Genomic DNA, 71,469 nt, shown 5'->3' on the forward strand with positions numbered 1-71,469 from the left:
TTGTCATACTTACAAGGCAGCTACTTTACCTGCTTAGCCTTCCTCCCAGGTCAAGATGGGTGGGATCTTGCTGGCATTTTGAGACGGTAGGTCATGTAGCTGGTCAGATTTCATTCCTCTTCCTTTAGAGCCTTATGAATCCACAGGAAGTGAATCAGAGCTTTCTAAGGAAGAGAAGGGACCAAGCCTTTCATGCCTGTCTGGGCACAGGAACAACCAGGCAGCCCTTGCAAAGAGGCAGGGACGGGGAGTAGAGATGGCACATGTGTGAACACACAGTCACGCAGCGTACATCAAGAATCACAGGCTGTAGGCTGTCACAGGCAGGTTCTGGGCAGCCAACTGAGGAGGAGGTTAAAGTGCCGAGGCTTCTTAGGTGCCTTTGTCATAAATCCCCATAGAGGGAGGGCGTTGAGCAGGGATGCATGGGCAGGAACCAGCAGCTGTCATGGAGACCCCATGGTCACTGAGCCAATTTTCCAGGGCTTTCTGAAGGAAAAGTAGCTCCCTTCTGCTGGTCTTTGCAGCTCCTGGGGGCTGCCTATGGGATGGGGACAGTCAATGGGTGGTTTTTCCTTGCAAGGGGAGGCCCAGGGTCAGCCTCCCTCTGTGGGAGTAATCTCCCAGGTTAAGGCTGTTCTTGAGAAGATTGTGGAGGTTTGAATAGGCCCCCACGAGTAAGAATGGGCTCATATATTTGAATGCCTAGTCACAAAGGGGCAGCACTATTTGAGAAGGGTTAGGAGGTGACATTGTTGGAGGATGTGTGTCACTGGGGGGGCGGGGGAGGGAGCGGCGGTGAACCTTGAGTTTTCAAAAACACATGCAGACCCAGTCTCGCTTCTTTCTCTGCTTGTGGACCTTGATGTAGAACAGTCAGCCGCTTGTCCAGCACCATGCCTGCCTGCTACCATGATCTCATGCCATGCTGATAATGGACCAGGGCTGTAAGCTGTAAGCTGTAAGTAAATCTCCAGCTAAATGCTTTATTTTGTAAAGAGTCGCCTTGCTTGTGGTGTCCCTTCAGAGCAATAGGATAGTGAGTAAGATGAGGACGAAAGACCTATACCCAATGGCTCCCAGCAGGCTTGTGTGTATCAATCACTACCTTACCCTTCATTGCATTTTCTGAGCGAGTAGGACTATTCCTGTACCATATGGAAGCCACTTGTCTAAGTCCCCAGAGCCCAGAAATGGACAAGCCAGCTTAGGGCCATCCTGTTTGTCTGTGAGTCCTGGTGCTATCCTCACGAACCCCACTTCAGATGTAGCAAGGGGCCAGTCCTAAGAGCCTGGAGTCCAAAGGCCAATGGGATGTGCCTTCTTGGCCCAAAAAGATTTCCCATGTGGACACAGAATTTTCTCTCTCTCTCTCTCTCTCTCTCTCTCTCTCTCTCTCTCTCTCTCTCTCTCTCTCTCTCTCTCTCTCCTCCTCCCCTCGCTCTCCTCTCTCTCCTCTCTCTCTCTCTCTCATCTCTCTCTCTCTCTCTCTCTCTCGTGTGTGTGTGTGTGTGTGTGTGTGTGTGTGTGTGTGTGTGTGAATTCTCTTCTGGGTTCATCCTCCCAAGGGGTCTGATAAGACATGCAGAGATCCATCCATGGGTGCTATTCCCCTGGGTGGTCATTCTCAGCTATCAGTTTTCTGTGGTTACATGTGAGATATAAGGCCCTATGGCCAGGTCTGTGCCTTCAAAGGGCAGGGCTCTTCAGCATGGAAAACAGCTCAGAAAATATAGCTGCCATCTCTGTGCTCTGGAGAGTGTAGCTGTAGGAAAGTGGCATCCTACAGTGACATCGCAAGCCTCTCAGATGCTTTCCTTGGGACTGCCTGATGCAGATCTTCACTGGAGCTTCTTTGGAAAAGAACCAGAAGACTAGACTATGACCTGAGGGCCTTGAGACCTCACCATCCTGGGGAAGTTGGTTGGAATAAAAGAATATCTGCAGGTTCTTGGCATCTTCATGGGATTGAAGAAATACAAATACCAGAGTAGCAAGGAGTTTTATCCAAAGCCAAAGTGGAAGTACAGGTTAGATACACTGTAAGAGAGCAGTGGGTCCAGAGCCAGCATGCAACTCAAGAGCCACTGTCATTGCTCAGGGCGTCTTTCCATGGCCAGGCAGAGGACTTAAGTTGCTGGGGGTGGAGTGTGGGTGCTTTTCTGTTTTGACTGACAGGCTTGGGTTATGTAAGCCTTTATTTACTGTGCATATCCTGTCCCACAATGCATCTGATTTTAATCACATGCGCTCCCAATCACTCATAGGCATAATATGGCAAATAGGGGATTCTCCCTACAAAGTTCACTCAAAGTTTGCCCTGCCACACATGCACCCAAAACCAGTCCTTGGTGGGAGGGGTTGTCTCACTACCCCTACTCTCAGGATGTGTCTGGCCACAAAAGGGGAGTCATTAGAGTTTGCTAGCATGCTACAAGGTAGAGTGTGTGGACTGCTGTGTGAATTTTGGTGTAGGAGGGGTCCTAGGCTCCTAGGTGTGTTGTTAACAAAGGGGTATGTGTTAAATATCTCAAGCTGAGTGGGGTCTCCAGCTGCTGAGCTCTCGGTACGCTTGCCTGCCTCAGGACTCCTGAGTAAACTATAGCGATGGTTGCATGTTCCTTGGATGGAACTTGGGCCCATCAGGATAGAAGTGACAGGAAGCAGGGAACACATCCCCCAAAGTAGAATTGGGATACATACGTGCTCCCGACATCTGAGAAGGCCTTCTTACATCCCAAGCCACTCCCTGGCAACATGCCCCCCTGTTGACAGATACTGGAAGGTTCTGTTCCCGGCTCATCCCAATCTCACTCCGCCCACTCCTGGCCCACTCTGCCAGGACGATACAGGCTGCACCCAGTTTTACTGCTCTGGACTTATGGATCAGTTTCTCATACATTCTGGTTGCTTCCATCCCCTGAATTTCCAAGGATCTATCAACGCCTTTTTCTGTATCTTGCATGGCTTACGGCACACGGCCGCCTGCCCAACTGAGGCGAGCCCGTGAAGCCACAGGCAAGGAAGAGGCGTTTGTCTAGCTCCCACATCAGGCTGCTGTCCGTACCAGGGACCCGCTCTTGGAAGCTTCTTTCATCATGCAGACAGGCATGGCCTCATTCCAACTCTTCTGAGGATCTCTGGTACCTGGTGAAAGAGACAGAGAAAAAAACAGCGTCATCTTCTTCCTCCTCCTCCATTCCTTCCTTCTTGCCCTCTTCTCCCTCATCTTGATCTTCCTTCTGACCATGAGCGCTCTCTTTCCTTCTGTGACACTGGTCTCAAATCTTCAAGTCACGCACGGAGGTCTGGCAAGCAGCATTAGATGGTCTGCACCCCAGCTCCACTGTGCACCAGGCTCTTCTTAAAGAGGTGGAACCCAAAATGTGTCCTGGCTTGTGTGATTCAAAGCCTTTGTGCATCTGAGGAGAAGTAGCAAGAACCATCGCCTGGCCTTTGGAGAGTTGCTTTTCACTTTGAAAACGGTTGGTTTTGTCAGGGTCCATTCTGGCTCCTGAAAGCTCCTGCTTGCTTCTTCCCTTCTGCTGGAAGCAGCTACTTCAGGGTTCTCGGACATACAGAGATTTCTGTGCAACCCAAATACAGGTGGGCAGCTTAATGGCACATCCAAAGTGGTACCAGTTTATGTTTTAAACTGAATTTTTAAACCCAATTATCTAAGCTGGGGAGACAACTTAGCACAGTGCTCTCCTTGCAAACAGGACTTAAAATTTGATCGCCAAAACCCATGTTAAAAAAAAGCCAGGTTTGATGGCATGTGCTTGTTATCCCAGTGCTGGGGAGGCAGGGGTGGGAGGATCCTTGAGGCTCACTGGCCAGCTAGTAGACCAATCAAAGTCCAAGGTCCCAGTGAGAGACCCTGTCTCAAAATTAAGGTGACAGCACTCCTGATGAGCAACACTTGAGGTTGTTCTCTGGCCTTGGAAGGCACACACATACACATGTGCACATGTGTCCCCCTCATGTGTGCCTGCCCAAACATACAAACACAAACAATATATTATTATTTACCAAAATGCCACTAAAAGGCCCCTGAGAGGCAATTCAGTCAAAAAGCACCTTTGTTTATCTTCCCTTCCGCCCCTTCCGCCCCCCCCCCCCCCCCCCAGTTTCCTAAGAAGCTTCTGGAATCTTTTCTTCTCCTAATCTTATCTGGTATGGATGCTTTTCTCTCTTACTTTCTTCCACTTCCGACTTCACAGCCAGTTTCGATCTGCCTGAGCCATGGGCGTCTAGTGTGACTAGACACAGAATTTTGTTTTTTGTTTTTTGTTCTTTACCCTTTCAGTTCCTTCAATCCCACTCCTTAACTTTTAGGCACAACCAAAACCCAGTCAACCAATTGCCAATCACTCTGTGGGGCTAGGGATGCTCAGGGCCTGGTAAGGGGACTTGGGCAGAGAGAACCAATGCACGGATTAGGATCAGGGCTGGCCTTAAGGCATGTGGCGTAACATCAACTCTCTGTGGTTCAGGGCAGCTATGTTATCTCTATGGCCATTGATGTTGGAATTCCTTCTGTCTTTTATCTTTACGGCTGGATTCCCCTGTGGTTACAAAATGATTTCTGGAGCTCCAACCATTATGTGTGTTTTCCGGGTACCTGGAAAGAGCAAGGGTGCAAGGGGCAGAGGGAGCAGCAGCCTTTAAAGAGGTTTCCTAGAAACGCTTCTAAACGATTTCACTTAAACCTCCTTGGCTTGCACCATCTGGAAAGGAATGTTGAAATGTTTTATTAACTGAAAATACTTAATCAAATGTCATATGCAGGATTTTGGTGAATTTACAAACCAGGAGAGAATGGATAAGTTTGATCTCTGTCATTTTTTGATCTTTTGTTAAAACTCTGCTTTTTAAAGAATTGTGCCTTTTATTTCGCATAAAAGCTGATTTTGGGGGGCAGGTATAACAAAAGCCCAGATGGACTGCTCGTGTTTTCACTCAGTTTTCTGACATAGACATACATACAACCAGGACACTACCCTTGATCCAGGGAAGATAGGGACATTGATGCCATCACAGCACCCCAGGCAGCCTCTCAGGGCCCTTCAGCGGCCACGCCATACCCACTTCCCTTCCTTTGAGGCCTCCTTAGTTCCTGCTAACCACGGGAGTCTCCTTGTTGGAGATTATATCCTCTCCAGATTCTCTGTGGGTGGAGAGAGAGTGATATGTTCTTTTTCTTTGCTGACTTGTATTCCATGGCCTAGACATCCTGTCACTGCTGTCAGTGTCATTCTCTGAAGGAGAAACAAACAAAAAGTATATTTATTCATTTGCATACATGCTTGTCTGTACCACGTGTGTATGTGGGTGCATGTCCCATGATGAACATGTGCAGGTCAGAGGTCATCTCCCCATGCATTCTTAGCTCTACCTCCAGCTGCTAGATTTTCATGGCAAGCACCTTGACCTGTTGAGCCAGCTCCTGGCTCTTCTCCCAGTTTCTTAAAGCTGCTATGAACATCCGGGCAGAGGCTGTCAGGGGAGTCAAAGTTTCACATCTCTGGAATAAGCATTCAAGGAGCAGTTAAGGCAGGCACGAGTCCATGTTATCCCATGGCAAATTAAAAACACATAAGACAATTAAGTGACCTGTAAGTAATTATCACAGTAAAAAAGCACAGTAAATGTTGTGGTGTTTCAATATGAATGCTTCCTCCCTATCTTATGTGTATGAGCATTTTGCCTGCATGCATAAATAAGCATCATTTGCTTGCCTGGTTCTTACAGAGGCAAACCCAGGGCATCAGATCCCTGGGCACTGGACTTAAGTCACCATGTGGGTGCTGGGAGTCAAACCTAGGTCCTCAGGAAGGGCAGCCAGTGCCCTTAACTGCTGAGCCTTCACTCCAGGCCCCAATGTGGTGCATCTTTGTTTGTTGTCTCCTGCTTGAATGTGTATTCCTGTGGACAGCCTGTGATGGTGAACAACTTTGATACCACAGTGGCTTCGGTCACATAGGTTAGTATCTCCATGACAGAGACTTGCTGTCCTTCTAGACAACCCTCGGGGGCAACTTCCCTGGTGGAGGACACTTGGATCTAAGTGGCGTTATCAGGGTGGCTCTGCTGTCCTGAGGAACGACACTCAAGGTTGTCCCCTGCCTCCTCACGTGCATGGTTCACTTGTGAGAACTGCTCACGTGGCCTCACCTCACCACAGACCGCCTGGCCCTCAACTTTCCCTTCCACAAGAGAGTGTGGAAGGAAGGATGAGTGTGACCTGGCATTAAAAGGGTGACATTAGTGCATCTGGTCCCACTCGTGTGGAAGTATGTCTTAGTTTATAAGTTAATATCATAACACTATACTGTTCTGCTCTAGTCTCCTACTTCTCACAAATTCCTCCCAAATAGAATTATAGAATAATTCCTAATATAAGGGGAAATTTCTTGATACTTTTGGAAGCTTCTGAGTCCTCACCGTTTGTGTGTGTCTGTGTGTCTATGTGTCTGTGTGTCTGTGTGTCTAGTGAGGAGTGGAGTTGCTGGGCTCTGAGCTCAGCACCAGCAAGGAGCTTTCCAACAAAAGGAGAGTCTTAAGCCCATTAGCTGCTCAGCAGGTGAGCGCAAGCTCTGAGGCTGCTGAAGATCCTGCTCCACCCCCAAGGGCTGCTGTGTTGCCCCTGCAAACCCCAGACCTCATATACACAACGCTATCATCATGGGAAAGTCCTTGTATCCGAGAGGGGGGACAAGAAAGGGTTAGAGAAAGAGAGAGAGAGGACATCCTGATGTATAGCAGGGATTCTGGGAAAACACTTCTCTTGACCTCATTAGCCTTCCACAACTGTTACTACTACTACTACTATTACTACTACTACTGTTGTTGTTATTATTATTATTATTATTATTATTATTATTATTATTATTATTACTATTACTATTATTATTATTATTTTATTATTATTGAATGTTATTGGAGCATCTTACTGTGAACCTACTTCATGACCTCAGGGAAATCTAATTTTATGAGAAAGGAAAACCGAAGAAGTAGGGGCCTGGGAAATGGCTCAGTTGTCAAGTGTTTGCTATGCAAGCATCCAGAGCTGATTTTGGATTCCTAGCAACCATTAGAAAAACAAACAACAACAACAAAAACCAAAGGTGGGTATGGCAAGGGTGCAACTGTAATCCCAGCTCTGGGGAAGCAGAGACAGGGCTCCCTAGGGCTTCCAGGACAGCTAGTCAAACTAAATCAGAGAACTCTAGGTTCAGCGAGAGACCTGTCTCAGAAAATAAGGCGGAGAGCAATCCAGGAAGACAACCTCTGGCCACTGCACATGCGTAGACATAGGTATAGACAGACAGACAGACAGACACAAACACACACACACACACACCACAAGCCAAGGTAGTGAATTATTGCAATTCTTTAATTATTTTCTTGCATCAAAACTGAATCTGTTCTGGCCCCTAAGCAGCTGCCTAGGGAACTGCTTGCTAATGTTCCATCAGCAAAGCTAACGCAACTGGCTCAGGGCCTGGATAAGACTCACAAGTGCCCGTGAACACATGGCATGGAATTAATTTGTGCCCCTGCTGGCATGGATGGACGAGCTCAGTTAACACACTTCAGTTTGTACACATCAGTGATGTGAGCCGGACCTGCGCAGCCAGCAACACAGCCAGCCTAGCAACCAACGTGTAAACAACATGAATATTTCCTACTGCTCTTTCGTGCCCTGGCTTGAGGCATGCTTCCTCCACCTGGGGCTGCCTTTGGGACCTCCTAGGTCCTGTGGCTCGTGCCACTGCCTGTTCTGGTGGCAAAGGGGACTCAGCTGGGGTCGGCCTGCAGGAGGAAGAGGCCATGGCAAGATCCAGCTCCTTATCAGGAGGATGCAGTCTTGAAAATCCCCCCACCCTCTGAGTCCCTGCTTCCTTTTGGATCTCAGTGCATCTTTGATCTGGGGCCTAAGGCGGTTTTTCCTCTCTCTCTCTTCCTACTTCCTCCCCCCTTTCCCCTCCTCCACCAATTTAGGGAAATCAACTCCTCTGTAGGAGATAAGTTGCCACAAGTAATAGCTGTATTAATTATTTCTTGGCAGGAAAGATCAACAGAGCTGTAACTGACAAGGATGTGGAGACCATCTTCAGCAGGTCATGTGACTGTAAATGGGGCATCTTAAAAATATTATATCTGTGTGTATGTAATTTATATAATATTATATACCTATACAAAGAGACGAGGAAGATGGAGAAGGAGGAGTAGGAGAGAGGGAGAGAAAGAGAGAAGATAGGGGGTAGGGGAGAGAGACTCAGGCAACTCAGATTGCCCTTGAACTTGTGATCCTCCTGCCTAGGCCTTCTGAGTACTGGGATAATAGTCATGTGCCACGATGCACCCAGCTTATGTGTGTGGCTAGATGTGCATATGTGTGTATGTAGATCAGAGGTTGATACTGAGTGTTCTAATTGAACCTGGAACTCACCCATTCAGCAAGACTAGGTAGCCACCGAGCCCCGGGGATCCTCCTGCCTCTGCCTCCCCAGAACTTTGCTGCCAGTCTGAACTCAGGTCCTCATGCTTCTGTGCCAAGCACTTTACCGACTGAGCTATCATCCCCTCCAAGCCCCACACCCAGCTTTTTATCAGGGCATCCATTCTCCCACGTGAAAAGCAGCTTGTCAAAAAGAGCTTAAAGGAGCCTGTAGGGCTTATCACCGTCACACAGTAAGCATCATCAAATACATTGACCGGTTGGGTAACCATTTATTCAATAGGTCTGTGCTGGAGGTAATCTGAGCCTAGGGTAGGAGTGCCCTGGGAGGCTGGGGCTGGAGGTCTGGTGGGTATAAGGTTCTGCTGGAAGAGAAGAGGTAGGAGACAGCTAAGAAGACTGGGCTGCCCCTTACTTACCCAGGCCTGGCCTCTCAGCTTTGGTTTTTACATCTAACTTAGACAAGTTGCTTTTGGGTCAGCTGGAAAATGGGTGGGTGATAATGCTTTGCATCCTATAAATAGCATTCCTTGCAGGACACTTGGTGTCCTGGTCTCAGATCAGTGAGGTCCAAAGCTGGTCTGGCTTTATGTAGTGTGTCAAGGGACTATGTGAATAAGCTGACTCCTGTCCAGCGTCAGGCTTCACTCAAGGCTAAACTCTCCCACCTAAGAACCCTTTCCATTGCTGAATTGTGGACTGCCCGCAGCTGGATCATCAGCTGTGGCTTTGCAAATGGGCTTGTTTATAACTCTAAGACAAAGGGAGGAAGCTCAGAGCCTTGGAAACGACAGGGTTTCCTGTGGCCCGGGCCTTTCATCCAGGGGGCACTGTGAAGTGGGCTCCTTGAGCCACAGAGACCAATGCTGAGATAGGACTGAGGGGAGTCGGGAAGAAGAGGGATAACCACTATGATTGTGCAGGAAGCGTTTCACCACTTCCCCCAGGGCATGAATCTGTGTGTCTGTCCATTTTATAGAAGGCATGTCCATGCCCAGGGAAGTAAATCCTCACCCCTGCTGAAGGACAGTACTGAGATGGTGAAGGGTCACGTTTAAAGCCTGCTTCTTAAATCTCCTGCTTCTTCTCAAGTGGACACATTCCTAACGGAAGAGATGCAGGCTACCAGCTCCACATGGTCAAGACTAGGGGTCCTGGAGCCCCCAGGATCCTTTCATAGACTCATAGCATTTCTGTGTCTCGATAACTTATTGTACATATGAGAAAAGACAGGCCAAGGCGGTAAAGGAACTTACTCACACACACCAGCACTTTGTGTGTCTTGCTCAGGTCAAGTGGTCAAGAGAGGGCTTGTGGCTAAATGGGGGAGGAAGACAGAGCAGGTTGTCTGAGCCATCGCCTAAGGCTCCAGGTCTGTCAGCCTCTTCGCTGGGATTAGGTAGGTTGGAGTCTAGACCCATGCCCACAGCAGGTTAGAACTAATTCCAACTGACTCCAGCTGATGCTGCTTGGGATCCAGGCTGGCAGCCCCCTGGATGGAGATGAAGCAACCAGCACAGGGGTCACCCCTTCCACATAGCTTTTACCCATCAGGCCTGTAAGCTGACCAGGGATATTCAGATTCTGCCAAATCCTGCTGGGGCTGCATTTGGACCTAAGTCCCTACTGCCCTTGTTCTCAGGGAAACTGAACGCTTACTTCACGCTATTTCTAAACCCATAGAAAAGTTTCCCCTTGTCCTTTCCCGTCCCCATAGGCATCTATCACTCCTTTCTGCTTCCTTGACCTCAAGAGCACTGAGCTGGAGGAAAGGAAAGCAAAGGGCAGGGAGGATTGAAGTTCCTGGAGCCCGCTAAGATGAAAGTTTTTCACAGTGCCAGCAGCACAGGCAACAAGGAACCTCACTTCTCTTGAGAAGTTCCCTGGCTCCTTCCTAATGCTGTCCAGAGAGCTGGGCAGGCATTCAGGGTATTTGTGGCGAGGTATGGTGGCTCGTGCCTGTAATCTAGGCACCTGAAAGGCAAGAGGATCAAGAGTTTAAAGCCAACCTGGGCTACATAGTGAGACTGGATCTCAAAGTCACAAAAAGGCCAACAGCAGTAGAACACAAGGATGCACTTAGGTTTGGTCTAAAGCCGCAGGGTTGCAATGGCGGGCCCTTTAGAGCATCTACAAAAGCAGAATGGATGGAAGCATTGGGCTCAGTGGGTGATTAGGAGAGACAAGACGCCATCGTGGGGTGCCGAAGACCAGAGACCAGCCTGAAGTGCCATGGTTATGATTTGGCTTCAGTGGGTCCCCTGCGGCTTCATGTGGTAAAAATACAATCCCCCTTGTGAGGCACTAAGAGGGTGAAAATTTCACTTAACTGTGTTGTATAAAGGAGGGACTTTGAGGGGGTGAGTGGGAGGAGGTGATCTCCATGACTGAATCCTGGTGGCTTCATACTGAGAGGGAAAGAAACCAGAGGAGACACACAAGCTCCCTGCTTCTCACTGTGTGTTGGAAACTTGGTCCCCAGTAGGATGGCATTAATCAGTGGGAGAACATTTAACAGGTGTGGCCTTGTCTAGGTCACTGGAAGCGTTGCCTTCGGAAGGGGGTCAATTTGGTACTCCTGGGAAACCGGTGAGTTTTCTCAAGAGTGTGCTGTTGGAAAAGAGTAAGGCTACTCCTTTGTGGAAGCCTCTGGCTTCCATGTGGCCACTCCCACCGTGATGCCAATCCATCTACTATGAAAGGATGTAGCCAACCAAGCATTGAAGGGCCCTCTCCTAAGGCTGAACCAATGGGGACAATTGATCTTGGTTCTGGGTTTCAAAGCAGTTGCGTTAAATAGACAGGTTTTTTTTTTCTTTGTAAGTGCCAAGCTTCAGACGTTTTATTACAGCAACAGAAAGCAAACCATTGGATGTTATAAAATGTCTGCTTACCCTTGTGCCCTTTGAGCTAGGGACATAACTTCTGCGGGCTGTCTCCCCAGCTCTTTTGTCCCCTTGCTTCCGATGGCTCTTAGACAATAGGAAGCACCAATAGGAGATCAGAAAGAGGGGAGGGAGAATGTCTTTCCTTCCCCTTTTCTAGCCCAGCCACAGCCTTGACCTTGAATGCATTTGTCTGCTCAAGTTCCCTGGATTCTTTAGCTCTGTGGCTGCTGGCCCAGGGGTGCCATTTCCTCTCCTGCCAGACAGGTACACAGCCCAAAGCTTCCCACTGGCACAGTCTCCCAGGCACATCCTTGAATACGGTAGGACTCAGAGCATTGAGTGTTGTGCCCGTGTCTCCTCCCTAACTGATCTTCAGTTATCCTTTGATGTTCACTCCCACTGTCACAGTGATCCTTGAAGCTTTGGGACACTCAGCACTGGGGTACCTTGCAGTCGCCACCCAAGTCTTGGCCTGAGAAGTGTCCAGTAGAAGGTGTGGACCCATCAATCCCCCAGACCTCAAATACTGTCAGAGCCATCTGGGTCCCTCATAGTCACCATACAGACTGAAAACCTCATGGCCCTTGTGTCCCATGACTCCCCCCATTCATTCGTTCATTCATTCATTCATTCATTCATTCATTCATTCATTCAGCAAGCACTTCCCAAGCACCTACAATGTGCTGCACACTGCACTATGTACTGGGACCTTTGACTCCCTCCTGACCTGAATGGAGAGATAAACCAAGTGTGCTCACAGCTGTCCAGGATCGGCTGGCCTGGGGATGAGAGAGGCAGAAATGAGTCACCGCAGGAGTCAGAAAGGCAAGGCCATGGAGGTGAGACAAGGAGCCCTCTGCCTTGTGGAAGTATCTCTGTAAACCCATTAACTGGATTAAATAGCCACTGACTAGTGAACAGAACTACAAGAGAACCTTCTAGAAGTGACTCTTAGTGCACTCAAGTGTGAGAGGGACCTCCTATCTTACCTCACCCCCTAGGGAAGCACTATGCCACCACCCTTGCACTGGGATGGGGCTGAGCCTTGAAGGTTGGACAATGCCAGGCAAATGCCAAGTTCAGAGACCATCTCCCCAGCCTCTTCTGTACCCATATAGATCAGAAAACTGCTTCCATGTATTTCTGGGGAAGAAGAGGCTGAAGTAGAATGTTCTAGAATGAGCTATCGCTATCCCAGTGAAGTGTCATAGAGTATTACCTACTGGAAACTGACCCTGAGCAGAGGTGGTGGGCATTCCTCAGTGTCTGCTGCCCATTGGTGGCTACAGGTTGCTTCGGGTCACTCAGGAGACAGGCGATGGGACACTGAGGACTGGACTCTCCCAGGCCTCGCCCTGGTCTCCTCCTGGGCTCTGCCCCACCTCTGTCTCTTTCCTTCCTCACCGGGATTTGGCCTCTAGTGGCCTCAAGGGCGACCTCCACCATGGTGAGAAGCATGATGACAAAATGACAAAAACATTCTTGAGGAAATGAAGCCTCTCTGCTCGGAGGCCACAGCCGTGTCAGAGAGTCACTCGCTCTGCTGCCATGGAATCATTCCAAGCGCTCCGGGCTGGTCCCCCTTCCTGTTTGGACTTCAAATTATTATCCCCAGGGTGCAGAACCTTTGGGGGGCGTCCTTGGTTTTTATGCCGCCCTCCCCCACCCCTGGGGATGGCTGCCTCCAAGTAGCCCGCACTGTGCAGAAGCGGGCTAAGGAAGAAGCCATGCTGCCATCTGAGAGCTGGCTCTGGCATAGCCTCTGCCACTTAGAGCCAGGGCACGGTGGGGAAACATGGCACTTTGCCAAGCCACTGGTTCCTTCTGCTGGAGGGGTTTTCCCAGCCTCCTCGACTCATAGGAACAGTAGGACAGGCTGAAATAACAAGCCTAAGTATGCGCAGACCCGCACCTGGGTCTTGCTGCCCCATTTTGCAACCAAAGCTGTCATGGTGCCCAACTGTGGTTGGCTGCTTAAAGACAGCCCTCCTTCCCCCAGATCTTGCAATGCTATTATCCTCATCACATCAGACAAGTTTCTTTCAGTGAGGTGGCTGCAGGCCTCAACTCTACCCTACTACCCGAGCTCTGACAGAGGGGTGCTGACTCTCCTTTTAGTGCCTCAGCTACAGCTAGACCTAATGTCATGATGGGGCAGCATGCAATTGCCACCAAGTATGCCCCGTGGATGACCCCAGCGAGCTCCAGCCCTGTCTGAGGAGCACAACTACTGAATAAAAGCTTGTGGCATCCCAATGTTTGGGCCCTAGCCCAAACGCAAAGGCCCAATGTTTGCTGCTAGAGTCTAGGAGTCCACAGCTTCAACAGCCTTGGGGGCCTCCTATGACATGGAGGCTGGGCTCCCTCTCCAGCTGCATTGCCTCTCCTTCCAGAATCTTCCTGAGCCTGGGGTTCTGCAATGACACTTGGGTTCCCCTGTGTAACAGCTGCCGCTACCTCTTAGTTGGTAACTAATGGCTTTTCCTACGGCAGGCCTGGCAGTCATGGCTCTTTTGCCCCAGTTGTTTTGGATTGGTTATATGTGTGTGTGTGTGTGTGTGTGTGTGTGTGTGTGTGTGTACATATATGTAGTATATATGCCATTATTATCTGTGTGTATGCACATTCATGCATGCATGTGCATGTTTGCATGCACACGTAAATGTATGTCATGGCACACATATGGAAGTCAGAGGACAACTTAAAAGAGTCAGTTCTCTCTACCATGTGATGTCCTGGGATCAAAGTCAGGTGCCATCTCACTGGACCATCTTGATTTTGGGGGACAGGATATTTTACAGGTATCTAGGACTTATCAATTTGGTGGGCTGGCTGGCCACCAAGCCCTAGGAAACCTCCTGTCTCTTTGAGATAACAAACCCAAACTGCCATATCTGACTTATACAGGTCTGGGGATGAAACTCATGTCCTTTTGTTTGTGTAGCAAACACGTCTGCTGAACCATCTGCCCAGTCTCAACTTCCTCTTTCGAAAGCTATAGTTGTGTTTTCTGCATGGTGGCACCATCACCCTAGTCAAGGAAACAGACACATCAGTGCCTCTCTGAGCCTCCTGGGGTTCTTTCATAGCTGATGCCTGTCATATCAGTGGTGAACAGGAGACTCAGCTCCGCCTAACACAGTAGGTCCTCCTTGACTTAGGTGCCTGCTGACTATAGTCCCTGAGACACAGCGGCTGTGACATCTCTAATCTCTGTCACTCTCTGTCAAAGGCCCTTGTTAGTCTAGGCATGTTGACTTTTGCTGTCCTGTTCCGTATTTCCTCTTCTTGGTGGTGAGTGGCTGATTGCTCAGGCCATCCTGTGTGCTGCTTACCTGCTGTAGCTGGCCCCTCACTACTGGCTTTCCCTTCCCTGTAGGTTTCTGGGAGATGCTGTACCCTGGCATATCACCCACTCTATCTGGCCATTTCTTTTTATCCTGCAGGCTGGTGAAGATCTCAGCACCAGGTTCACAGTGTGCCTGTTACATAGTTTTGCGTGTGTAGATAGTGTCTGTGTGAGCCTCTGCATGTGTTTGGAGACTAGTGGACAACCTCAAGAACCTTTCCTCATGTCTCCATGTAGTTTTGGTTTTTGAGACAGTGTTTCTCACTTGCCTGGGACCCATCAAATGGGCTAGGCTGGCCAGCAAGCCCCAGAGATCTTCCTGTCTCCACAACCCCAGTGCTAGGATTACAAGCACACACCATTGTACATTGTACCAGGGTTTGTTTGTTTGTTTGTTTGTTTGTTTTACATGAGTTCTGGGAATTGAACTCAGGCCATCTCCCTACTGCTCTGGCTGTTATCAATGCTCAGTTCCGCCCCTTACCTCAGGGCCACCTGCCTCCCCTCCAAATCCACCCACTCTGTGCTTTCCAACTTCCCCCTATTTTCTGCTATTGATGTTTTCATCTTTATGCTCTTGGCTCCATCTTCTAACTGTTCACTGGCCCATAGGCTCCTGGCTTGCTTTCTCAGCTCTGTGGTGTGTGTGTGTGTGTGTGTGTGTGTGTGTGTGTGTGTGTGTGTGTGTGTGTGTGTGTGTCTTTCACACACATCCCACACTTTCTAAAGCTCCTTCAGCTCTGGCAGCTGCAGGATAGCTTCATTCTTTAGCTGTCCATACACACAATGGCCCAGAAGCAGGTTGAAGAGCCATTTCTATACTCCCTGCTTTCCCTGCTGCCTGTAAGCCTCCTCTCAGTCCTCCCCACTGCACAGATCCCTCCACATCATTTACTCTCCACACATTTGTCAGGCACGTCAGCATGCCAGGTCCAGGGCACAGACACACAGCAGTCTCACTTCCTGCCTTTGAAAAGCCCAGGCCAGACTGCACATCTCACTTGTCATTTATGCCCCCTAAGTGGATGTCATGCCTGCGGCAGGCTTCCCCCCACAGATAAACCCGTCTAGGGAATATTAGCAAGTCGGGTGGGGCAGAGGGCAGGAAGATGTTCCGACACTGGTTTTTGTTTTGCTTTTCGGCAGTTTCCAGGGATTCTCCTTCCTGTGCCAGTAGCAGGCTTTTTCCTGTCCAAGATGTCTTTTCCTTAGTTGTCATGGAAGTGATCTCCCTTTATCAACAGTTGGGAGACTTTTCCTAGTAGCCGAAGACAGGGAAAAAAAGATCCTAAGCCATTTCCTGGCTAAATCAGACACCATCAGGTCCCCTGGGCAAGCCCTGAGTGTTCTCTCTCTCTCTCTCTCTCTCTCTCTCTCTCTCTCTCTCTCTCTCTCTCTCTCTCTCTCTCTCTCTCTCTCTCATCCCTCTGCCCTCTGCTCCCCAGTTTCTAATTTGGGCTCTGGATCTTTGGAGGGATCTGTAGGTAGGCATCAGAGGCCCCAAATGCTGAAATTATCTGCAGTATATGTAGGAAAAAAAAGGAGCCCTTGTTTTTTGGTTGGTTGGTTTTGTTTTGTTTTTGTTTTTGTTTTTACAGCTTCCTCCATCATTGTGACAAGAGGTGAGAACTAAGGTCTTCGGGATTTCTCAAGACTCCCAGATTCAGGAAGACTTCATGTGCAGCCCTTTTCTAGACAGTTCTTACGTAAATTGAGTGGCCTTTAAATCAGCACCCATTTTATGGTTGAGGTCATGAAAGCATGGAGGGGCCAAACAGCTGCTAGCGAGTTCCTGGCAGAGCCAAGCTGAGTCAGGAAGCAACAGGTCCCTCGAGTGTCAAAAGGGGAGGACCAGCTACAGGAGTTTTCTCTTCCTTCCCAAGGGAGAAAGTCCATGAGATGGGAGTCTGCCCCTCATTTCTGTTGGGCCAATGTGTGACACACAGGGACTAGTCACTGTTTGGTGATGCTCCTGTGTGTGAGCGCCACATCCACTCTTACCCTGTCACTATCTGCCAGGGGCTACAAACTCTTGAGTGTCAAGGAATACCCGTTCTGCCACACAGACATGGTCTTCTTCCCCTGGACCCTCCCTCACCAGCTTGGCACCCAGCTTTGGGACGATATCCTGCACTAAGTGGCCTTTCCTAAAAGGCAGTTCATCCTAGCCCTAATCTAGTTGCTTCATTTGGAAGATTTATTTTATCTAATTCATGTGCATGTATCTGTATCTGGGTACCCTCAGAGGTCAGAAGATCCCTTGGAGCTAGAGTTTCAGATAGTTGTAAGGTGTCTGGTTATGGGTACCTCAAACTGCACTCTGATCCTCTGGAAAAGCAGCAAGTCCTCTTAACCACTGAGCTATCCCTCCAACCCAAGACCACTTTTTAAAAATTTGCATTTGTGATTACTGTGTAGAAGGAAGTCTGTGTTTATACCATAGGGTGTGTATGAAGGTAGGAGGATAACTTTTGGGAGTTGGTTTTCTCTTTCTACTGTGAGTCCTAGGGATTGAACTCAGTTTATAAGGCAAGCAAGCACTGACTTGCTAGGCCATCTCACAAGTCCCACTTATTTTTAACTACTTAAGTCCAGGGTCTTTCTTGTTATCTCAAAATGGCCTGGAACTCATCTTCTCCCCAAGTTCTGGGATCATAGATGGGTGACATCAACCCCTGCACAGACTCTCCTTTTGAAATTCAATTTTAAAAAATACTTCATAATTTTTAATTGTTGTAAAATGCACATTGCCATTTTAACCCTCTCAAGCGCTTCGTTAAGTGGTACAAAGCCCATGCTTTGTTCTTGTGTAAGCCATCTCCACCATCATTGGTGGGAGCTTTTTTAGTTTCCCAGACTAAAACTTTGTACCATTAAATACCAACTCCTCATTCCTCATTTCTTCCCCTGCTGTAGCTCTCCTCCTACCCTCTGTCTCCAGCAACTCCAAGGATTGCTTAGAAGTGGAACTGCGCAACTCTTTCTGTCTGTGGCTGGCTTGTTTCACTTAGCACAGTGTCCTCCTGGCTCGGTTAAGGCCATAGCATGCGTCAGAACAGTGATCACACTTTCAGAGCTCACTAATAATTCTTCTCTGTGGACAGATCATGTGGTGATTATCCATCCATCTGTGAATGGGCACTTGGGTGGTTTCTGTCTCTTGTGAACAGAGATTCTATGGATATATCTCTTTCGGCTCCTGCTTCCCAAGTGGGATTTCTGGGTTCTGTGCTAATTCCACAGTTAATTTATCGATCCTCTGACACACTGCTTGGTTAGGGGCTGCACGGCTTTATGTTCCGTTGTGGATGTATGTTGACTGTACTTGATCCTTGTCAGCCTCCAACACAAAGATATGTGTCAGCCGTACCCCGCCCCTCCACATTTTAATATCCCTGGAGTGTAGATGCACCTTATTATTAATAACACATTAGTGCATCAACATTTCTATGCTCTTCTTTCTTAGAGAATCATACAATTATATCGGTCTTCTTGTAACTATGGTGGAGTTGAGCCACTGGAAGGCTGTGCTAAAAATAATCATTATGGCCCCTTATGGCTTATTCTGACCTCTGTAGCAAAGGGGACTCCAAGGACTTAGTTCCCTGCTGAGTGACAGTCTGTGGCTCTTGCTGCTTCTGGGAGCTTTGTGCCTTAGTACCTACAGTTTCCAGCATCTGTGTAAATCCAGTAGCTGCCCAAGATCTCCAGTATGTCCCCTCCCTCCTGTCCAGCCCCTTTAGTTCTGGCAGTGAGGTCATTGTCTCCTGTCCCTGCCTGCTGATTTCTCTCACCCTATTTGCTCTCTTCCTGAATTCACCTATCTTACTTGTTGTTCTCAGCCCCTCCCCCTGGCCGAGCCCACTTCCAGGTCTCTAGCCAGCTAAACTGTTTCCTCCCCCCAGGCCCTCAGGGCCCACCCAGCTCAATTCCTCCATTGGCCTGTTACCTTTTTGAGCATTTCCTGTGGTTTCTATTTTTTCTCCCTTAATCTGTTTTTCTCCGATCCACCTCTCCACGCCCACCCCCAAGCTGGAAGCCTCTGCCTTCTGTCCACTTCCCCTGAAATCCCCGCACCCTTCCTCTCCATCCTTCCTGACCCCACCCCTCCAGGCGGACTCAGTGTCCTCTGGCCCTGGATTTTATGTTTAATAAAAGAAAATGATAAGAAGATGCCAGATAATAAGATACCAGATGCCAGATACGATATTAGATTATTTGAGGTTTATTAAATGAGCATGAGGAGAGAAGGAAAGGAGGGAGGGGTGAGAGAGAGAGACAGAGAGAGAGAGACAGAGACAGAGACAGAGAGAGACAGAGACAGAGAGAGACAGAGAGAGACAGAGACAAGAGACAGAGACAGAGGAAGGGGGATAAGAGGTAAGAGAGGGTAAAAGTAAGAGAGGAGAGAGGTAGATCTGTCCTTTTATATTCTGGGCAGAGCCACGCCCCCATGGCATGTAGGCAATGATGTCACAGGTAGGCAGACTGAAGCAGAATCCTAACACTGGGTTTCCTCGGGATGCTTCATCACCGGTAGTGGGGTCCTACAGACTCTGTGCTACCAAGACTGCGTGCTACAGATTTCCAGCAAGATGCTGACTCCCAGGTGTCTCCACCTCATGGGCCTTCCAGGTGCTTAGGAAACTGAGGAAGAGCTCCTGTGATCAACTGATCTCAGCACTGCCTGATGAGATCTTTCCCCTTTCCTGGTTGTACTCTATACTAGGTTCTACCCATGTGACCCCTAAATGGGAGGACAGCGGTGTTGGGAACCACACTGCCTTACCCTCCATCTTCCCTGGGCCTTCATGGGACATAAATGTCAGTTCCCCATTTATGCTGCTAGGTACCCACAGGTACAGGACATCCTGGTTGGACCAGCCTCAGCTTGACTAGTGAAAAAGGGCACGAACTCTCAAGGCTCCTGTTGGAGGAAGGATAAAGACCAACAAAGGAGGGGAAATTAAGATGTGCCAGGCAATGTGTTGGCCAGGGCCTGGTCCTTTACCTCTGAAGATCCACCTGTAGGAAAGTGCACTTAAACCTGTTGGTGCATGAGGCACACAGGAGCTCTAACAAGGGCCTTAGCCCACTTTGCAGCCCAAGCTCTTTCCTAGCTCAGCTTTAACTTCTGCATCCATCGAGATGTGGGTAGTCTCTGCTTCTGCTGCCGCCGCCACTGCAGATGCTGCCACCACCGCTGCCGCCCTTTGGCTAGCCAATATTACATGTAAGGCTTGAATCCTACGGCATATACCCCCAACTCATACTCATCAAAGGAGAGATTTGGGCTCTTGTTACTGAACAGGCCATGTTCAAGAACCGTTTGAGTCTTTCCCATTCAAAACTACTTGCTGCTTTCTCCCAGCCATTCACTCACTCACTCACTCACTCACTCCACTCACACTCACTCCACTCACACTCACTCACTCTCACTCACTCAGACTCACTCACTCCACTCACACTCACTCACTCACTCCACTCACTCTCACTCACTCTCACTCACTCACACTCACTCCACTCACACTCACTCACTCACTTACACTCACACTCACTCACACTCACTCACTCTCACTCACTCCACTCACTCAACTCACACTCACTCACTCACACTTACTCACTCCACTCACACTCACTCACTCACTCACACTCACTCACTCCACTCTCACTCACTCACTCTTACTCATTCACACCCACTCACTCACTCGCTCACTCCACTCTCACTCACTCACTCTCACTCACTCACACTCACTCACTCACTCACACTCACTCACTCTCACTCACTCACACTTACTCACTCACACTCACTCACACTCACTCACACTCACTCACTCACACTCACTCACTCACTCACTCACTCATTCATTCATGTATTCATCCAAGATACCACAACATCTGCTGTCTTGGGATGTACACTGGGTTAGGGGAACACAAAAACAAAAAAGATATAGGCATTCATGATAGTGTGACCCACTAGGATGTGACCTACTAGACACACAAGAATGTTCAGGCCTTGTAGGCGGGTGCCACGGCATTTTAGCTTTTGTGTTCCTGTAACCCAACAGACAGGCTAGAACATAGAGCAGCAGGTGTTCAGTAATTTTTGGTGAATATGAGTGAGCCAAGAACCAGGTGACACCAGAGGAACTTGAAGGGAAAGGGACTCAAAAGATTTGTCACACTTTTTCAGAGAAGAGATTCTTTCTTGTTTTGGCTGTCATCCCTGTGGCTATAAGTTCTACTTGTTAGTAACTCCCACAGAACTGAGGGTGCACCTTTCCTGACCGTGTTGACAAGGATCAGTGCCACCTCTTCCCGTGATGCCTTCCATGGTGTCCCCTTCATAGACCCTAGCCAGTAGCTCTGCTCTATCCGCTCCCATCGGAGCTGAGATTCCTTCTAAAGTGTGTGTCTGTGGACACATATGTGTGTGATATGTCTGTGTGCCCATATAAGTGTGCTTGAGTGTGTCTGAGGGTATGAGTGATGTACTGGGTCCATGTGTATAAATGTGTGTGTGTGTGTGTGTGTGTGCGCGCGCGCGCGCTGTTAGACGTGTGTATATGCAGTGGTCTGCACAATGCTACCACACACCAATGCAAGACATTGACTTGGAGCCAGTGCAGGAGTTACCGGCTTTGATTTGGCACTTAGGATCCTGCAGGCTACAAAGCCTGTTTGGTGATCAGAAATCCTAGTTCAGAGAGCAGTGATATCCCAGAAGAACATCAGAATCGTAGGGCTGTCAGACTCACGGGTCATGCTTGTGCCTGGGGCTCGGAGGAGCCAAGGAGGCCTTTGCCTCAGATCTCTGCCTTTGCTTGAGTGTATTGCTAAACTGTTGTCCCATTGGGCCCCCTGTGCACAAGCAGGGCTTCAGGGCCAGGAGTCCTGTCTGCTGACGGTGGTGATATGGTGATAGAGGACAGGGTGATCCTAAGTAACATGATGGTACTGGGGACTTGGTGATGCCGAGGGACACAGTGGTACTGGGGACACGATGATATCAGGACATGGTTATGTCGGAGGATCCAGCGACAATGTGGGACATAGTGATGCCAGAGAATATGCCAACTGGAGGACATGTTAATATTTGTGATAGAGTAAATCTCTGGCATATTGACATTGTGGGGCATGGCAGACACGATGGCTCCAGTAGACATGGTGATTCTAGCTAGGGACATACTACTGTGGTAGACATGATGGCACTAGAGACGTGCGGATGCCCACAAACATAGTGGTGCTGGGGGACAGTATGGTGCTTCCTTCCTCTTGGGATTCATTAGCAAAGGCTGTAGTTGTGAGTGAAATTGAACATCAAGAGGGACAAATAGCCCCCATGGGCAGGCGCTGGGAAATAGCCGTGTCTGGAGTGGCAGTAACATTAGCTGAAGAGCTAATGAGAGCAGCTTGTGGGGATTAGGTGGCAGGGAGGAGGACACATGAGCTAATTATACACCTGTCCAGAGATGAGAGGATTACGAGCCCCTTTGTGCCCCATGGTTTTGAAAATGAGAGAAGAGTCTGTTTCTGCCCAGCAAATGGGGCTAAGTAAAGAGCAGTGGGGGGGGGGGGGGGGGGGGGGCACGGGGGGAAGGGAGGGAGGTGTGGCTGCAGGAGCCACCCATGCACATTAAGGAGTTCCCATTGTGGCTCTGAGCACTCCTGAGTTTGAAAACCATCCTCTAACCCCATTAGTTAAGGTCATAGATAACTGCCAGGTCCAGTCCCCAGCAGGGAGCTCTATGCAGGTCAGGGTTATTAATCCACCTTTATTTCCCAGGCATAAGGCGGGTGTCGCGCAGAGCATGGGACGGAGAAAGGCCCAGCTGGGAAGGTAGAAGCTGAAGGAGGTGCTGTGCTAACAATGGGAGTTGCTCCAGCAACAGGGGGTTGGAGAGGGCTAAACAAAAGAGTACAGCCAACTGGGATACAAAAGGCCAAGGCCACCTCACAGGAGACACCTAGAGTCCTTCCATGAGAAGAAGTGACCGGGGGGGGGGGCATGTGGGAGAAGACTTTGAGTAGTGGGTGAAGACTTTTTTTCTGCAGATACTGAGGAGCCAAGGAAGGTTTGGGAATACAAGATGAAACTGGGTTTCAGTGCAACCCAGGTGCCACAGACAGAGAGGAGTTTGGTGGCCTGGGACAGGAAAGGTACACGGGAGGTTTTGCAAGAGTCCCGTGGGAGGCACCAGAGCTGCATACCATGGGATAGTTGGAGTGGAAATGGTCGGTGGGGACAGGATTGTGCCTCGGTCTCTCCTGCTGGTGGCAGCAAGCTAAGACAGGCTCATCGCAGATCTTAGAAAGGCTTTAGGAGGATGTTACAGATAGCTTTTAAAAGTTGTGGTTTTTAAAAACGTGTGTGTGTGTGTGTGTGTGTGTGTGTGTGTGTGTGTGTGTGTGTGTACACTCATGGAGGTCAGATAATAACTTATAGGAGTTGGGTTTTACCCACTATGTGAGTCACAGAGAAAATCCAGTCATTGGGTGTGGCAGCAGTCTTGTGGCCCCCCATAACTTATTTTTTCTAAGTGTTATTTATTTTTCTTTTGCCTGCAAGTATGTCTGCAGAAAGCTAAGTTACAGATAGTTGTGAGCTGCCATGCATGTGGATGCTGGGAATTGAACCAAGGTCCTCTGGGAGATCAGTCAGTGCTTTCAACCTCTAAGCTATCTCTCCAGCCCCCAACTTACTTTTAATAACAATGCAGACAACAGTCTAATGAGGTAGACACCGGATATGAGGTGATGCATCCTGCTTTAGGTGATACAGACAAGGATTTCAAGTCCCATTGTCCAACCCCCTGCCCCTGGAGGGGTTGAGACTAGTACTTGAACCCAAGCCCTCCACCTGACAGCTGAGAGATAGGGACCCCTGGGGCACATGGGAAGACTGCAGGAGAGGGAAGCCTGCACCCCAGAACGTCAGTCTTTGTTCTGTCTACTTATATTTTTAGGAGAGAAAGCATGAGGATACTTGGGGGTGGGGGTGGGGGTTCCCCAGGTTAGCAGACAGAGAGAAGGAAGAGAATAATGACTTTTGACCCTTGCTCTACATCAGCGCTCCGGCTGTCTCCTTGCTTATACTTACTATTGCTGCTTTCTTGATTGACTAAGCCGAAGTCTACGGATGGGACTAAGGCACTGTCCCCTGAGTCACCTGAGTAGCAAGCAGTGGAGGTGGGGGCTGGCACTCAGATCTCTCCAATGCTAAAGCTTTACCTTTTAACCTAGATGGATTGAACTGTCCCTACATAGCTGGACCGAACTAATTTGGGGTATCAGGAAGCACCTTCATAAAGAAGGGAAGAGATAGTCCTGAAAGTCCTACTCTGGGAGTTACCCTTTGAGCCTCTCTGCCTTTGTCTGTTACAGCTGTCTGGGCCCCCACATCATGAGCAGCGCCCCAGGAGACACGAGGGATGCTCCTGCGTTGTTAAGCCACCGGCAATGCCTCCTACCCTCTGTGGCTCACACTCCCTCTGTCACTGAGGTGACACCAGCCAAGAAGATAACCTTTCTCAAGCGAGGAGACCCCCAGTTTGCTGGGGTTCGTCTGGCTGTCCACCAGCGCACCTTCAAGACCTTCAGCGCCCTGATGGACGAGCTGTCTCAGCGCATGCCTCTTCCCTTTGGGGTGCGTTCTGTCACCACACCCCGGGGTCTGCATGGCCTCAGTGCCCTGGAGCAGCTACAAGATGGGGGGTGCTACCTGTGCTCTGACAGGAAGCCCTCAAAAACTCCCAGAGAGCCAGGCCGATCTCAAAAGCAAAGACCCTCTGCTGGGCAGTCACAGGGTTTTGAAGGAGGGCATGAAGCTCCAGAAATGTCCTCTTCCTGGAAGGGTGCTGGGGCCCCAAGGAGGCTGACACTGGTGAAGAATGGGGATCCTAGATGTCAGCAGACAGTGGTTCTCAGTCACAAGAACACCAGAAATCTGGCAGCCTTCCTCAACAAAGCCTCCGAGCTTCTGGGCTTTCCTGTGAAGCAGATGTACACGATCCGTGGGAAGAAGGTAAGCTGTGGGTCAAGGGTTTCCTTTGGACCCTGGGTCAAAATACAGAGATGGCATAAGGCATAAGGCAGCCTTGATTGCCCACTGCTATTTGAAGGGGAAGGAAGGAAGAGTGTGAAGATATGATGTCAAGGGGACTGAAGAGCACTGATTGCTCTTCCACAGGTCCTGAGTTCAATTCCCAGCAACCACATGGTGGCTCACAACCATCTTTAGTGAGATCTGGTGCCCTCTTCTGGCCTGCAGGTGTACATGCAGGCAGAGCACTATATACATAATATATATATATATATATATTAAAAAAAAGATATGATGTCAAATCTGTTCATCAAAAAGCAATCATCAGAGCTGGGAATGGTGGCACACACCTATAATCCTAGCACTCAGGGAGGCAGAGGCAGGGGGATCTCTGTGAGCTTGAGGCCAGCCTGGTCTACAAAACAAGTCCAGGACAGCCAAAGCTTCACAGAGAAACCCTGTCTCGGGGGGGGGGGGGGAAAGAAAGAGAAAAAGAAAAGAAAAAGAAAAGCAATCATCAGAGCTGGGGGAATGGCTCAGTTGTTAAAATGCTTGCCATGCCAGCCCGGGGACCTGAGCCAGAATCACTCATTCACACACAGACAGACAGACACACACATACACACGTACACAAACACACAGACACACACACAAACACACACAGACACACACAAACACATACACAGACATACACACAGAGACACACACACACATATACAAACACACACAGACACACTCAGACACACACACACACACACACACACACACACACGGCCACCCTACTCATAGCTCCCATTTAGTATGTTCTTGCTTAGCGCGGAGCAGGGTCTGAGCTCAGCGCATGTCCCTCAGTTGTTATGCAGTCCAACCAGCAGGCCATTCCATGTGAGTGTAATGCAGGAAACAGATAATCCAAGGGACCATGAGCATTGAGAAATTTTATGCAGCGCCTTAGGGGCCAGGTCTGCAAAGCTGGAGTGTGAGATCGGGGGTAGGTCGACAGAGGTGGCTCACCACGTCCTACAGGTAGCACCTGCCTTTACCAGAAGCATTGTAAAAGTTGAGCTCTAGAACACACTAGTGGGAGTGACAGGCAAGCTCAGATACACATCAGCCCCCAGGATCAGTGGAGGGATGAATCTGCCATGGCCACCTCACCCGCCATCGCCTCCTGATTCCTACATGCATAGCATACAGCACCACCAGCCAGAAGCAGGATGAGGCAGTGTCTACCTATCAGCTTCCTTCTCAGTCTGATCAGGTGCACCCACTTGAGGAAGACTGCAGCCCACACCCAGCCCTAGTGGCAAAGGCTAGTGAGCATAACTGGTATCTGTCAAGGTTCTACAGCGCATGAGTCTCTGACAAAGGTGGGCATTTGGGGAAATATATCTGGCTGATCTTATTCCATCTCCTCACAATCTGGTCCTGTATCTACTTAGCACTGGGGCCTCCCATAGCCAGAATCATATTTACTAACCAGGGATGGTGACACGTGGCCATAATCCCCATCATTCAGGAAACAGAGGCAAGAGAATTGCACATATGAGACCAGCCTGGGCTACATAGAGAGCTCTAGGTTAGTCTCAAGAAACAAAAGAAAAGCAAAAGCATATTTACTTTCTGCGCCAAGCCGCATGTCTCTGTGCTGTCTGCCTTGTAGTGAGAATAAATCACTTATGTCCCCAGATGTCTATGGTCCATAAAAACAAAAACAAAGCAGCAGTTCATATCACTTGCCTAGCCTTGCATATCACATTCTACAGGAACACAGCTCAACCTCATAAAGGGTGCCTCCCAGTTGGTTCCCACAGGGAATCTTCGAGAGAATGTCCATCCCACTATTCCACATTATGGGGGTGATGGCGTGTATGGCTACACAGTGATTTCTTACTGTTTGTTTTGAATAGGGTCACACTATGTAGCCTAGCTGTCCTGAAAGTCACTATGAATTCCAGGCTGGCCTGGAACTCCCAGATATCCACTTGTCTTTGCCTCCTGAATGCTAGGATTAAAAGTGTATACCCACTATACCCAGATACACAGCAAATTCTTGGTGTCGGCTCATTATCTTGTATCTTCTGCTGTGAAGTCAGCCACCTCCCTGGGTTATTCCCAGCGATAAGTAGATATCTTGTAAGTCCACGATGGTGATGGACAAGGACCATCTTCAGCCAAGACAAAAGTCTGTTCCATTGCAGTGAGTACAAACTGCCCCCAACAGAGAAACGCTCACTACATAACAGTAGCTGTGACAGAGGGGCTCCGTTGGATTAGCTTCTCACGAGGTATCTGGCTGAGCACCTGCAGGGATACAAATCACAAGTCCAGCCTTAGTCTTCCCAGGAGCATCCTCTGAGAGGACACAGACCAGCGGAGCCTGAAGGCGTGGTGTTGGTATTGCTAGTTGATACTACTGTGTTTGTGCTGCTTCCACTCGTGAGCTGGCTGAGCAGGCTCCCAGGTAGCTGGTGAGAGAAGGAAACTTGCATCTGAGCAGGCTGATGTGTCCATGCAATCATCACCTATTGGTGACCACTTACCAAAGATAAGAATGTTCTCACCCACTGGCCAGTTGCGGGGGAGCCCTTGGGGGTCGCTTCTCTGGATTTCCTTGCCACCAGCCCTCCAGTCTTGGTCCATCTGAGTCCTAGCCACTACGTATCCATTGAAGAGTCAACCAAATCCAACAATCTCTTGGACAGCCCTCCACACCCTTCATGGCCCCTGAGTAGGTCTGTTAATGCAAGAGTTTCTGGTACTCCACTGCCTCCTCAGCAGTTGATGCTACAGTTGTGAGATGGACTGGAATTCTACCTAAGGAGAAATATACCTCAAACTGGAAAAAAAAATCAAAGGGCCCTTCTAATGAACAGCTCTGGGTGATATGGAGTATGACACAATTGTGTGTGATTCGGGGGGAGAAAGGGGTGTTTGTCCTCTGCATGAATCCTAAAGAGCATGATTGCTGGCCCACATGCTTGGTTTTGCCAGAAACTTACTTCCAGATTGGCTAGAGCCCCCATGAGCCCTTGAGTGACAGGTCCTGATGCTCCACCTCCTTGCATTTGATGCTGTCAGTGTTCTGGGGTCTAGTCATTCTAATAGTTTCATAGGGATGGGTGTCTGTCTCTTTGTTACTGAGCACACCCTTCTAATTTGAAATCATTCAAAAGAACAGAGTCTTAAAAGCCCCTGACACTGCACACTGCCATTCATGTCAGCTGCAACACTGGCCTTCAGATATACAGGGCCTCTGGGGCCAGAGACACACTCTGAGAGTGAGGTCCTATTTACTGGAGTAATGTGGCCTGCTCATCTCGGAGCCAGGAGTAGGCAGAAGCTTGTCCTGCTGGTGGGTCCGAGGGAAGGGTAGAATTTCAGAAAGGAGGGGCTCTCGGCAAGAGCTGTGCTTTGCCGTCATGGAGCCACTCAAGTAGAGGCAACTGGCTTGAACGATGCTGGAGAGTTGCCAAATACTGGAGAGGACTCCACCTGGGAAAACGCTAAGGCTGAGAATCAGATCTCCAAACGGAGGCCTTGAACATTTGGCAGCAAGCACTTGACAAAACATGCTCACGGAGGGTGCCTCCGGAGGGTGCTCAGGGAAGCAGTCCCGACCTCTTTTCTATCTAGAGTAACCTGTGGTCACAGACTCTCAGCTGCTGGGGACAGAGAAAGAAATCATACAGGCAGTGGGCTCTCAGCCCGTGGCTAGTGATGGAGGAGCCATGGGATGTGGGAACCCAGAATGGTATGTGCAAGCATCAGAAGGGCTAAGGAGGTGCGGTGGGGCGGTCTTCCTTCCTGAACCTTCTGAAGAGGAGGGACTCTACAGGGCAGGCTCCCAACTCTATGCTCACCTCTTCTAGGTGGACTCTCTACAGATGCTCCTGGATGGCCCCTCCCTGCTAGTGTGTGCTGGGACCGAGGCCTTCAGACGTCTGGAGATGGAAAATGATGGAGGGAACAGGACCAGAACTGTATCTGGTGTGACTGCAAGGAGTGAGCGTGGTGAGTAGGTTCCAGGGGTTCCTGGCTTCTTTCAGACAGGACAGTGGCTCTGCAAGCTTCGTAGTTATCACGTACAGACCCAGGGGAAGGGTGCTTTGGCCCAGTTCCTTGGTCTTCCAGCCACCTTAGCTCTCTCTTGCTTCTCATCCCATCAGCTTTAACGGAGCAGAGCATTGCTGGGAACCCCTGAGAGCAGTGTAGATTTTAACACAGAGAAATTTGAGCTTAAGGTTTCTAGGGTTTAAAATAACCATTAAGATTCCCAATGGGAGCCAGGCGGGTGGTGGTACACTCCTTTTAATGCCAGCACTTGGGAGGCAGAGGCAGGTGTATCTTTGTGTGTTCAAGGCCAGCCTAGTCTATAAAGTGAATCCAGGACAGTCAAGGCTACACAGAGAAACCCTGTCTCAAAAAACCAAAAAAAAAAAAAAAAAAAAAAAAAAAAAAAAAAAAAGGATTCCAATGGTCATGTCATCATAGAAGTGCAGTATTTAAGTCCCACAGAGACAAGGGTGGTCTACAGCAGGTTACCATGACTTTAAAAAGTGCTATGACCAGGGACCATCCACTCAGACATATAGATCCATCAAAGAAGCCCACACTGGGTGCAGGTTCTAAGCTTCATTATTAAAATACATATTATTTTGAGGGCACAGTTCACAAATGCAGAATAAAATTACAGCAAAACTACTGGACTGATAATAGGATGTTTGGTGAATAAAAAAAGGGCCATCCTTTGTGGAACCCCATTAGGAAAATGCTGTTGTTTTCTCCAGTAGCTCACTACCTTGTTCTCTTCTCTCTTGCTCCACTGTACAACAGGTTGCTGGGGACCAAACGCCAAGCAGAGTGTCATGCACTCAAGGGCCAGGTCTGGCGGCAGGCTGCGGCAGTTTTCCTTGATATCGGAGAGGTCTAGTCTAAATGACCACCCAGGATCCGGCCATCGAGCCTGGCCAGGGGATGCTTTGAACAGGTGCCCTCAGGATACACCTGCTCCATCTGGTTCCTTGGTGGCTGCTGATGACGTGGAGAAGAAAGTCTGCATGAATGAGGATGGTAGCCTGTCTGTGGAGATGAAACTCCGCTTCCAGCTTCTGGGCGAGGATGCCTTGCGGTGGTCCCAGAGGGTGGGGCGTGCTGGGGTCTTCACAGCATCTGGTGGGGAGCGCCAGGTCCTGAGGGAGACTGATCCCTTCTGTTGCAGACAGGAGGGCCACCCCTGGCATTTCTTGGAGCCTGGGGCACAGGGACTGAGTCCCTGTGGTAGAGAAGGCCAGGGAGCCTTTGATGTGAGCCAGCAATCACGACCCAGCTATGACATCTGGAGGAACCCCCTGACCACTCCTAAGGGTGCAGGGCCAACTCCTCGGAAGAGGTGGGGCCTGGCTAAGCTCTCTGGATGCAGGAGCCACTGGAGCCAGGGGGCTAATGACAGGAAAGGATATGACACAGGTAATGCCAGCCCAGTCTCAATTCCCAGGTACCCTAGAAGTGCCCAGCCAAGTAGTTCCTGCTGTCCCTGGACTCCAGACAGTGAGACAAGCAGTGACACCTTGCACCCAGTTTCTTCAGCTTCTTCCCAAAGTAGGGCTGAGCTGGAATCTGGTGAAGGCCCCTGCCTAGAGGACACAGAAGCCCATGGCTTGCGACCTGAGACCCAAGGTATAGAAAGGGCCCTTTCTGATACATCAGTCAGGGCCGAGTCTCCTGAGGAGCCTGGTGAACGTGGTTGTCAGCACCACAGAGGCTCAAGCCAGACGAAGGTCATGGCTTCCCAGGAGCAAGCCACCCAAGGTGACAGCCCCTGTATTTCGACCCAGAGTCTTTCATCTTTGAGCAACATGGGCCCTCAGACGGAGAGGTGTAGACAGGGCACCAGGTGCCAAGAGGCCAGAGGTAAGCCTGTACTGAGACTTCCCCTGGTTCCAGACCATTCTGGCTCTCAGGACACACATAGAGATGCTCTCCCAGCTCCTGCCTGTGCCCCAGCCCAACGGAGGCAGAGAAAGCAGAAGAGGCCAGCTGGTAGTGTGTGTTTGCCCAGTGTCTCTGTCCCTTACCAAGTGACTCAGAAAGGCCATGCCAGGCAGTGTCACTATTGCAGGGACACTCAATCCTCACTGGACACAGCCTTGCAAATGCCAATGCCTCAGGAAAGCGAACAGGCCTGCCCAGGAGGCCCAACACCACAATTTCCTCCAAACTCACCTAGTACTGGGAATCAGGCCTCCAGGAATCTGAAATCACCATTCTCTAGTTCTCTTGACTCTGAGGACCAAGAGGCCACCAGCAAAGCCACCATCATACCTGCGAGTGGCTCAGACTATGTTTCCAGCTTCTACAACCCCAGTACTCACTCTGCAGAGCCAGCAGGCGACACAGAGTGCCTGGCTCACTCTTCAATTCCCACACCTGTCCACAGAGGAGAGGTCAGTTGCCTGTGGGACAAGGCAGGGACTACCCCTGAGTCTTTCTCACCCTCTGTCTTGCTGGACAGATGGCCTGAAGCAGAGGACCCAAGGACCCACCAGGATGGCTGCTGCTCACAGGTTGCAGCATCTTCTGTCCTCACTGCCCCCAGGGAGCAAACACAGACTCCTATTCCCGAGGTCTGCTGGGGGCCCAGCAGTTTTTGCCCAACTTCCCCCAAGGAGCAAACATATTCCGGGAAGGAGCCTGCAAGCTGCAGTAGTAGTCCAAGCAGTGACCACAGTCGAGATGGTGGCCATGTTGAGCCCAGGAGGACTCTGCTGGGGATGTCCCCTGGTATCACAGGAAGCCTTGAGGAGCAGGAAGAGGATGGTGGTGTGACACCCAGTGCTCTGCCCTACACCTCTTCAGATGCTGTGGTTCGTGAGTGGCTGGGCAACATCCCAGAAAAGCCGGTTCTCATGACGTATGAGATGGCAGGTGAGATCATAGAGGTGGCCAGTGATGATGGCCCAGGAGGTCCCAAGGAGGACCTTGGTGATGTCTGTTCTTTGAAAGCCCTGGGAGAACTGTCTCAGGCAAGACAGCAGCCCCCAGAAGAGGTTACTGGTGAGCACCCAGAGCCAGCGGGAGTCCTGCCAGGGACTGGCTCTGCACACTGCAAACTAGGAGATGATCCGAATCATGACGCAGCATCGGGTGAAGGGGTCAAGGCCCCCGCAGAAGCTACGGACCATGGTGGGAGCCTGTGTGCACTCCCCAGCAGAGTCTCAGCCTCCACACAGATCATGAAGGCCCTACTGGGCTCCAAGCCAGGCCGGCCCAGCAGTCTACCAGAGGTCTCTAGCACAGTAGCCCAGAAGCTCAGCTGCTCTGCGGGTGCCCTCATTGCCTGCCTTGCCAGGCTCCATTTCTTTGATGAGGCTCTAGGGCCTCTGGGCAGCAAAGTGAGGCTCGAAGAGTTTCCTAAGTACCAGGAGATGCTGAGTATCTCCCAGACCCTGTGGCCTGGGAATGCGGGCGGGCAAAGCCAGCTGGACACGGGCCTCAGGAGGCTTACCTCACACCAGGCTCTGCTGAGGACTGAGGACTTCACACCCACCTCCTCTTCTGGTGTAGATGTCAGCAGTGGCTCTGGAGGCTCCGGTGAGAGCAGTGTGCCCTGTGCCATAGATAGTACCCTGGCTCCCGAGAAGATAGATTTGCCCTTAATAGTCCCCTCTCAAAGACCTGATTCCAGGAACCGGGGATACCTAGAGGCAGGAAGTCATTCCACACTCTCACCTGGCTCACAGGTGTGGGCTTGCACCACCAGCGGGGAGGAGTCAGGTAAAGGTGGCAGGAAGCAAACAGGGCACAATGCCCCAGAGCCATCAGTTGAAAGGACAGCGCTGAAAGGGGAGGCACAGTCAGAAGAAAGAGAATGCAGAGCAAGAGAGAGGCTGCAAGATGGTGGTGTCCACGGGAATGGGCTTCCGGAAGCAGGGGCTGGAGACTGCAGTCAAGGAATGCTTGGAGCTGGCTCCTGGCATGGGGAGGACTCACCAGAAAACACCAGACTGCCAAAAGATAAAGGACGAACTGAGTCGTCCTCTGGAGGACTGTGGGCTCTAGATGAGAGAGAGGGAGCCACAGAGTCCCCTCATGGTTTCAGTGAGAGCAAGTCAAATGTTAGTGAGAGTCAAAGGGCTTGCATATTGGAGCAGGGCTTGGAAGAGATGTCCAGAGTGGATGCAATAGGCCGGGAGCAAGCGGGCATCAAGGCCAGCTCAGGAACCAAGAAGACGAACACACGCCCGGCCCACAAGGGATCTCTGGACCCTGACCCAATCTGGGTTTCTACTCTGCTGAAGAAGATCGAGAAAGCCTTCATGGCTCACCTGGCTGATGCCACAACTGAACTGCGGGCTCGATGGAACCTTCATGACAACAGTCTTCTGGACCAGATGGTGAGCGAGCTGGAGGAGGATGTGGGCCGGCGGCTTCAAGCAAGCACTTCCAGGGAAGTTAGGAAGATCCAGAGCAGGGCAGGGAGGGTGGTGGTTCCAGAACCTCCCCGGGAAGCCCTCAGAGGTCAGACATCTCTACAGACAGAGCAGCGCAGGTGCCGCCTTCAGGGTCTGCGCAACTTTTCAGCCCTCCCTGGCCTGGGGCCGCTCTCCCTCAGGGTGGAGGATGGGTCCGCCTTCAGCACAGCCTCAGAGACCATAGTAGGTGCACAGCCTGCGGGGGACGACTTCTGTCCCTGTGAAGTCTGCCTAAAGAAGATGACCCCTAGATTCCCAAAGGATGCCACAGCAGCCCCCAGGGCACCAGTCAGAAAGGCCTTTGACCTCCAGCAAATTCTACAGAGCAAGAAAGGAGGAGGCAGGAACGGAGAGGCCACAGACGTGCCCGCTCAGAAGACAGGGATGACAACGTCTCAGGAGGACCCGAGAACTGCCCAGGGGGCTGACGGGAAGCAAGAGCTGAAATTGGCACAAGGGCCTGGGGTAGCTGAGGGAGAGGACGGGGAAGGAGCTCAGAGCCGGAGAGGAAAAGAGGAGCCCGAGTTTTTGAACGCACAAGGAGCTAGTTGCCATATGCCCGAAGAGGATGCAGTCACTAAGAAAGAAAGGGAACTCCACATCAGTGCCGCACAAGAAAGCCAGCAGTCAGAGGGGAACGGGATGGAGAAGGAAGAAACTGCGGACCAGGGCTTCAGAAATGACAGCGCTTCGCAGGCTTCGGGAACACAGGGTGTCTGCTCAGTGGAGATTCAGGAAGCTTTCGGAGAAAACCACCCAGAGATAGAAGGAAGAAATCAAGACGGAAAGCAACACAGCCCTTGGGTGAGCTCAGAGGGTAGGCAGAGAAGGCAGGCTTCTGAGCATGCAAGCCTAGACCATGAAGGGAGGCCCCAGAGCCTCGGTCAAAGGCCAGGCCTCCGAAGCCACCATGCGTCGGCACAGTCCTCCAGGGCGACATCTCTGGACAACTACTCACAGGTGTCTCAGAAGGACTCAGAGGGAGATTTTCCAAGTGGAGACCTCAAGCGCCCTGAAGCTGAGAACAGTAAGGGCTTGCATGCAGAGAGGAAGGCCACCATGATGTACCCAGAAAGTTTCTCTTCAGAGCAAGAAGAGGACCCCTCCAGCCCAAGGCCCCCAAAGCAGGGGAAAGGTGAAGTCTGTCGTGCGGAAGATGAAGAGACAGCTGGAAGCTTGGTTTGTACCCAGGCTGGGGGTAGGGTAGAAGGCTTTGGCCAGGACGATTTAGATTTCTAGACACCAAACCACAGGATAGTGATGCCTGCATAAATATATTACCCATATACCCGAGAGAGGGTCAGGCCACTGGGGATATACAAGGAACAATGGACAAAGACCAAGGTGTTGCTATGTGCCCTGAAGCTGCAGGCCCATCGTCCCAGCTGCTCAGGAGACTAAGGTAGGAGGATAAGAAGTTCGAGACCCACCTGGGCTATAGAGCAAGTTCAAAAGCCAGCTTGGGCAACTTAGTGAGACGTTGTTTCAGGGCCTGGGAATATAGCTCAGTGGCAGAGGGCTTGCCTGGCATATCTGTGGCTCTAGGTTCAACCTTGACGGTAACAACAATGAAAAGGACGTGATAAAGATATCTCACACCGTCCTGTCCCTTGGATCTAAACCTCAGGGCTCCCACACTCAGGGTAAAGTGTTAGCTGTGAGCCTGACATATTATCAGACGTCAGCCAGGTCCTCTGTCCACAGAGGACAGAAAGATTGGGAAAGAAGCCTGGGAGCTTCTGTTTGTGCTGGCTTTTTAAATTTTAATTTAATTTAATTTATTTATTTATTTGTGAGCGACTCATATTCTCTCTCTCTCTCTCTCTCTCTCTCTCTCTCTCTCTCTCTCTCTCTCTCTCTCTCTCTCTCTCTCTCTGATCCCCTGTTGCTTTCCCCTTGGTCTCTCTGGGCACATTCACCTCTTTTGACTTTGAGGCACTTTTTTGTCGGTCTACAATATATGTGGTGACTCTGCAGATCTGGATAGTTGGGGAAAGCAGATAAATTCAGGGTCATTGGATAAAGTTTATTCTTAGCCCCAGTGTCCTAGGCTCTGCCCCCGCCCCCTCCCCCCCACATAATTCATGCTATTTGTAAGGTGGAAAGCAAAGAACCAGAAGGAAAAGTGATCTCCTATCGACCAAGGATCAACCACAGCTTTGTGAAGTGATCAGTGCAATGCTCTCCATCATTTTCTGGATGTTTCGTAGAGATTTGTTCTATGTATAATATTTACATACAGGACACTGCTTTTACAAATTATTAAATATATATTCATTTATCTAAGAAAGCTTCAGATTCATTATTTTAATTCCTGAATAATTTTCCTTGATGGTAATAGAAAAAAATTTCACTATTTCATCACTGAACCCCCCCCACACACACACAGAGTCTCTCCCTCCCTCTCTCCCTCTCCTTTCTTCCTTGTGCACACCTGTGTGTGTGATATTAATGCCAGTATCAAACCTGGAGCTTGCTGCTTTGGCTAGACTAGCCAAAGTACCCCAGAATCTCCTGTCTCTGCCTCCTGAGCCCTGAAGTTGCAAACACATACAGCCACACCTGGCTCTTTAGATGGTTCTAGAGACCCCACCCCATGCTTTCACAGCAAGGACTGGGCCCACTGGTCTACAAAGATATGTATATAAATATATATATATCACTATGTAGCCTGGGATGACTTTGTAGTCCAAACTAGTCTCACACTTTAGATGCTATTGTCTCTGCCTCCCCAGTGCTGGCACTGTAGGCATGCCCACCACAAATACCACAGGCTTCCATTATTTTGTTCTTAAAACTGATTCCAAATTGGGGATGGTCATGTAGGCTGAGAAGTCCAGCATTCAGGAGGCCGAGGCAGAAAAAGTACTATGAACCCAAGGCCTCCCTGAGCTTCACAGTGAGTTTCAGGCCAGCCTGGGATACTTGGCAAAAGCCTGCCTCAAAAAAAGCAAAGCAAAACAAAACATACCATCAGGCCACAAACAAAATAACACCCACTTCCTACCCCCGACCTCTGGGCCAGCTTCTGGTTGCTTCTCTTAGGCTTGATTCCCAGGCGTGATGTTACAAGGTCAAAGGATGTCAGTATTTAGTGGTCATATTACACTTTGACACATTGTTTTTCTAAAGATCAGTATTAACTAGCCTCATCTGGGTCACCGAGTGCCGTACGGTACTAACCTTCAAAAGTAGAGATCATTGCTAACTCTGGGGGGAACCTCAGGATCTCATTTGCATGTGGCACTATTCTGGCTATATTTGAATACTAATGAAATTAAAACTCTTTTCTAGGGCTTAACAAAATCCGTTCTCTAGAAATTTTATGACTAGGCTCCCTCATTTTTTTCTGCTGAGGTCCTAGGTTTCTTTGAAGAAAAAATTTGATTTATATGCATCTTTTGTTGTTGGTTTTTTAAAAAATCTGTCATTGTTTACATTTTTAAATTATATCCACGTATTTGTTATTTTATGTGGGGCACTTGAGTATCACAGCATGCTTGTAGAGGTCGGAGGAGCTGGTTCTTTCCTTCTACCATGTGGGTCTGGAGGATCAAACTCAGACGATCAAGCTTGGTGACAAGGGCCCTTACCTGCTGAGTCACATCATTGGCTCTGCTTAGTGGTTTTGATATTTAATTAAAAAAAAATAGATGCCCCCTGTCCACATCTTCCACAGAAGACCTGTGTTCCAGGGATTCCTGTGTGGGAAACAAAATTTCCTGGATTCCATCGGCTTCCCTCTTCTTAATCACTCACCAGATCGGATTTGTCACTCAGGTGTCACTCACAGTAGGCCATCTGATGCAAAGGTGAGGTGGACCTGCGTTTCTCTGATCACTTTTCTACAAGTGGAGATGGCGTTCATAAAATCTAACTTCTAAAATTTCTGTGAGGCCATTCTTTTTTTTTTTTTTTTTTTTTTTTTTCTTTTACATTAAAGCATCTAACTTTAAGATTATTTTCAGTGGCCCAATCAACAGTAACTAAAAAACCAGTGAAGTATACACATTATAGCCACCAGTTTCATAAGTTTTGACATGAACCTATATAAACAACAACATAAGAAAAACAGTATCATCCTCTTAATAATTTTCTCTTACCCCATTATGAGTCCCTGTTTTGGTTAAGGTTACCACTGCTCTGATAATACACCCTGACCAAAAGCAGCTAGGGGAAGAAAGAATTTATTTATTTATTTTTTAAACTTTTTTATTAATTTATTCTTGTTACATCTCAATGGTTATCCCATCCCTTGTATCCTCCCATTCTTCCCTCCCTCCCATTTTCCCATTATTCCCCTCCCCTATGACTGTTCCTGAGGGGGATTTCCTCCCCCTGTATATGCTCATAGGGTATCAGGTCTCTTCTTGGCAACCTGCTATCCTTCCTCTGAGTGCCACCAGGTCTCCCCCTCCAGGGGACATGGTCAAATGTGAGGCACCAGAGTACGTGAGAAAGTCATATCCCACTCTCCACTCAACTGTGGAGAATGTTCTGACCATTGGCTAGATCTGGGTAGGGGTTTTAAAGTTTACCGCCTGTATTGTCCTTGGCTGGTGCCTTAGTTTGAGCGGGACCCCTGGGCCCAAATCGCCTATCATAATGTTCTACTTGTAGGTTTCTAGGACCCTCTGGATCCTTCTACTTTGCTATTCTCCCATGCTTCTCTCATTTAGAGTCCCAATAGGATGTCCTCCCCTCTGTCCTAGTTTCCTGGTAAGTAAAGGCTTTTGTGGGACATTGTGAGGCCATTCTTTACAGTTTTTACAAAAATTACATAAGTGTAGACACACACACACACACACACACACACACACACACACACAGATGCACCAGTGCACGCATGCACTTGAGAGCATGCATCTCCTTTTGTACAGATTTAGGGTAGAATGTCCCTAGAGGCTGAACTGATTCCCAACAGTCAGTCAGTAGCAGTTGATATTGACAGAGGGTGGAGGGCCTGGATGACCGTACTCTAGCAAGCCACTTATCAATCAGAGTAGAGAATCCCCTCCCCAGCAGATTACATTGTGAACTAGGTCTGGAGGTGATAGCGCACACAGTTGTCCAGTCATTATCACTACTGGTTGGCAGGAAGCATCCAGAATATTTCCCACCTATGATCTGAGGCCTCCATTCGTCCTCAGTTCATCCAATGCTTCCCCAAAGGCGAGCAGCAGCCAGTCTTACCCTCTGCTCACCTGAGCTTCATTAAAATGGCATTACTCTTCTCCCTTAAAGAGCAGACAAGGACTTTCAAGATGGCTGGGTGGGTAAAGGGGCTTGCCACTAAGCCCAAGGGCCTGAGCTTGGTCCCCAGACCCCACAGGGTAGAAAGAGAGAACTGACTCCTGGATGTTGTCCTTTGATGTTAACACCATACCTATGGCATGTGTGCATCTTCACACACAGCGAAATAAAAATAGTTAAAAACAACAACAACAGTAGAAAGGGCATAAGACCCAAGGTGCTCAAATCCAGTGCTCCCATGTCAGTTTCAGCACTATGAAATGGACTGACTAGTATTTCCACCCCCTGTACTGCTGTGGAAGCAAACGAATAGACGCAAAGAATTTCATCACATGTACACTGGGGAGATTTTTCAATACTGCAAATTTTTGTTTTGTTTTGTTTTTTGGTTTTTTTTGGTTTTTTGAGAGAGGGTTTCTCTGCGTAGCCTTGGCTGTCCTGGACTCGCTCTGTAGACCAGGCTGGCCTCGAACTCACAGCGCCCAGCTAATGCCACATTTATAATTGACACGTGTTCGATGCCTACAATACACTTGGTACCATCCTGTACCTTTCACAGAATCAGTCCCACTTAATCTCTCAGGTGTGCAAACGGGCAGTTTTCGTTTCCATTTCACAAACGGGGCAACTGAGGTCTACAGGAGGTGCACAAACTTGCCCAAGTTTGTTCGGCTAGATACCTGCAACGCCGGGATTACAAGGGAGATAGCACACGCTCAAAGTCCGTGTCCTATTTCACTCTATCTCCTCATTCTCTGTCTTTTCAGACTGCGCTGTGTGAATAAGTAACCCAACTAAAGGCTCTGAATACTTTGTTGAGTGGATTTATTGCAAAATACTGAAGGCTTAGGAAAGCGAATTCGGTGGAATTCTTTCTGCTGGGATGACTGTATTATGTCCCCAGTAACGTTCCACTCGTGAGCAGTTATCAGGAGCTGACCACTCCCAGCTCCATAAAGCCCAGCGTCACACTGAAAACATATCTGTTTGTGGGATTCTCTTGGTTACAAATTCACCTGCTTTAAGCCCACAAACGTTTCTGCCCCCCCCCCTTTTTTTTCTCTTAAAACATTTGCTGTTAATGGACAACCTGAGTTGTTTTTCTTTTTCCCTCACTTGGAGATAAGGAGTTTGGTGACCATAGCTAAGGCAGAGGGACCTTGGTATCTCATCCCCACCCTTTTCACTATGGCAACTAAGCTGTCTGAGCCTCTAAGGCAAAGCCTCTCTCAGAAAGGTGGCGTTCCTGTAGCCTCAGCTGACTCCTGGATGAAAACCCAAATCATCCATCACCCAAAATGCTTACAGGGGCTCACAGTATCCATGGCAACGCAAAACCTTTTCAATCTTGAATAGTTAGAGAAGGGAGCAGCCTCTCTGCCCCACTCTTACTGTCCATGTGTTAGGGATCAGAGGCTCCGGCCCACAGGGACAGCTTTACAATGTCTACAGAGCCAGAGCCTGTGTCTAGGGCTCACAACCAGAGTCTGGCTTTACTGGTCTGGTTAGACTTCTGCTCTTCTCCTTTTTTAAATAATATTGAGCACTCCATTGAATTGACCAACAGAGCCTCCCTGGAGAAGTGGTCACACAGCTAGGCTGAGTCCAGACCCCCAAATCTTCCCCATGTCTCAATTCCCCATTTTCCAGAGGCAAGATAAACCCTCAGAGAACACAGTGAACAACAGGCCCACCACTCCCTGCCCAGTACAGACCACACACCTTTCTCCTACAGGTCTCATCTCCCTTCTCACCAAATCTCATTGACACAAGCTTCGTTGACCACTCGGGTGGCTGGGCGGGGGGGGGGGGGCGGGGGGGGGCGGGGAGGTGACTTGTCCTTCAGCTCTAACGGCCTTGCCACAAACAAGCACTGGTTTGATGTAGGGAGGCCTGAAGAGAGGCCCCAGATAGAGTTAAGTAATCTGTCTTTCACTTTCCTAGTCATGCCGAGCATGAAAGAATACAGACAGTTCTGCTCCAGTCACATTCTGACCCACAGTGAAGACACCCAAGGAAAACCAGCCTAACACTCCTACCCTCACTGCCTGCATGGACTCAGTCATGAGACGCTCAGCCTCTCCACCAGGACTGGGCCTCCTGGAGAGGCTTACTTGCCATGCCCAGCTCCACCTATGGACCTGTTCACATGAATGCATGCTTGTACCCACAGGCAGGCTCACAGGCATGCACGCATATGCTTGTAAATGCATGTGCACGCACACACATACACACACACACACGGTCACACGCCTAGACATGTCTATGTGCACACACATATTCACGCACATGCACATCCTCACCACATGCATGTGCGTGTATGCTCTCATGAACACACACACACACACACACCTAATCATTGCATGTACAAACATTCATGCACACCCAGAGATCAGCTTCCTTACCCTCCCTCATTACACGCTCAGCCCAAGGGACAATGTGGGTGAACCAGAGTCAGTCTCTCTTGAGAGGCAATTAGGTGGGTAAAGGTCATTCTCCTACCATGACCCTGTCCCTGCTCCCAGGTTCATGCCACCTGGGCCTCCGTAAATAGCAGCATCCAAGAACACACGAATCTAGCCTGCACCACCCAAAGCCAAGCAGAGTGAACCACCTTTCTTCCTCTTCATCTTAGGCCAGTTCCACCACAGCCTCTCATTCCTCTCCCTCCCTCCCTCCCTCCCTCCCTCCCTCCCTCCCTCCCTCCCTCCCTCCCTCCCTTCCTCCTTCCCTCCCTTCCTCCCTTCCTCCCTTCCTCCCTCCCTCCCTTCCTCCCTCCCTCCCCTCCCTTCCTCCCTTCCTCCCTTCCTCCCTCCCTTCCTCCCTCCCTTCCTCCCTCCCTCCTGATTTGCTCTAACAAGACGATACAGGCTCAATCCCAAACTGAAGCTGCCCTTGGGAAAGCAGCTGTGTGGGCCACAGGCTAAATTTGGGGACCATAGTCTCCATGCCCAGAAACCACAGACTCATCCTGGCCTGGGCTTGGTGGCCAGTGCTCTGAACGAGCACTGGGCTGACATTTCGGATGCATGCTAGCTCAGTCATTAGGACTCCTCGAGACTGAAAGATACTCTGCCCTGGGCCCAGAAGCCCTGGTCTCTCTGGTTCACATTACAGGCTTGTGTTCTGCAGTGTTCCTGGGCCCATGCTGGGTCCAGTTGCCACAGGCTCATGCACCCAGGGACCCAGAACTCTGTGCCTGGTGAAGTACCCCGTCTCTCTCTGAGCTCAGCACTCAAGTTCTCTTTACCTTTGCCCCATGGGAAGCACTAGGATGACATGAAATGGCTTGCAGGGGGTCATAATTCTACACTGGAACTGGGGATATGGTGCCACTGTCCTGACCCAAGGCTCCAGGAAAGTGGGCCTGTGCCTCCCTCTCGTGGTGTCTGACTCCCCAACATCATTTCCCAGAAAGAGCAGGATTGCTTCCTGGGCCCAAGGTTGGTTCTGGAGCACCCTGCCTCCAGGCCCAGGATGAACCGGGTGACTTCTCATCTCAAAACTCCATCAATCGTGACGTTCCAGGAAAGGACAGAGCCAGAGGACAGGCACTGGCTGGGTGCAGGGATGGAAGGGTGGCATGACTCAGTTTCTGGAGCAAGCCTGAGCCTCACAAGCTACTTCATGTGGCCACAGCACATGGGTTTGTGCTTGCCAGGGGATGCAGGCCCCGCAGAGCAATGTGGCTGCAAACAACACCAGGGACTAGGATGAAGAAAAGCCTCCAGAGCTGTTTTCCTCTGCTATCGAGTAGCTGTGAATGTTCCCCTGCTGCCTCTGCCCTCCAAGCCCATCTGAGATCCCTTCCTGTGTCTCAGAATCAAGCCCGTAAGAAGCTATGGCAGCTCATACCTGCAAGCCCAGAACTAGGGAGGCCGACACAGGAAGATTGCTATAAGGTAGAAACCAGCTTGGGCTACATAGAGAGTTCCAGGCTAGCCTGAGCTACTGAGTGAGACCTTGTCTCAAACAAAACAAAACAAACAAACAAAGAAGCCCAGTTATAACAGTAAGGGCTGGAGAGATGGCTCAGTGGTTAGGAACATTTGCGGCTCTCCCAGAGGACCTGCGTTTAGCTCCCAGCATCTATATCAGGTGGTCTCCAAGGGTGCCTGCACACATGTGACAGATACACACACACACACACACACACACACACACACACACACGCACACACACACAAGTAAAATAAAATAATTTTTTTTAAAGTAATAATAACAACAGTAATTTTAATGATAGAAGTTCTGAATGTAAGGGTAGGGAGTAAGAGGTTTTCTATAGGACAAACAAGACTCTGTTCTTTCCTGGGTCCCGGGGTCCAGAGCCCTTTGCCTCTATGTTAAAGCTGAAGAGTGTTGGGTGCATTCTGGACTGAGTCACACTGGTCTGTGCAGGACCTTGTGACCACAGGTGACTCCCAGAGAGGAAGCCACAGCCTGATGGCCTGATAGCCCCTTTTATATGCACAATAGCTAGAGTCCCCACTTTGCATTCATTGGTCAGGAGCCCCACCTCCTGTTGGGGCTGCACAGGTGGTTTTGTTCCCGGTGTGGTGCCCACAGGGTGATAGGTAAAGAGGCTGAGGTGCAGTGGGAGTGGCCTCAGCAGTGACCCTGACCATGGCAGACAAAAGTTAGGTCACTAGAGGTTCTGGGCAGGTATTAGTGAGGGTGTGGTTACTCTGGGGAGGCAAAGCTGGAGCTGACATTGTTAGTGTGCCTTAGGCTGGGGTGAGGGGCTGTGGTCTGAGGTGATTGGCCCATGAGGAGAACGATAATAAATCATGAGGCATGTGCGTATCAACATGGGCATATGTGTGTCTGTGCGTGTGTGTGCATGCATGCATGAGGGACAGAGGGCTCTGTGAGTAGTGGGTGCTAGGCAGAGAAGAAGCTGAGATTCAGTCAAGTGCTGCCTGGACAGTACTGACCTGACAGGGGTTCTAAAAGGAAAAGCCTAGGTTAAGAGAGGAGGCAACGGGACTTTGGCACCCTTCCTTCTTCACGTTTAGAGATGACACAGAATCATAAAGTCATGCTCCTGCCATTTCCCCAGGCCCCAGGCACGATAGGACTCCATCCAAGTGACTGGCCACCAAAGCTCTGGCCCAAAGGCCTACTAGGTCCTCCTCAAAACACAGGTATAGGAGGAGCACTGGGCAGTCTGAGGTATGGCTGCTACCAGGATGCACTTGGCCTCCAGAGGAGAGTTACCAGGGTAGGACCAGGAACTCTGGGGCTCCTGGAGAGGGGTCAGCACTGCTGGAGTGGGGGCATTTTTCTCTTCCACAGACATGTGGTCTGCCAGCCATCATGGCCTTCCTCCCTGTGCCTAGCTTCTTGTCCCCACTGTGCCCCCAATCAGTAGATGATCTGAAGTCTCTCTCCTCCTCCTCCTCCTCCTCCTTCTTTTTTGGTTTTTCGAGACAGGGTTTCTCTGTGTAGCCTTGGCTGTCCTGGACTCACTTTGTAGACCAGGCTGGCCTCGAACTCACAGCGATCTGCCTGCCTCTGCCTCCGAGTGCTGGGATTAAAGGCGTGTGCCACCACGCCCGGCTCCTGGGAGGACTTGAAGGCCTTGTGTTGAGCAGCCACAGATAGAGGCTGGGTTGAGGACGAGGAAGAGCTCTGAGTCCTTCTGAAGTGCCCCCACTGTGTTCCAGTCCTCCTTGTCAGCAAGTCTGAGACTTTGATGCCAGCAGGGCCACGCATCCTGCTTTCTAATCTGTAACTGATGCCTGGTCTCTCTAGCAGCCTCCTTCACGACGTGAGGCCCAGAAAAGTCATGCTTCGGTTCAGGGTCACACAGTGATCTCATGCATAGCCGGCGCGTAGGAACCAGATTCCCTGCTCTGCAGACTCCATGGGGCAAAACCAGGAATCTCAGATCTGGTCTCCTCCCTGCTCAGGTGTGGGGTGGAGCCTGGTAGGGAGGGCAGCATCTCAGCCTAATTAGGCACTGTAAAGGAGTAGAGACACACGAGGGAGGTGTGCTCAGAGATTAGCGCCCTCTCCATAGATCATAGACATGCCAAGGACATAATAAATAATCTGCCCAAAGGTTTTAAAGGTAAAAATCAGCAAATCATTAATAATGTCCCTAGAACCATACATCACGCTGAAGTCTCGCTATTATGCTCTCCTGAAGCCGATGCGCAGCTTCTCTGTGGTCCTACTCCCCCCACCCGCACACCTCCCCTCATCAGTGTGAGCTACTGGCAACATGGAGGCCCCTCCCCCACAGCCTCCTAAGCAGAAGGATGTGGTGGAAAGCCCTTGCAGGTCTGCCATCCCAAGCGATTTACTCAGGTGTATGGCCACAAAGAGGTGGTGACAGGGGAGGTGCCCACATCCCTTTCTTGGAACCCCAAACCCTGCTTCCATTATTTCCCTTCTAAAGGGTGGATTGAGCCCAAAGCCACAGGCACCTCCTCCAGCTTTAAGCAAGAATACCATTATGTCTACTCTCCGAGACACGGGCTTTAATTAATTAACACAACAGGGTCGCTGTAAATAGAAGTGCTGATGGCTGCATTTCCCACTCTTCCTGCACCTCTACTGCAGCTGTGGGTGCTTGGCGAGGGGGCGGGGGTGCCTACACCGTGGACCTGGGTACATTGGCGAGTTTTAGAGTTTGAGGGTGAGCTGAACCCAGGGGTGGAGGAAAACTAAGGGAGGCCTCTGACATCCTGGCCATCAGACCAGAGTACAGGTGACTTAGTCTGTAACATAAAGTGACATGGATATGGCCATGACTGGGTGGAGCCCTTCTCTAGCACAGGACGGAAGCCATTGGTCACGTCACTGTCACTCATCTGTCCTCTACTGCCTTGATGACAGAAACCAGTCATCTGAAGATCTTTGGGGTGGCATGTGCCACTGTCACTTGGCTAATCTTTGAAGGGCATGGGGACTGAGGCATCTCCTAACACTGGCAATAAACATGGTTTCTTGGGCGAGGAGTCTGCAGCAAAGATGGAAGATTTTGCAGCTCGTTCCTGGTTGCCTTTTAGAATGACCACACGGAATCTTGGAAGCTCGGAGATGTGGGTTTAGGGTTCAGTTCTTTCTAGATAAACTGTATGTTCCTTCACCCCTCCAAGCCACTCACAATGCCGGGAAGCTCCTCCCATCTCTGCATTGCTGGGGTGCCTGACCTCTCTCTGTTGCTACATTATTACACCGTGTTGGGGCTGTGCAAACTCTGGGGATTTCTGGCCCAAAGCCTGGACTCCACCAGCTATAGCCTGCCTTGACCTTGGCTGAGACATACCCTCTCCATATCTCAGGATCTTCTATGCTCTGTGAAGCCCCACCTCGTTTCCTTTGGCCCTTAGAGCAGGCTGGAGGAGAAACTACAGGCTGGTGGTGAAGTTTGAATAAGAAATATGCCCTCACCGACTCATGTGTTTTAACACCTGGTCTCCAGAAGGTGGCACTGTTTTGAGAAGTTGTGGAACCCTTTAGAGGTGGAGTTTGACTGCTAAAGGCAGGTCACACTGCTGGTAGGCCACTGAGCCTGGTTCTGATTCCAGTTCTGAGTCCTATTCTCTGCTTTCCGTTAGGGTACAAAGAAGGGGCCTATTGCCTGACACTCTCCCAAACAGGGACCAAGCTATTCCTGACTCCAAATGTCTCCACCTTACAATGGACTGAACGATCCTAAAATTAAGAGCTAAAATAGTTATTCCTCCCTTATGTTGCATCTATCATACATACATACATACATATATGTATATATATACACATATTTTTGTAATAACATATATCTCACTACTGTAATATATAACACATGAATATTATATATATATATATATATATATATATATATATATATATATATATATATTATAGTAGTTAGATAAGAAATGAATACATTTGACGGTAGAGCACCAGAAAAATCTTTGCTGTCCATGGATCTTATGGAGAAGTGCCAGGGACCATGGGCTGCAGCAACTACAAAAGTAAAGGCATGCTGAGCAGGGGTCTGAGAGCTTCTCCCTCCCCTGGCAGGTTCACCCAAACCCCAGAATCTCTTGAGGCCCCTAGGGTTTCCTGGAAGAGGTGACCTAGCCACCTGCTTTCCTCAGGGGGCCTCAGTGTAACACATGGTCCCTATAGGTACAGTAGCAGGTCAGGAGGTTCTTCCACTGTGCTCACTTTACCCAGCTGCTACACTCCACAGTAGGTACATCAGCAGTACAATTTGAGGTGAGTTAACACCTTTGCTGAGCCTCAGTTTACCCACTTACCAACACTGACTTTGTTCTTATATGCTAAATCGTCTTGAGAATCCAATGGCATGGCAGAAGGTATAAACATGCTGCGGAAAATATAAAGTAGCTATTACTTCAATGGGTTAAATGTCATTTAGCTTAGGATGCCTATAGAACACATTTTAACAGGGATGGGGCTCACACTGGTGAGATCTCATATAAGAGGCAGTGTGTAATTGGCTTTCCGGAGAAACAGGGGTGCTCTGACAGGAAAAGTGTGCAGTTGCAAGAAGACAGAGGTAGGCCTGGGGACAAGGGGTGGCACTGTGACCTGACACCTAACCCCCGAAGTCTCCTTCTCCCACCCTGGCCCATCCTGCCTGCAGAGGCATCAATCCTGATGACAGGACACACTTTGCCAACTCAGTGCGCTGAGAGACCCTGCTTCCCCCTACTCCCTGTCACTGTGACAGGCCCTCAGCCCCCTCCAGTCTTGATGGATGGCCCTGAACTGGCTTTCATGCATCTCCGTCTTCCCCAGAAGCTGTGACACAAGTAATTGGTGTCACTTCCATGGTCGCATGCCAAGTGCTGACAAAACAGCCCGTAATAGGGGCTTCCATGCTCTTTCTGTCCTTGATTGCATGGGGAAAGGACTGCTGGGAAATCACCCAGCACAACTATAAACCTTTGGGCTTCACCGAGGGTGTGGCATGTACAGAAATTCCTGATTTCAACCCCACAGTGTTTATCCTGTGGGCGGCTTCCTTGAGAGCTGGATGAGCTAAGGGCAAAGGGCTGGAGGCCTGAAGAGCCACCTTTCCTTTGCTCCTGCCAGCAAAGGGCCTGATAAAGACCATCTTAGTCCAAATGACTTTCAGATACAACCCAGGCCAAGGAACTGCAGGGGCCCGAGTGTTAGTCAAGTAGCCTCCTCATGCCCCGGAACACTCCTAGGAGGTCCTAGGAGACCTTCAGGTTGGAAGGAGGCAAGTGGCCTTTCTAACACTTTGTCTTGTCTCCCACAAGAGGGTGGCATTTCACTGTGCCATGCAGCATGGCACAGAGGCACAGGGAACGAAGGCCACACACTGAGATCTCCTAGGTGTCCCCAGAGGAACGCCTCCAACTCCTCTCTCCCCAGCACCTCACCTGGAGCAGGCAGGATCAGGGTAAGCTCATAGTTGTGAGAATACACATCTCCTGCCTCTCTAACACACTAACACGTGCCTTTCCCAAAGTCCAGATGCACACTCAGTGGTCCCTCCTGCCCTCTGCTGACCGGCCTCTATCTGTGTCTGGCTTTACAGTGAGAGGCTCTCAGCAACAGCCTAGAACTGTTGGCTGTAGACAGTGAGACCCTCGAGCTACAGGCTCAGACTGTGCTCTCTCCCAGATGACCCTGGGCAATGCTATCTCTTTGGTTTCAGTCTGAGAAACAACACATCAGGGTCTTTGCTCCTCTGCGGCACTGTGGCAGCTGTTGTTTCTCTGCAGGTGCAGCTCCTGAGCAGCCAACCTCACTGTGCACACGCATCTTTGGCTCTTTGGCCCAGCACATCCCTAGCTCCATGGAGCCGTCCTTCACTGCTTCCTTCCCTCTCTTCTTTCTCTCCTTTACTTTTACTTCTTTACTACAAGGCTGCTCACTTCTTACAACTCGCTCTAAGCCCCAGTCTATAGAAAGTGGGCTCAGCAATGAAGAACTAGGCCAGTCTCAAACAGTGCTCTGCACTGTGACCGGGGACAAAAGACCTTGAGGGCTGCTGCTCATGCACCTGGGGCCGGGTCTGCAGCAGTGGCTGGCTCTACATCACAGGGTGTGATTTTTACAGCTGCCACACTTGCGTTTCACAGCTGCCAGTGACAGCTCTCCTGTCATCAATAGTCTGTCTTGGCTGCAAGGTGGGTGAACCTCAGGAGACCCCTGGATTGATATCTGTGGATCATTTAAGCCATGAGGGAGCTTGATCTCATGTCGGGCACAAGCCTCAAGGTGTTTGGTTTTCCTGAAGCCTCCAAGGGCTAGCCTATTTGTGTGACTATCAGGCCTGCCTAGGGTCTTGTTTGTCCTAGTCCAACTTCCAGGCTGGGATGAAAAGCCCTCTTATGGGCTGTGTTTGTCTTTGATGATGAACTATGTTTCTTAGACGTAACAAATACATGGCTCTTATTTCTCAGCGCATCCTGCTTGTTTCTGTCTTTTAAACAAGTGTGTGTGTGTGTGTGTGTGTGTGTGTGTGTGTGTGTGTGTGTATCATGTGGCAGTGCCTGGGCCTGGAATCCAGAGAGGAATATTCAGGAGTTGGTCCATTCCTTCGGCCATGGCCTCTGGGGATTGAATATAGGCTGTCAGATGTGAACAGCAAATGCTTTTACCTGCTGAGCCATCTCACTGGCCCTAGTCTGTGTCTTTTGATTGGGGAATTTAGCCCATTAATGTTCAAAGTTATAATTCAAAGCTGTGCATTAATTCTTGTCCTTTGTTCATGCCCTGGCTGTTGGGGAAGAGGGGACAGAATTGGAGAAGCTACCCCTGGGCTACCGTGGGAGGTTTTGTCATCTACCTGTGGCCCCAGGGAAGATTGCAAAGGTCCTCCTTGAGTAAGTAGCTCTCTTTGCTCAACCATGGAGAAAGGAGAGGCTGGGAGGCTGACTGACAGGGGCAGCTCCCTTGGGGAACAGAGCTTACAATACCCAGAGAGCAGTCTCTGTCGCTTCTGTGACTCGAAAGTCTTCCTTGAGCCACAGCCTGGGAGAGTCCCTGCCGCCGCCCATTGTCCCACGGCTGCCACTTTTTCCTCTGCTGCATTGTTCCCTTATCAGCATCCTACACACTGCAGTGGCTGCACAGGAAAGCACGGCCACCACTGAGGCTGTCGCCTGGGTGGTGGATGCCAGGTGTCCTGCCACACAATTGACCCTGCAGGCCAATCCCAGAGCCCAAACAAACTTGTCCACTAGCATGACAGATGGCAATATTTGGCTGGGCCTGCTCTCTTTAGGGTTGTTGGTGCAGAGGATGAAGAACAAATTCCAGTCTTGGTGACCCCTGGAGGCACGTGTGGTACCCACCAACTCTCTACACTCACTCTGATGCCCCACGGAGCTAGCATCTCTGGTCCATGACAGCAAAGCATAGACTGGTGCTATTGAGAAAGGAAAAGAAAATGCTTCAGGGACTGTCCTTAATGGCTGCTGGTGGCTGAAAGCAGCCATGCCATCTGCAGTGCCTGAACCCAGTAACATAGCTCCTACCCAGAGCTTGGGGAACAAGGTCTAGTAGGAAGTGGGGACAACTCACTTTGGGTCTGCACTTGTCTAGAATATTCCAGAGCACTAAGGAAAGTGGGTGTCACAAATACAGCAAGTTAAAACTATTAGATACCTAGTTAAAATTGAATATCCAAATCAATGAAGAATAACTTTAAAAATATGTTTATCCCTTTGATATGGTGGTATTGGAGTGACTGGAGCAGTGGAGTTGAAGGCCTACACACCCAAGGTCAGGGTTATGCTCTGCTAATACTGAGCTTGGGACAAGCCCTGGCTACCTAAGACCTGATCTTAAATAAATGAAATAAAACAGATATAGTCGTGTGCTATTTAGCCCAATTATGCTGAAATGCAAATGTAATTGGATAATCTGTTTTATTTTGTCTGATCCACCAGAAGAGTGAGGAAGACCTCAAAAGGTTGGGGATGCTTCCACTCCGTGGCCCCCAGAGCAGCCTCCATCAAAGTTTGGGACCCAGACTCTTTCATGTTTCCTCGGCGGAGGCCCTTTGTCAGTGCTCAGGAGAAGCCAGTACCCTGTTCTGTTGTTAGTGGTCCTTCTACAGGCAGTGTGTCTCCCTGCCCCCTGCTGGCAGAATCAGACATTACAGAGTCTTGATTGTGACTTGTCCTGGAAGCCTCCAAGTCCTCTCTGGGTCCGAGACTATCCTTCACTTGCCTGGAGGAAATCAGAATTGCGGGGTGTTTTTGTGAAGAAAAAAAAAAAAAATCAAAATTTCTGAAAAACCAAATTATTTTACCCCAGTCAAGTGGGAATTTAGAGAAAATGACTGTGTTCCCAGAGTCAAGTTAGAAATTTCTAGAAACGAAAAGCCCCAAACACTCTTGAGCTAACGTGACTCAAGCCGTTTAAAGGATAGAAACTGCAGGATGGGTGACAAGATAGGTGCAGGAGGGTCTTTTCACACCAGAGTAGAAGTCATTCCCCCAAAGAATTTTGAAGCCACTTGCTTATGCCTTCTGGTTGCTATGGAAGACTAAATGCCCCCCCCCCCCCATCATTCTCTGTCTTTTACTTCAAGACTCTCCCAAATGATCACTCATCTCAGGGCACAATTCTATACACTCTGCTCAACAGACCCCCAACATCAATAACACCACAGTGAGGAAGAGTCCCACTTGCTCCCTCCATGTGCCACACCTAGGACCCAGCACCGAGATTTCAACCTCGTGGTGTTTATGCTCTGAGTGGAAAACTGGCAGAGTTGTGAGCCTGAAGTCTTACAGGCTCTGGTACCAACAGACAGGGCAGACGCAGGTTTTGTGGGTCCTCAACTCTTTGGAAGTCTCTCAGGAAAATAATGCAAGATCATGAATCCATCATTAGGGCTGGAAGTCAAGGTTCATTTGGAGGAGATAAATAAAACACAATTAGCATCTGTTGATAAAGTCTCTAAGGTGGGTTTAGGCTCACAAGGAAGCTGAGATAGACAGATTTCCCACGTTCCCCTCTGCTCAGTGCCCTCCACCAACAGCAGGACGTGTGTTGTTTTGTTTTGGCTTTTTGTTGGTTTATTTTGAAGTGGGGGCTGGCTGTATAGCCCTGGGTGGCCTGTAGGCCAGGCTGGCCTTCAACTCAGATCCACCTGCCTCTGCTCCAAAGTCAGCAGCTCAACACAGGTAATGTGAACCGTACCCACAAAATCCCGACTGACACTTGGAAAACGCTACTGTGGATATTTGTCTGTGTTTGTGGGAGTACTTTCCCAAGAAGCATGGCCTAGTGAGAGTGACTCCAGATCCCTCTTGCTCTTTAATTCTGAAGCGATATTAATCTTACTCTGCCAAATTTAAAGTGGGTTCAGCTTGTACTATCCCCACCCTGCCCTGCCCTCCACCCCAGAGACAACACCATGGCTGTGACTGCTTGATAAACAAGAAGAACGGAGGGGAAGGCATCTTGAAGGAAGTAATTTGATCTCCTCAGACGTGAAGGCAAGGTTCAAAGTCAGTGGAACAGAACAAGAGGAACAGGAGGAAATCCAACACAATGGGCACAGGCTGGTGTGAACCGCTCTACACAGCTCACCAGACTGAGTGCTGAGTTCCTGGGCAAGGCAAGGCAGCTCTTTGTGAGCCAACAGCTGGCCTGACTTGGACTGGGCTTGGAGGAGCCCTCAGGACCCTCTGGATGATTGATCACTCAGTGATCAGAAGTCTAGTTCCTGCTGGGTTCGTGGTTTGAGTTTAGGTAAACAGTGCCCTCTACTGCTCGGTTGCTTGCACTACAATTTTGTCTGGAGACTTGTTGCCAGGGGCAAGTTGAGCAGGTGAAAACGGTGTGTTTGGGGGCTGGAGAGATGGCTCAGTGGTTAAGAGCACTGACTGCACTTCCAGAGGTCCTGAGTTCAATTCCCAGCAACCACATGGTGGCTCACAACCATCTATAATGTGATCTGATGCATACTGTATACATAATAAATAAATCTTAAAAAAAAAAAAAAAAAAGAAGAAGAAAACGGTGTGCATCTGTAAGATGCCGTGCACCTTCAACCAAAGCAGAGGCTTCTGCATCAGAAACACACGGCAGTCTTCAGAAACTAGGAGCTCAGTGTCCCAGGAGTGGACCACCTGTGGACTCCAAGCACGATTAGGTCTTTCTTTGTTGGTTGCCCTTGTCTCCAACATGCAGCCATTTTTCCTGTTATCCCCTAAGCAATACAGTCAGAGCCCATATTTACGTAACATTTACATTGTACCAAGTATGGTAAGTTATGTACAGATGATTTAAAATAGGTAAGAAGATGTACCTGGGTTTCATGCAAAGAACGTGCCATTTTCTATAAGGGACTTGGATTTATGGGGATTTAGACACCTGTGTGGGATCCTGGAATCAGTGCCCTGTGGATACCAAGGGAAAACTATTTAGATTTTTGCATGAGATGGAAGTTAGAGGTCTATTAGCATCAAGGCAGAAGAATATCTAAATGTGCCGGGCGTGGTGGTGCACACCTTTAACCTTTAATCCCAGCACTCGGAAGGCAGAGGCAGGCGGATCGCTGTGAGTTTGAGGCCAGCCTGGTCTACAAAGGGAGTCCAGGACAGCCAAGGCTACACAGAGAAACCCTGTCTCAAAACAAAACAAAAAACAAAACAAAACAAAACAAGAATATCTAAATGTACTGGGCCACAAAAAGCCAAAAGCGTTTTTGTTTTGTTTTGTTTCTATTTAGCTCTAACGGATTGGGTAGCACCCACATCTCATGAGAGGAGTGGAAGGCAGTGTAGTACAGAGAACACACATCCCTCTGGAAACTTTATGTACAAGGTCAAGATTGGAGACTAGAGAGATGTCTTGGCAGTTAAGAGCACTTACTTCTCCTACACAGGTCCCGGTTCAGTTCCCAGCACCCAGACAGCACCTTGCAACCCCATGGAACATCCTCTTCTGAACTCTGTGGGAGGCAGGCATACGTGTAGCACACTGACAAATGTACCCAGAGACACTGTGCCCATGAAACAAAAACAAATCTTTTTAAAGAGGCAAGCTCACTGTCTCCTGTGCTTTGTAAAACATGAAATATTTTACTAGAAAGCCTAAAGAGGTTTAGAGGCTAGGGTTTGCAAGATGGTCTAACAGGCTCAACCATTTGCCACCAAAGCCTTCTGTCCACCTTGCCTCCATTCCTTGGCTTTCTGTGTAGTGTAACTGTCATCCCCTCCCACCTGGTTTCCCAGGGGAACCCTTCACTCCAGGCCCTTTTACTGGGGCCTCCTTTGACCTCGCACCCTTCCTAGACTCTCTAACCTTCCCTTCCCACCCGGAAAGTGATTATTTGAATTGAACTGAATGGTACCTGCATTGTCTTCCATCTCCCCACCCAAACCCAGCAACCTTACCGTCTCCCTCCCGAACCTCTTCTGACAGTCACTTTTCTGGGGTGAGGGAGAGAGGATCACATCAGGAGCATTCCTGATGTGCCTAATTCCAGGTGCCTCTGCAACCTGTGTTCATATCTGAAGACAGAATGGAGCTAGTGATGCACAGCATAAGAAAGAATAAGGAGTAAGAATAAGAGTAAGGAGAGTCTTCGGTCTATAGGAAGATGTTGCATCCAACCCTTCACTTAGCCCGTGTGGATGGTTTCATAAGCTTAACTAACCATATAAAGAATGCCTTAGCTTATATTTATAATATCCTCAGGGCTTAATAGCAGCAGGAGTTTGTACCCATTGGGTCTAGGCTCATTTTCTAGCTAGACTTTATCGTCCGGTTTCCAGTAAAAGGGTACCCTAAAGCTTTCACAGTGGCAGCACCTAGGTGCTTGCTCCAAGCCCCTCAGGCTGGGAGATCTGACCCCTGAAGCTCTGCAGCAGCACCCAGCTGTGCTAAGTCTGTCCTGGAGGATGTGGCTCTTTACGCAGAATCACATTTACTATTGTGGGTCGGTGGCTCTCTACTCTAAGCCCCTTACCAAGCTGAGGATGGGCAAGAAAGCCAAATTAAGAAAAGAAATCCACACTTTTTAACCGAGTACCCAGAGGGTTTCTTGGAAACCCCCCAGGGCATGGGAGCCACCGCAAAGGATAACAAACAAAGCGAGAGATGGCACAGCCCAGTGGCTCCCCTTTGATCGTGTTTCCTCTGCAGGGTTCGGGGGGCCTAGGTTCCACACTGTGGTTTTGTTCTCCTGTCTGACTGTGCCTCGGTGTGCAAACAGAAACCTCTTCCTGTGACCCAAGGCAAGCAGACCAGGAGGAAGCTCCCCGGGGACTCTGTCCAGCTTGTTCCCACCCTCCAGCGTCAGCAGGTCTGGAGCTAGGGAATCCTGGCGCCCTGGTCGCTGCTGAGTTTGCTGAGCTTTGGGTGGGGAGCCTAGAAAGTGAAAAGCTAGGCTTGACCTCATTAAACACACACACACACACACACACACACACACACACACACACACACACACACACTCTTCTGACTGTAAATACAGGATTCCAACTCTAAATGGAACAATAAGAGCTGGATTCAATGAGGTACCCCCCCCCCCCCCCAGCAAACGGAATGTTTAGGGTTTTGTTGAGATTCTATTGTGTTGACTGGAGTTTCTTAATACAGTAAGACAGTAAGCAGCTTCCTGTTATGGAAACAGCCAAGCCCTGACATTCAGAGAGTCAATCTATACAGCAACTGGATAAACAAGTGAGATAAGCATCAGCCATAATTGACACAATAGCCAAGAGGGCACTGCTTGGGGAAGGAGCTGGCACAGGCCCAGACAGTTCAGAAGAGCACAGGGCAAGCCATCTCCTGAAACAATCCCCATTGACTGTGCCCTGAACTGAAACATGGCCCTGCACACAGGGGCCCCAGGGGCCTGAAGGTGCATACACAGAGAGCCCAGCACTACGGCTGGGCCCTCCCAGTGGGAGCTGTAGCTGGCTCTCTGAGTCACCTTCTGGAGGACCGTGAGGGCTCCTGTACCTGTCTTTACAAGTACTGAGGTTTGGGGAAAGTGCTCCAGATTCCCTCAGTTGGTGGAGTGAGTTTGGCTAAGTCACCCCTGGAATCCCTGCCTTTGAGTCTCCACCTACAAAAGGAGGATCCTCACGGCCAAGTTCAGCTCTTGAGGGCTGCTGGGGAAATAGGCCTGGCCGAAAGAAGGGGCAACAGAAACTACCTGAGCCCTGGGGCTTTGCTCTTGTGCAGTTAGCAGGCTGAGTATATCTTCTGCCGCCTGAGTTCCTGGTCCCTGTCAGCCCTCACTCTACTCATCCAGCTGTCAATTTGCCAGGGCGCCAGCTCACCATAAATGACATCATCCCCTAGTGAGGTGGCACAGCCTATTGACCATGTGCCTTGGCCTGGCGGGTTCTTATCAAACCCAGAATCTTTCCCTCAGCAGGTAACCTCTGCCTCTCAGAAACACTCAATAATTGGCTCTAAAAGTTGGGGTTCATTGTAAGCAGAGCACATGTTATATCAGGGGAGGTGGGGGGCGGCAGACACAGCCTTCAAGGATATCTAGTTGATGGAGTCTCCATCACCTGTTCTGGGGTCTAGATCTCCACTCAGGAAAAAGCAGCATGTCAGAGAAGGCCTTCAAGGAAAGGCAGTGAGACCTGGATGGATACTCTAGGCCTAGACGGCACTAGACTGGGACCAGCCAGGCTGTTGGAGTCATTTAGTGGGATTGAAAGGAAGCTGCAGGCCTGGAGACGTAGCTCAGTGGATGGGCACTTGCCTCTCATGCAAGAAGCCCTGGGTTCAATCCTCATCATGGGAAATCGGTTGGAAAGAGCTTGTGTTTAGCACATTCTGCAATACAAGGGCAAAGGTCACACAGTCCTGCAGGTGGTCATCCAGAGAGCTAGCCACAGCACTATGCTGGATCATCTGTAGTGCTGAGCCCTGTGCATGCACTCTGTGCACACTCTTGGGACCTTGGAGCCTCTGTGTTCAAGTCGGTGCTCATAGCTCACGGCACAGGTTACAAGGGATTTTGAAGAATTAGCAAGGGGTAGGGGCTAAAGAGCTGGGCTCAGTGGTCCAGAGCACCGGCTGCTCTCGCAGAGGACCCGAGTTCAGTTCCCAGCACCCACATGGAGACTCACAACTCTAGTTCCAGGAAATCTAAAGCCCTCTGCATATCGGTGCCTGCAGAGTAAACACTCATACACACAAAATGAATAAATCTAAACTAAGCAAATTTTTAAAAAGGTATCAAGGATCTCAGAAATCATTTAAGGCCTCACACTAAGGCTGGGAAGAGATGGAGGGTGTGACCCACAGAATGTCACGGAGCAGGTGACAGGATGGAGTGGGAAACAGTTATCTGTGTTTAGCATCTTCCTCCTGCACCACACCGCTTCCAGCAGTGAAAGACGCCCCGTGAGCTGCTGGCCTTTTAGCTCCAGAGCGGCCTACCAAGGCTGCCCAGGACTTATTCAGAGAGCATCCATGGTAGCACCTCCCAGCCCCATTCTACCTGCCTCCCAAGAGGCCCCTTCCCAGTGCTCCCATCACAAGGCCATGTGCTAGCCTCTCACCCAAGTGGCAAGAAGGAGAGGTAGCCTTCTTCCCAGCTGTAGCCAATCAGACTGGACCCTGGTGCCCCTTCTAGCTGAGGGGGACCAGGTGTGCCCGCCCCCCGTTCACATCTGTGCCAGTTCACAGACTGTCTTGGATAGCCCTTGAACTGATAGTATAATATATTAGGCAAGCCCATGAGGTGTTTTGTTTTGTCTTGTTTTGTTTTGTTGCATGGATGTGTTGGCTCCAGTAGAGGAGCAGAGGGTTAGACCCTTATCACTGGGCTCTGGCTTTATTGGTCCCACCAGCAAGCTCTTGTCCAAATCCCAGAGTCTGAGGACTTAGACCATTTCTTTGTTTTGACCTGAGACAGTCTGGCTGTCATGCTGGCTCCTGGTGAACAGCTCTCTCAGACCCAGGCCAACACACACACACACACACACACACACACACACACACACACACACACACACACACACACCCCTCAGTCGGCCAAGTTTAAGTCTGAGCCCCACAGACCTGTAGAAAGGTATTGCAAGACCATGATATGCCCTGGTCTCTTTGGGTACCCTGCATTTTGGGGTGCTTCCTAGAATCCACAACAGGACCCCCGACATTATGAAACTACTTAGAAGTCAAGTCAAAAGGTACAGGGAGTCCACAAAGCTCATCTCATCTGGCAACCAACGGCCCTGATCTGTTTCTCTCAGCATGCTTCTGATGAGGTGGGTTTCTCACCACCTTCTGGCCAGCCAGCCATCTGGGTCGTTCTGGTGCTTCCAGGCCTAATTCACAAAGACACCCCCCCCCTTTGGAAACCTCCCCTCATCTATTTTGCAAAGGAAGAATTTGGGAGATAGTAAGGTTGAAGAATTTGCCTGGGGTCACACAGCTGGGGAGCTGGAACCACAAGCCTTCTTTTGCCAGGCCCACCAAGGATGTTCCCCCTATACCCTCCTTTCTGGAAGGCCCCCACGGGATGGCATCTTTGGCTCACAGCCAAGTGCTAGGTGCTGAGGCTGCCATTTGCTCCGTTCTTCCCACCTGCCTGAAGGCGTGGCTGCTTCTGACCTGGAACAGGGCCAGCATGTTCCCCTCCATGAGGACCACAGTATTAATCTGTGACCATTGCTACCATTTCTCATCTTTGTTGCTGACAATAGCTGTCATTTATGGAGACCCAACCAGGCACAATACACCCTAACACCCTGGAATGCTTCATTCCATTTAGTGGGCCCCATCACCCCATGTAAAGCATCATTTCCATCTTCAGAGGGAGAGTGAGCCTCTGGGGGGAGGGCAGGGGCAGTGAGGGAGGAGGGTGGGTGAGGGGTGGGTGAGGGGCAGGACTTGAGCTCTGGCATCTCCCACTCCCACTTTGGATAATTCTAATAACAACCACACAAGATGGTCACAGGGCCCTAACTGTGGCCTTGGATGGAATAGAGTTGTTGGGGAAGAGGGTGTCCCCCACCCCACTCTGATAGAGCAATAGGTAGCTGCAGACCCTCCCCAGGGAGCCCTGCTGACCTGATGCAAAGATAAGATAACCCGTGGCCTTTAGATGACCTGAAAGGGGCTCCCATTGTTTAACCGAAGAGAGGAAAGGCCGTTGAAGATGGGGGAGGGCACAGAGCTGTTCACAAGAGAACAAAATTCCAAAGGAAGACTCCTGAAGAGCTTGCCACTGCTTTCAAGCGACCATGAGACATGTCCTCTATAATGCAACCAAAGTTCCCAAGACCAGAGAGTGGGCTTTCCTCTCTGTGTGTGTCATAAACAGCTTAGCTTCTTTGTGCTACCCTCTCCTTGAACTCTGGCCTGGGCACAGTGACACCCAGGCTCTGTCTCTACATTCAGAGGCTCATTATTGAGTACCAACTGTCTTCTTCTTCTTCTTCTTCTTCTTCTTCTTCTTCTTCTTCTTCTTCTTCTTCTTCTTCTTCTCCTCCTCCTCCTCCTCCTCCTCCTCCTCCTCCTCCTCCTCCTCCTCCTCCCCCTCCTCCTCCTCCTCCTCCTTCTTCTTCTTCTTCTACCTGTGGAACACATGGTGACAGAGAAGACAGACCACAGCCTGCTTCATGGAACTCTCCGGCAAGGGCTGCAGACACGGGAGAATGCAGAGATGATAAGCAAGATGCTTTAGCAGCAGTGAAGACGTCAGAGAGCAGCAGACAGAGAGAAAGCAGAGAGAGACAATAGGCTGAGACAAAGCCGACCTTTCCTCACTTACGTGCCTCCTCCCACCATAAAGCTAAGTCTGGAAACTTCTTCAGTCCACACCCAGTCCCAAGAATCAAACCCTCCAGTTCTTGTCTTCCAACCTTGCAACTCAGAGTATGCAGATCTGGGGCTAAGGGACTGCTCCCCTTCCCCAGTCAGGGGTTAGGGCCAGCTGAGAAGGAAAGTTCTAGAAGCTCCTGGGGACAGCTTTCCCACAGCAGAGTCTTTCTCCAAGGGTGTGACTGGGTTTGGATAGGAAGCAGACAGAGAAGGCGCTTCACTTGGAGAGAGCCTCCTGCCTCCTACTCTATCTTGGTGTCCAATTATTCAAGACACAGGGGAGCATCGAATCAGCCTCTACTATGGCCTCCTGAGGGTATAATAAGTGGCTCCCTAAGGGGCCCAGGACAGTTTAGAAGCAGTAATGATAAATTGGGCAGAACCCCCACATACCAAGCATCGACTTTAAGACCCCCATGTTGCAGACAAGAAAAGTGAGGGCCACAGGGGAAAGTACTCACCCAGGTAACACCACAACATCACTGAGTGGCTTCCATCTGGGTTTAACTGGAACTTTCGGCACCAACAGGACCTTTTGCTTCTTACTCGGTTTCTCATGGGCTTTGGCCTGTTGGTCCCCAGCACAGTGCACTTGCAAAGGATGGTTATCAGCGTCCTTAGAGTTCTGGCTGAGGCTCAGAGCCCATTTGGCTCTCCATAATGAGAGGAGGATGTAATGCCCCATGTTTCTTGCATGAGAAGCTAAGGTCACCCCATTCTGGTAGTGTTTTAGAGCCCAGCAAATATCCCCAATGTTGAGGAGCTCAGGATCTTCTGAGTCAGCACTGTGGTACATAGTACTTAGCAGACCAGCCTTCTGGTCTGGCACCTTGTGTGCTTCTAGAAGCCTCAGAGTTTCTGGTCCTTACCATGGTCGGCTCCCTTCTTACATCCGTAGCTGGCAGACCAGAATTAAAACATGACACGATGAATGCCGGCTTACTGTTCAGCACAAAGCTGTTTACCCAGTGTACTGTGTCATCTCTGTTACTGTTATCCTTGTCATCGTGGCTCAGGGACCTGAAGGTGCACGTTCTCGTGGATGTCCGCACTCAGGCCTGGGGTAGCTGATGAAGATACTGTTGATGGCAAACTATTAGACCGTCCACTGTCAGGACCTGAGCTCTGAACAGCTTCCCCATGAGATTCTTCTACTTCCAGAAAGCTCTCTGTAGACACTGATCATTTGGCAACATGGTCTCTCTCAAAGACAGAAGAAGCCAAGTGGAAATGGTAGGACTTCACGCACTTCCTCCACTTGTCACAGGGATGATGAGGCTGATCTTGGCCTGCCCAAGACCTCTCGTTCATTCAGCAAGTGTGTGTGGCAGGTAAACTGTCATTTCAGTTTAAATAAGTGTCCCCCATCAGCACCTGTGTTCCAATACGTGGTTCCTAGCTGGAGGCAGGCCTGGAGGAAGTAGGTCACTGGGCAGCGGGCCTTGAGGTTTCTAAGCCTGGTCCTACTTCCCTCTTTGCTTCCTGCCTGTAGGCACAGTGCAAACAGCTACCTCGCCATCATAATGTATCCCTCAAGTTGTAGGGCAAAATAAACCCTCCCTCCCCTAAGCTGCTTCTTGTCAGGCATTTGGGAGCAGTGCTAACAGAACCATCTACGCTGTACAGGGCCAAGAGGGTTGTGCCATTCTTCCTAACCTCAGGGGGATGGTTCCTCCCACTGAAAAATGATACTGCTCTCCCAGACTGGGGCAACATAGCTTTGAATTTTCTACTGTTACAACACAGCTATACATCATACCCCAGTGGCATCCGGCATCTGGCAAGAGAGCTCTTAGCATGCTACAGACAGGTGTGTGCTCTGTGGCTCATATTATTTTGGGACACGCCAACCATGGACACCTGTAGACAGGGTGGAGGGCTACATTCGTGCTGGTCCCCACCTCTCCCTGTGGTGTGATACTAGGCCAACTTGACTCATCTGCCTGGTCAACGTGAGCATCTGAGGCAGGTCCTCCCATGCCAGAGTAGAGCCATTCCCAGACTAGCCGCTGGGTTTTGATGATGAGATGCCGCACTGGGTGGCCAGGCCATTGCCAATTTCCCATCCAGGAGCTAGGGGAGTGGGTCTGGTGGTATGAGAGACATCATCAAGTGTACAGGACAAGGTAGAGACAGGCGCCCATGTATTCAGACTGTATTTTGAGATGTGTACTTAAATGGACGTATCTCAGCACTCATGTAGGCTGGGTGGTCCTTCTGAGCTTCCAATCCCACCCCTCACTACTACTGAGCATCTCCTGGCCCTGGTGTCTGTCATCCAGAGTCTGTGGCCACCCGTCTCCATGATTATGCTACAGAAACCGAGTGGGTATCAGATCTTGGTGTATGTTGGGAAGTGTCATCAGATCATCTTTTTCTCCACAAGGGACTACTATCCCTTGTTCTCTAGGAGAAATTCTGTGGAGCTGGAGCCACGGGGATCAGATCACACGGAGGCCCAGGAATCTTCCAGGCATGAATGGCCTCCTGTGGCTGGGGTGAGGGCAGGAACACAGAGCAAGGGGCTGGGACCGGTGGAGGGAAGGTTTGGCAGGATTGGCCATCCCCGGGCACTGAATGAATGGAAGTCCTGGCGGAAACACCTGGTGGTACCGGAAATCCAGGACAACTTTTATTATCCCTGTTCACAGGTCCATTCAGCCTGCATTGGGGGCTTCCTATTTCCTTTGCTGGCACTTCACACTCATTCATAACAAGAAAAGCCATTGTGCTTCTGAGTTATGGGCCCAAGATCCCCATGGGGAGAGCATATTAAACACATTGGCCCCGAGACTTATTTTTAAAATTGCATTCTCGCCTGAGCTCCCTGCTTATTTTTTCCTACTCTTACAATAAAAATTTAAAAAAATGTAGAAGGTTTTCTCTCGACCCTAAGAAACAACTGTGAAAAACAACTGCTCCATCCTTTCTGTCTCTCTTGACTGAAATCTGGGACTCTAGGTTAGCAAGGGAGTCAGCACCAGCTCTGACTCCCACTTGGAGAGTTGGCATGAAAGTCAGAGATGTGCCACAACAGTTTAGTCCCCAGCTATCAGATGGAGAAGTGGGTCAGATTGGCGGGGGGGGGGGGGCTCTTCAATTCCCCAAATGCTGGGAACGCACTCGCATTACATATGCTTGTCCTTATGGCCCATGGAGGGGAGCTTACACTTGGACATGACTTCAGCACACCGGCTTTCTCTCCAATACTGCCTCATAGACCAGCACACCTTGACCATAGGAGACTTTGAGCACACGCTCAGCCAGACCCTCCCTGGTGATGCACCTGGCTTTGATAGCCATCAGCAGGGTAGTGCTTGTCACTCTCCATGGCTGGTCAGTGCCCTGGAGCTCTTGAGGCACCTGTCCAGGACTCAGATTCTTCCCTCAAAGGGTGCTCTGACAGCCTCCACCTCCCATTTCCCTGGCTTGGTGATAATCTTCGTAATTGCTCTTTCAGCCAGCTGGCAGATAGTAACGCATATGAGCGAGTGAACATCTGTGCACCACAGCACACAGAGCAGACAAGCGCTTCATTTTCGCTTGATCTCATCTATTAGAGACTATTGTTCTGATATGTTAGGATGGTAAGGAAGACTACTGACAACCCTCCCGATGGGTGTCAAGGCTGTGATAACAACGAAGGAAGAAGTTTAATTCAAGTGCAAGGGGGCCTGGGCATATCGCTATGGGCAGATAGGGGACCAGAAGATGGAAAGTTCTGGTAGACCATCATACAAGAACTATTGCTGAAGGAGGATCAGGGGTGGTGAGGTGACAAATTTGACAATGGAGGATGGATAGACACCCACAGGACAGAAATCATCTATGAGCTGACCTGGGAGCAAAACTGAATTCTTCAGGAATAGACCTGGAAGCCAAGGATAACCCAAGTCAGGAATTGGGTGTCAAGAAGCCTTCCTGAAGGCTTCTCTCATGGGAGCATTTTAGTCATGCTCTACCCAAAACATGGAAACAGCTTGACAAGCAAAAACCATGGCTTTCTCTTTTGGGTGGCCATGGCTTTGAGGTTGATGGCGGGCTTTCCTTGCCAGGAGCTGAGTCTAGATTAAAGGGCTTTAGGAAGCCATGGAGTCCTGGGCTTGTGGGCCTCTGTCCTGTCCCTCACTTGGGAATCAGTGACAAGCACATGGTGTGATGGACCATGGTAGTTCTCGTCACTTATCTCATCTTAGTTGCTTGTAGCTGAGGGCTGGGTCCCTGGGGTGAGAACAGGGCTGTTTTTACTATATGCCCTGGGATCAGGCCTCAGAGAGTACCTGGGTAAGTGTGTGAGGGACCAGGAGGGAGGCAGAGAGTGGAAAGCTGCACCTCTCCACCAGCTGTTATCAGCCTTCCTGTGAGAAGGGAGGCTATGTAGGCCATAGAGTCTCAACTCCTACACGTTTCAGAAAGGGTTCTGCTCTCCCCATCTTTTTAGTTCTAATCTGGAGTTTCACTACTTTTGAGTCATGGGATGTGAAAAAAAAAAAAACTTATGGTAACCTCAAACACTGGTAAATCTCTGGCCTTGATGGGTCCCAGTTAAAGCTGACTAGAGGAGAGACAGCTGAGAAAAGATCTGGCCTAAGGACAAGCTGAGGGCCTAGGTGAGACAGTATGTTCCTTGTCTGCACTCCTGTCTCCCCCTCCCTCTCCCTCTCCCCCTCCCCCTCTCCCCCCTCTATCTCTTTGTCAGTCTGTGTCTCTCTGTCTCTAGCTCTATGGCTCTTTGCCTTGTAAGCAGGAAGTGGTCAGGGAGAAGCCCGTACACCCACGGTGAGCCTTTTTTTCCTGCTTTGTTACCAAGTACCACGAGAGCCCTTTAAAGATATTTATGTCCTCCATTCTACATCTGAGGACACTGGGGTCCAGAGAAGTTTACTCTGTCCTGCCCTGCTCAGTGCCACCTTGAGAATGGCATGAAGGGCCTAGGGTGTGTCCTGGCATTGGGTGGGGGCGAATTCCAGAATGATCTATTTTGCTCCAGCTCAAAAACAAACAAACAAACCATCCATTCAAATCCTCATAGTCTCTGTTGTCACAGAGCAGGTAGCATCTTGGAAAGAACCAAGTGTCCCAACCGTGAACCTAAGGAAGCCCTGGAAAAAGGACAAGCCCACGGGTGCCTGGTGCCTGGTGCCTGAGGTGCGAGGGCCACCATCTTAGCAATGGGCTTGAAATCTGAGTTCAAGCTATGCTGTCTCATCAAGCACAGGTCTCTTCCTCACCTCCTTCAGCATGCAGCCACTTTTAGCGTACAAACTCAGACACATGCAACTTCACCGCCCATGTGCATGCAGACACACATGTACACATACGTGCATGTCCACACACATTCTCAGACACATGCAGACATGGTCAGCATATGTGCAGATACATATGTGAACAAATACATGTGCCCATGTGTACACACACATGCAAATACATTCAACATACATGCAGACATGTGTGCATGTGTGCACATAGCCACATACACACATCTGGGCACAAGCAAACATTCCTAGAGTACATGAAGATACAGGTATGTGCAATACAGGTTTATATGTCCATTCACACACCTAGACACATGAAAATACTTACCATGTGTCCACTCATGTGTGCACACACATGCACATGTGGCAAGGATTCATAAGAAAGCTGTGTTTGTCCTTTGTTGAGGTCTGTGAGAGTACCACAACATTTTAAACAGACCAACCTCAGTGCCTCCCCCTGTCCCAGTAAGTTTTTCTCTCCTAAGGCACAAAACACCCACAAAGAGGGCTTAACTTTTCTCAAGTGATTTCTGTCTGTGACTCTGTCTTGTCTCTGTACTTCTGCTCAAGGTGGAATGAGATTGTAAATCCATGGATAGCCACAGATGGGCTTGGGGCTCATCAAATGTAGTTACAGTGACTGAGGAACCATCCAAGGTCCAGCTGCTCCTCCAGGGGTTCCCAGGGCTCTCCAGGCCTTGGGTCTCAGCTGCTCCTCCTTCGACTGTCCTTCCTGTAGCTATTATCCCTTTCTCATGCCATCTGGCTTGTTCTAGAACCAGAGCTTCCAGAGATGACTTTAGTGCACCCCAGTTCTCTGATGTGGACTAAATAGTGCCCCCCTGCCCTATGTCATCCAGAACCCTAGGATCTTTAAGAAGATGGTTAAGAGAAATGAGGTCATTAGGATGAGTTCCAACCCGATCTGACCAGTATCATCATAGGAAGAGGACAGTAGGACACATGTACAGAGGGAAGGACACATGTGTGGAGGGAAGGACACATCCACAGAGGGACAACATATGAAGAACAGGAGGAAGACTGCCATCCCATGCAGAAAGAGAGGTTCCAAATAAACCAGTCCTGACTGATGCCTCAGCTCAGATGTCCCTCCTCAGCATAGATTCCCACCTCGTTCAGGACCAGGACCACAAGCAAACAAGTTTCTGCTTCAAGTCTGTGATATTTATTTTGGTGGCCTGGCCCGACAGCCCACCTGTGTACACATGACTCAGGGTGTACCACAGAAAGAAGTGGGGCTGCAGAGGTTTCTCAGTGCGGTGGTGGCCATGCTGTGAGTCTGGGATCTTCCTAAGGCAGGGTGTCACCCTCCCTACACCTTGCAATGGCCCCAGAGTGAGGCAGCACATCAGGCTTTGCCTTCTGCTCACTTCTATGCCATTTGGAGAGGAAACATGAAAGACAGAAGGGCGTAAAACATCTGTGAAGCGAAGGGCATGGTGGCTACTGTGAGGCATGGAGTCCAGAGACCTTGAGAACCTTCTGACCTATGGGGGTGGCTCTGGGGGTAGGTGAGTCATGATGTTAGCCAGGTGGACTCGGGCACATGTGTGTGAGCGTAGATGAAGGTGGTCCCCTCTAGGAAAGGAAAATAGCTTTGGAGGGGGGTTGCGACTAGGGGCAGGGGTCAGAATCCTTGTCAAGCTTTTGGATTTTCTGAACTAGATCTAGGGACCCAGGGAGAGGGGGTTGGGGATGTGAGGGACTGGTTGAGGGAAGATCTGGTTCTGAATATGCAAGGATAGGAAGGGTGAGTTGGAGGGAGGGGAACTCGGCAGTCCTCTGAGACCAGGGCCTCCATAGGGACAGACCTTCCCCTCTGTGTTTCTTGGTCCACCTCTAGCTTGCTCAGAGGTTCCCAGAAGAGCAGCTGGCCTCAGGGTGAATGGGCACACGGGAAGGGACTGCTCCGGGGATACATCCAGACTCCTAATCCTGGCTCCATTCTGGGTTATCTCGGCAGCCTGAATGGCTCTCAGGGTAGACCTCAGCAACCCGGGCTGTGATGTCTGGTCTCGAAAAGACCTGGTTGATGGGAGTTCACCGCTCCTCTGGGGTGCACATCTGCCTCTAGCATTGGGAAGCATGAATTGCAACATAAACTCAGCTTCCATAGCGCCTACCCTGCTTCCAGTCTTGTCTTTTAATTTCTATGCACCCCAATCCCTTGTCTTTCTCCAGGCCTGGCCTCCACACCCATTCTTCTGCTCTGCTTTCTAGGTACCTTCCAGACTTTTCCATCCTAGCAGCCCCTGCAGTCCTCCACTGGTCTCCACTTTCCTTTGGAAGCCTGTATATGACCTGGGGGCTACTGAGGGCCAGCCTCCACTAGCACTATCCCAGCCTGACACTCTTTGCACCTGCTTCTGCACCCCAGTGGGTCTCAGCAGCCCGCTAAACCCATGATGCCCAAATGCTTCTATCTCAGGCCTTCCTGGAGTCTGGTTCTACCGTACCCAGTCATTCCCGGAAAGAAGGGGCTCTGGGAAGGGGAGCCCCCATTTCCCCTCCTGTTCTTCCAAGAGTTAACAGGCCGGATAGGAAGCCGGCTCCCGGAAAGGGGACGGATATCTTGCCTTTTATCCGGGTTACAATGCTGAAAGTGAGCCAGTTGAGGGCAGGGCTGGAAGCCAAAACCCAACCACCAGCCCCCCCCCCCAAATAAAATTATGAATGGGCCCAGCTTCACAACAATACGGGGACCGTGGTGGAGGAGGGACCCTCCAGCCTGTTGACAAATGGCAAGGTCAGGCCCCCTGTCCCTCGTAAACAAACACGCACAATGCCCGCTTTCCTCCGGAGAGAGGCAGCTCCTCTCCAGGGCTGTCCCCTGGGTCTCAGCCTTCCCCTGTCCCTCATCCTTGGGCTGTCGGTCCTGCACACCCACTGCTGCTTGCTTCCTCAGGGAAAGGCCGGTTCTTTGTGAGTCCTCACTTCCTCCCCCTGTGGGAACCGCTCCTGAGCCGAGGGACATCTGCCTTAAGGCATCTTTCTCAGGGGCCTAAGGTGGGAAAGAGGAGGGAGTGGGGCTGCAGGGAAGGGGGCTGTGACCTAGATCTGGGATTGTCATCACGACCCTGGGGGAGAACAATGAGGGGACCCTCAGCTCCCCTGGCTGGGACTTTCCTCTCCCACCACCTCCTTTGTGTGCTATGGGGAGGGCAGGGGATTTCTTCTCTTGGTTGCTTACTTTGGTTCCCCCCCCCCCTTTTTTTTAAAGAAACGTTGTTTCGCAACTGCCCCCCCACACTCCCTGACTTCCCTGGCCCTAGAGTCTGGAGGGGCTGTGTACCAACAGAGATGGACCAGGCAGAGGATGATGATGGGATTTAGGAGGGAATGTTCTGAAGGGGAGGGAGCATTGCATGCTGAGGGGTTGCTTTTGTGGAGTGACCGACAGCTCCCTGCAAGGTGTCTGGGGGCCTAACTGAGCAAATCAAACATGGCAGGTAGCAGTGGCTATTAGACGGGTGGGGACACCAGGACAAAGAGCTCTGTCAGGAGGGGACGCTAGACAAGCTAGAACATCCTGCGACTCTTTCCCGCTTCTCCCCTGCATGAAAGGAAAGGACGTGACTGCTCCTGGGTACGATGGAGGAGAGAGTTTATTGTAGATAAAAGGGACAGCATCTCCAGAGGCAGAGTGGACATGACCCTGAACTGTGGCATGTAGGGAAAAGGAAAAGAGGGGAACCAGGTGCTGCAGGCAGGAGGCCTAAAGGTACAAAGAGAGCCTGTAACCAAAAAGTGATTGGATTATATGGGGAAGAGCAGCTCAGCCTCCTGGGCTGGAGAAGTTTAGGGTAGGATGTGGGGTATGCCGGCCACACCCTGCAACAAGTAGGGACTGAGGGATGCTGGGAGAATCTGGCAGCCAAGTTCGTTTTGATATTTGAAACAGGCTCCTCAGCCTTTCGTTCCAGGGTTTGAAACCTAACTTCAGGAACCGAGTCCAAGGAATCCCTATCAATGTCCCTGGCAGAGCCTGTCCTCCACGCTCCTGACCTGTGATCAGAACAGATGTGGTACAGCGGCTTCCGAACACCAAGAAAGCCCCCCAAGAAGGTACGTCTCTGGTGAGGCCCACATCTAAGCACCAAAGTGAAGGCCGAGACCTTCTTCAGCAACTGGGGAAGGGCTCAGAAAGACTTCCCAGGAATCAGCCTTGCGAATGGAGCCCATTTTATCTCATGCTGAAGCCATCTGCCCCAGCACGGATCCCCCAAGTCCTGCAGCCCTGAGGATGCCTCCCTCCGTTGACTTTGAGAGCCGCGCTGTGCAGCACTAAGGTGCATGGAAGCTAAACAGGAACTGAAGACGCAGTGCTGGGCAGACACTCAGCTTCTAAATCAGGACATGACATGACCATGCAGCCCAGTGCCGGATCCCAGGTATCTATACCAGAGGATGTAGCGAGAGCCTGCGTTTGAACACTTGTGACTTTATCTGTAAATAGCCCCAAACTTCAAGCAGCCTGGATGGCCTTTAACGTGCGTCTGGCTAAGCAGCCTGTGGTTTATTGAGACCGTGGACACCACTTGCTCATAAAGCCGCACAGAGCTACACGCCCCCAAATGGAAAACTTGAAGAGTCCATATGTGGTGCCGCTGTCACCTTCAGGACCTACCCTTGATGTTATAGTGAGGGAAGCTGTAGGAAGCGACACCTAGCACCTCCGGTGTGTCATCTTACAGTTTTCTGTGGGTCTCATAATTCATTTAAAACAAAATATAACAATCAAAACTCGAAACACAGAGGGCTGGGGAAGATGGCTCAGTAGATAAAGTGCTTGGCCCACAAATGTGAGGGTCTCACTTCACCCCCTGCCCCAGAATCCATGTTAAAAAGCTAGGCATTGTAGAGTGTGTTTGTCATCCTAAGATCAAGAGGGCCGAGATGGTCTATTGACCAGCCAACCCGACCTAATCCCAAACTACAGGCCAATGAGGAGACCCTCGCTGGAGGGCACCTGAGGACCATCATCAGAGGTTGTCCTCTGGCCTCTACAACACACACACACACACACACACACACACACACACACACACACACACACACAGAGAGAGAGAGAGAGAGAGAGAGAGAGAGAGAGAGAGAGTGTGTGTCACACATGCATGTATGTATGTGACAGCCAGTTGCCAAGGAGCGAATTTTAGGTGCTACAGCAAAATGGTTTTAGGTTTTCTATCTCAGAGCAGGACGGTTTTCCATATCTTCTCAGACCCAGAGAGGCCTCCCCCAGGAGACAGGGAGGGGTGGGCCAGGCTGGCAGCAGCTCCCCACAGGGTCTGTTCTCTGTGCTCTATAGTTACACGCCATTCCACTGAAACCCTGATAAGCTCTGCTTCCATAGAGCTGGTGTGGACCACGCAGGTTGCCAGAGACTGTGGCAAAGCTATTCTCCTCTGTGTCTCTCAGAGCTGGCCTGGACATACAGTCAAAACCTTCCCATGATTCTTCTGGGGAGCATGGATGGAGACATTCTGTGTAGCTTGCCAAGGGGAACACAGGGTTTGCTTCCTGATGTCAGCTGCCACTCAGCCGCCATGCTGGGGATCTCAGGGTTACACGGCGGTCCTGTTTTTTGTCTTTTTTTTTTTTTTTTTTTTTTTTTTTTTTTTTTGCAGTGCTGTGGATCTAGCCTGGGACCTCATGCATGCTAAGCAAGCACCCTACCACGGAGCTACAACCCCAGCCTATATTATTTTTGAGGAACCTCCATACAGTTTTCTACAAATGTTAAGCTAGTCTACACTCCTATCAACGTTGTACGTGGCTTCTCTTTCTCCACATCCTTGCCAACACTTACAACTTTCCAACGTTGAGCATTCTGATGGATGGAGGTGTTAGTTCATGTGGTCTTGATCTATTTTTTTCCTGGTGACCGGTGGCACTGAGCTTTCTCAAAGGCTCATTGGCTGTTTTTCTATCCTTTTCTAAGAAATGTAGCTTAGACTGTGCTCACTTTTAAAAAAAAATTAGGTAGTCTTTTTGCCATTGGGTTGCTTGTTCTTTAAATTCTGGCATAATGGTTAATGTTACTTGTGTACTTGACAAAATGTGCACCCGCCCGATCAGAAAGTCCTGATGAGGGATTCTCTGGATCAGGGTGGCCTGGGGACCCTCTAAGGGATGCTATCAGTCAGAAGAAACGAAATAGGAAGCTCTACTTGAATGTGAGTGACACAGTAAAGGAGAGAGACACAGTGAGCAGTGAGCGCAGACACTGCGATTCTTTTGTTCTTGGCTGCCCCCCCCCCCACTCCCCCCCCCTCGCCACTGTGACCTCCTCATTGTGTTTAACTGGAACTGGGAACCACTTAAGACTTGTCTGCCCCAAGTATTTTATCACAGCATCAGAAAAGAAACTCAGGCAGCTACTAACCTCTTCTAAAACTGCCGACGCTTCCCAGTGTCACTTCACTAGGTGCGTGGTTTTTTCCTTGTCTTGGCCAGAGCATGTCTGTCTAGTGGAGTTCTGTCTCTGGCCTGTCGGCTTGGGTTGTCTGAGCTTCCTGCCTCAAACCCAAGCTTGTCTTTTTCACACAGTGTGTAGGGGACTTGAAGAAGGTGCTCTCAGGGGCGGGGGGAGGGGGTCTCCTGACACCACGGGCTTTGTGTTTATCGACATGATAGCTCTCTCAAGAAGTTCCACCCCAAAGGCATGGGCCAGAATTTATATCAAATAGTCCCAGTTTGGCTCTAAGGGAAGGGCCAAGAGTTTCTTCATAGCCAATGGTTCCTACGGCCCTTTCTTGCAAGATGTAAGGACTTGTCTCTTGAAGTGTAGTTGCTAAGCCTCACTGAGATAGCCAAGGCATCCAGCCACCTCCCCAGGGACTTCAACATCCTTTGAAGCACACACCTGGCAGCCTCGTCTAGCTGTTATTTGGAAGGGCGACCGTCTGTTATTCAGTTGCCCCTTTGGGCAGGAGTACCGGAGGGAAGGGATTTCTCAAAG

At 50.0% G+C, this 71,469-nt stretch overlaps 1 protein-coding gene across 1 annotated transcript; it reads left to right on the forward strand.

Moving 5' to 3' along the window:
* Window positions 1-24,107: 24,107 nt before the first annotated feature.
* On the forward strand, window positions 24,108-34,459 carry Rp1l1 (RP1 like 1). The gene is made up of 3 exons (XM_051161040.1): window positions 24,108-24,728; window positions 28,619-28,760; window positions 29,583-34,459. Exons 1-3 carry the CDS (start codon window positions 24,108-24,110, stop codon window positions 34,457-34,459), a joined length of 5,640 nt encoding a protein of 1,879 aa, XP_051016997.1.
* The last annotated feature ends 37,010 nt before the right edge of the window (window positions 34,460-71,469 follow it).

Source organism: Acomys russatus, chromosome 18 (assembly GCF_903995435.1).
Source record: "Acomys russatus chromosome 18, mAcoRus1.1, whole genome shotgun sequence".
NCBI classification, from domain to species: Eukaryota; Metazoa; Chordata; class Mammalia; order Rodentia; family Muridae; genus Acomys; species Acomys russatus.

What these genes read in the sequence shown, in the direction of transcription:
- Rp1l1 (XM_051161040.1), top strand. Translation starts at nt 24,108, where the DNA reads ATGAGCAGCGCCCCAGGAGACACGAGGGATGCTCCTGCGTTGTTAAGC. An exon ending in ACACGATCCGTGGGAAGAAG is followed by an intron (nt 24,729 to 28,618) that starts GTAAGCTGTGGG and finishes CACCTCTTCTAG; the next exon opens with GTGGACTCTCTACAGATGCT. An exon ending in GACTGCAAGGAGTGAGCGTG is followed by an intron (nt 28,761 to 29,582) that starts GTGAGTAGGTTC and finishes ACTGTACAACAG; the next exon opens with GTTGCTGGGGACCAAACGCC.